The 72,089-nt window shown below is 42.9% G+C and overlaps 1 protein-coding gene across 1 annotated transcript; it reads right to left on the bottom strand.

The window, feature by feature from the left end:
- Positions 1–14,620: 14,620 nt before the first annotated feature.
- Positions 14,621–59,946, bottom strand: DYNLT3 (dynein light chain Tctex-type 3). The gene is made up of 5 exons (XM_068269888.1): positions 59,702–59,946; positions 51,201–51,242; positions 31,657–31,780; positions 20,686–20,763; positions 14,621–15,521 (listed from the first exon to the last, which is right to left on the bottom strand). Exons 1-5 carry the CDS (start codon positions 59,723–59,725, stop codon positions 15,445–15,447), a joined length of 345 nt encoding a protein of 114 aa, XP_068125989.1. The 5' UTR covers positions 59,726–59,946; the 3' UTR covers positions 14,621–15,444.
- Between the last annotated feature and the right edge of the window lie 12,143 nt (positions 59,947–72,089).

Raw genomic sequence — 72,089 nt, 5'->3', positions numbered from 1 at the left:
TTGTGGCTATGCCTCATTACTAATTCCATCAAATGTAACATTTGCAAATGTACAGATATAAAAGTGTATTTCACTTCTAAACTGATAACATGAAAACAATGAAAACCTAACTTTGGCCTGCTTCACACCGGGAATCGCAAAACGCTAGCAAATTCACTAGCGGTTTGCAAAGCGATTTTTCACTATACAGGAAAGCTATGTTGGAGTGATTGGATTTTGCGATTCTATAACAGTGAAACACATTTGCTCGCTAAAAAATGCTGCATGCGGCACTTTTGTGATATAGCAAATCGCTGACTATCGCTAAGTGTGAACATTGCCCTGCCCTAGCGATCGGCAGTGATTGAAAAAGCTGCTGAGATTGCTAGTAAAACGCTCCAATGTGAATGAGGCCTTAAACGATTGGTTTTCTTTTTTTTAAAAAGGAAGGATTTCACTCTATATCTCCATTTATGACCACTACTGTAACTGCTCTCATTTTTCCCCTTTCAAGTAGGCTGATGAAAACTTAATGATGATTCCATCACCCTGTTGGTAGGCTATTACAACAACTTATGTTAAATACTTTGTTAGCTTTTTTAAATGGTAGCAGTTCTCCCCTTTCTGTACCATGTCAGAATAGTTTTGCATTAAGAAATTTATGTCAAACAACTATTATTTTAGCTGTAGCCAGGATGGGAATAAAATTTAAAAAATATCAATGTATGGGGTGACTGACTACTTGACTACTGAGGTGTGGAAAAGTGCTAAATTTCAATAGCAAGAAATTAAAAGATGGCCCAAACAAAGAAATGCAGTAATTAAAAAAAATCATGAGTTGAGCAATCTATGGTATGTGCCAATTTGTTTAGTCTTGGACATATAAAGTATAGAAACCACAAAAAAGCATCACACTCAACAAACTAATTGTAAACGTTTAACACAGTTAAAGTTGCCTTTGCTATTATATATCAGTCCTTTGAAGATCACTGCTCGCTCCTACAGCACATAAGCACAGTAATAAAACATATGTGGATGATAATCCACATTGCTTTACAGTGTAATAGCAAACACATGAATATGTTCTTCAAGAATTTTTTTATTAAACTTAGGTTTTAACTGTGTTCAAAATGAATGAAAAGATTAATTTTTCCAGCAAATGAATTCCACTTTGAGTGTGCATATTATAACTTTAAAAGAGTTAGAAGCTCTCCAAGCAATAACTACAGCAAAACTATTACAAATTGTTTCATCCATGATACAATGGAAGTGTGGGAAGCAGAGCACAAGGAGAAGACTTCTTATAACATTTTTTTATTGCCACAAATGGCACATTAGAAACGAGAGAATACATTTGGTTTGTTCACAAATCAACTGGACACAAAGATTCAACTATAGCAAGTCAAAGCAGAAGGATAACAATGGGCAAACCATACACGTCACAAGTCTAGGCAGTTAGGCAATAATGCAGCGCAGTAGAAATATACAAACACGAACTGGGAGGAACAAATGCCAGCCTGTCCTACAGTCACAAATGATAGCTGGATCAGGGTGTCCAAGATGGTTCTCACATAATCAGACTGCTGTTTAGTTCCACGGGGTAATGAAGTATCATGCTCCAATCCTGCAGCAGCAACAGCAGGTATTCTCATGCAGAGAGACCCCAACTACAGCCGCTAGGCTTCCCCCTTTCAGCAGCATGCAGGCGGGTGAGCCCCCCAAGCCTAACATCTAACAACAAGAGTATTACACCCATTGGCTTTAGTCAAGCAATGCATAGTGTTGCTATGCTTAGAGGAGGAGGAACAATGGTATGGCACATGATGCAGTGACATCCAGCAGGTAATGTTAGGAGGGAAACAAAGTCCTCATTATATCAAAATGGTGGCTACAGGCGCTCCTCTAAAAGTCCCTAAAAAAACGTTAAATGCTATAACCTGAAATACAAACCAATGTGATATAAAATGAGAATAAAATAAAGTAAAGTAAAAATAAAGTCACAATATTAGCAACAGTCACTATGGGTCGCCACACATTAGGGGGTATCCACCCTAGAAAAGTTTGTAAGAGTTTGTGCAGGCACTCAACATATCATAAACCAGTTCCAATATACTGTCCACATTAAGCAATGTCCACACTGGGTACTCTCACCGAAACAGATGGCTGATTGATTTACAGATCAGCATATAGGCATTTCAGTAGCATCTGGTAGGCATTTGACTTTCCTTTTATCTGCAAACTCAAAAACACATACACATAGCGTAATCCAGTTTAAGGGGAAGGGTGTCAAATATTCACTTCACCCCACACGTGTGAACCTAGCACCCTCCACCGGCAATCCAATGATACTGTTAACCGCTCACCAGATGGGCACGCTGATCGTATCAGGCAGACCAGCAAACAGCGCTTAAATGGATATTGTCCCTCCTCAGTTCACCTTCCATAAATGGCTTCCTATTAAACTTAAAACAGACGCTGCATAGCATAATACTGTTTATTGATAGCGTATAAAATATACCAGTGCACTCACAATTCTAGAAGTACAATGCGCATTGTATAACAATCCTCAGCAGTCCGGACAAGGCTCGCATACTCGAGTCTCCCAGCTCGCTCCACGCCAGAGGCCCCGCCTTACTAGTTTCGTCAGTAGTGACTCATCAGAGGCTCCAGTGACTGTAGGTTCATTCTTAACCTGAATCTGTTCTTAAGTCAGAACACTGCGCCATCACCAGTGCCCCCCTCTGTGTCACCTCTTTTCCCTTGTGCCTACAATGTCACCCTCTGTGCCACCTCTGTACCCCCCCCCCCCACTCTGCGTCACCTCTGTTCCCTCAGCATCGCCCTCTGTGCCACCTCTGCCTCCACTGTGTCACTCTACTTCTACTGTGTTCTCCGCTACCACCGCTGCCCCCCCATCTCTCCTCTTTTCCCCTTTGTGTCGCCTTCTGTCCCAGTGGTGACTGTAATGTGCTAATTTCAATTACGCAAAATGTCATGTAAAATGTTGCAATAATGATTATACATTAACCACTTGATGACCCAGCCTTTACCCCCCCCCCCCCCTTAAGGACCAGCGCTGTATTTGCTGATCTGTGCTGGGTGGGCTCTACAGCTCCCAGCACAGATCAAACACCAGGCAGAGCGACCAGATCGCCCCCCTTTTTTCCCCACTAGGGGGATGATGTGCTGGGGGGGTCTGATCGCTCCTGCCTGCGTGTGGCAGGCGGGGGGGGGCACCTCAAAGCCCCCTCCACCACAGGATTCCCCCTCTCCCTCTCCTCCCTCCCTTCCCCGGAGATCCGCGGCTGCACAGGAACGGATCTGTCCTGTGCAGCCTCTAACAGGCTTCTGCCTGTCATGTGACAGCGATCCCCGGCAGCTGATTGGCCGGGGATCGCTGATCCAGTACAACGCTGCTACTGTTAGCAGCGTTGTACAAATGTGAACAAAGCGGATTATTTCCGCTTGTGTTTACATTTAGCCTGCGAGCTGCGATCGGCGGCCCGCAGGCTATTCACGGAGCCCCCCGCCGTGAATTGACAGGAAGCAGCCGCTCACGCGAGCGGCTGTTTCCTGATTAATTAGCCTGCAGCCGGCGACGCAGCTCTGCATCGCTGGTCCTGCAGCTGCCACTTTGCCGATGCGCGGTATGAGTGCGCGGTCGGCAAGTGGTTAATAGGATTTTAAAACGGATTTCCCATACTCCACACAAGCTTACAGGTTTGCTTTAAAATGTATAAAATGTCTATGAAGAAATCGGAACTTGCTATACAATATAGTGTACTGCAGCAAATTGTAATTTTATTACGTTTAAAAAAAACATTTTTTCTTCAGAATTTTTTTTATCAATTTTCGCTAACACGACAAGGGCCCATATGCCATTCACTTTTTCACCTGAATTTTCTCCTAGGTGATATTTTAAAACTTGCCAATAAAATGCATTTTAAACCACCAGCAAGCGATAAAATACTCCAAATAATTTTGATAGTACTTTTTACCTACTTTTTGATGTTTCCATTACAAATTGCTAAAAAGCTACAAAAGTGAAAAAGGGAATTGCATATGGCCCAAGGTTTTTTTGAAACATTTTTGACTTGTTTCCATTTTTGGGCCGTTTGCTTCAACTGTCTTTTGTAAGTTGGATGTTTATAAGTCGGGGACTACCTCTATACAAGAATATAAACCCTACATAAGATATAACCCCATAATCACATAAAGCAAAGAGTAGTATTAGCTAACAATAGAAATAAAAGTGTCAAGAATACTGCATAGGTCTGACCACAAGGATGGCATTGTGAAGGTCTTCCAACATGCATTCCCCACACATATGTTGTCCAACACTTAGGCAGGGAACACACTTGACTGTTTTCGTGCGCGTTTTCTGCACAGAAAAACTGAGAACTCATGTTAATCAATGGGCTAGTACACACTTACTGTGTTGTTCGCGTGCAAAAATAAACTGACATTCTGCATCATGACTCTGCACATTTTGGCAGTTTCCTGTATCAATTACATCAGCTGCTGTGAAAAAACGTGTGCGTTTTCCTGCATGGAAACACACTTGGTGTGCAGAAAAAGTATGCAGAAAAATGCGCGCGGAAAACTGAAAGTCAAGTGTGTTCCCTGCCTTAAGCCCCTTGCACATTGGCATTTTGACCCTGCTTTGAGTTAAACTTTTTTACAGCAAGGTGCCGCGAGTGCAATGTAAGTCAATGGAGTCTTGCAGAGTTAATGCGGTGCGATACACCGGAAGCATCCGATCTGGCGCTTGGTCTGTGGTGCGTTCATGCAGATCATGCAGTAATGCAAGTCAATGGAACTGGCACTATGCACTGCCGGAGCATGGCGTGCATGCATGGACCAACGGGAGTCCCAGTGATATACTTCTTGCCCATCAGGGAGTATGTCACTAGTCGGGGGGCCGGCATATGCATATGACCCTGTCGCTGAACCGTGGCACAGGGTCCTACGAAGCCACATATCTGCGGAGCAATGTATTGCACAAAACCAGTGTAAACCGACCTTAATTTATGCATATGGTAAATATATCCAGGCATCACTTATGTGTGTGCAGAGTTAGAGAAGTTTGTCACTTGATGTGTCAAGCACGAACCTCTCAGCTGCATTACCATAGTAATGTGAGCTAGACCATGATGTTAATGTAACACATCTGAGGGGAAAAAGTGGTACATATGGTTTTCATGGGAACATACAGTATATACACACACTGCCAGACTGGTCTCCGAATTGCACTGCCCATATAATAGAATGACGGCTACAATTACATGAAAATAAGATAATGAGTGTTGAGTGTGTGTGGCCCCTGAAATATGTGTTGGAACTCAAAAGTATATTAACAATATTCATTTCCAAACATTACCACAAGCAAACACAAAATAATATGGTCATAACAGGAGACAATACAGTAAATAATGATACAATCACAATCAATTTCTTAAGTATAAATAATCCACTGAAAATGTGATAATCAATTGTAGATAAAATGAGTTTGATATTCAAGAGTATAATTATTGTGAAAGCATATGAGTTTATAGTAAAAGAAGGAAGAGACTACCATCTAGTGGCAGAAATGGAGAAACACAATTACAGTATTACAGGGCTCATAGCCAGTAGAAGATGCAACACATAAAGGGTGTTCTATTTAGAAGAAGGAGAAGGAAGCCTGATCTCTGGGGAATTTTTATTAGTTCAAAGAGAGACAAAAAGTTGTAACATTAAACCAAAAAAGGAACCTGAAAAATAAAGGGGTGTGTCTTGAATAGAGATTCTCAAACAATGGTTGGCTAAAATTACAGACATAATAAATATTAATAAACTAGGGTTCTCCTTCAGCTCAAGAGTCCACAGTATATTTGTGGGGCAGGATGACAAGAGTAAAAAAGGAGAAAAACGGAGGGAAAAAAAGTGCAGGGGAATTATTACTAAATAATCCCCCTATTATTATTACTGATACAATAATGGGCAAAAGATTTAGGCAGATGTGAAAAAATGCTGTAAACAAAATATGCTTTAGAAGTAGAAGCGTTAATAGTTTATTTTTCTTACCAATTAACAATACAAAGTGATTGGATAGAATAGAAATCTAAACCAAATCAATATTTGTTGTGGACCATCCTTTGCCTTCAAATAAGCATCAGTTTTTCTAGGTATACTTGCACAGTATTTGAAGTAACTCAGCAGGTGAGCTATTCCAAACATTTTGACTAACTACAGATCTGGGTTGCCTCAAATGCTTGTCTCTCCATTTAATCCACACTCAATGATCTGCTAACTTGCGATCAGGGCTCTCTGTGCAGACCACCCTATCACTTACAGGTCACTTACATTGACTGTATGTTTGAGGTTGATAAACTGCTGCGGAATAAATTTGGCACAGATCAGATGCCTCTCTGATGATATTCATAAGTTTTTGATGCGATTTCTCAGCATTGAGAATACCATTAAAGAGAACCCGAGGTGGGGTTCTGACAATGCTATCCACATACAGAGGCTGGGTCTGCTTATATTGCCCAGCCTCTGTTGCTATCCAGATCCCCCTAAGTACCCTCTGCGCTCTGCTATCCCCCATAAATCACAGCTGGGAGGGGGGATCAAGACACAGGACAGTTGGAACTGTGTCTCATGCTCCATCACCTCCTTTCAACCAAAAAGATGGCTGCCCCCATGAAATCACAAACATCGCCTGTTATTTTAAAACAGGGTGGGTAAGACATTATATTACCTATCTATTTTAATTAATATAACTAATTTAACTTACTGACAGTATGCTTGTTTAAGCTGAAGTTCCTCTTTAAGGAGAGATCTATAAAGTTGACGTTTCAATCCTTAAAATAACTACGGAATTCTAAAGTTAAAGACAGGATATTAATTAACTGCATGTGAAAATAACTACAGAGAAGGTAACTTAAGGGCTGAAATAATAAGATAACTCTCTCACTTCGAAAACTTATCTCTACACCTTAATAAGGCAAGCTTCTTTTTGTGTTCTTTACTGTTTTTTACTTTGTTGTTTATGGCTACCTTACTGTCAACAATTGTCTCTCCCGAGCCATTTTTACATTCTTCTGTGCCAACCCCAATTCCAGGCATGACTTAGGTCGTCCTTGGCGAATAAAACCATTTCTGATTCTGATTCTTCTTTAGTGAAATAACATTGAAAATACCAATCAATGTGTGGTGGTAAGTGTTCACCATCATGATCTTAGTGAATTGAGGCCAATCTATCACAAACCATACAATTTTCATAAAAATTGATCAGAAAAATCCAACACTCCTGATCTTTTTTTATTGGATAAAAACGGTAAATTTGATCAGATTTCTCAAACGAATGAAAAAAAAGCTTTCAATTCTTCAGGACAGCCAATTGATTTAATTGAATTGCCGTAAAATTGTATAGAGTGCTGCCACCTTAAGGAGATAATTTTTCATCTTCTGTTTAAAATAACTTTTCAGCACTCTGCAAATGAAAATGCACCAAAAAGGTGAAAAAGTACTGTCAAAATTATTCTGGATATTTTCATGCTTGCATGTGGCTTAAAAGGCCCAATAAGTGCAGTGCAGCGGGTTCCGATGCAGTAACGCACGCATGCTGTGCATTATGAGCATTAGCACCTTCATGCATAAAAATGTATGAAGAAACTGATATGAAATGCTTGTGCTTCACAAGAGCTTTATATCAGTTTCTGTAAACACAGCACACAAAAGCAGCAATTTAAATAACTTACAAAGTATTGGGCAAATTGAGCAACATTTCTCTTTGTTTAGCTAGTTGGGTGCAATGGCAGGTGGACTCTGCTGTGGTGTTTATAGATTACGATAAAATATTCTGTGTTTCCATGACTTGGAATTGAACCAAAATCAACAGCTTCTGAATTTGTTTGGGTCAATCCAAAGTATCTTGGTATTTGCAAGCAAGCCCAAAATATTTGAATCCAATTGATCATCTCTAGTGATGCTTCCCATGACCAGCATTTTATTTTTTGGTGCTGTATACATTTCATTGTGGTACTCACATTGAAAAGTGTTAGAGATGATTTTACAAGTTGTTGCAAACTGCTTACAGCTTGGGTCTGGACTAATCCAAATCAGCAGCAAATACATTTGATTTGACCAATTCAAAGCTGCATGGGACACGATGGCACAGAGGAGAGGATGACATTCTCACCTTGCAGTTTTGGATCCCTGGTATGGCCATGCCATTATCTGCATAGAGTTTGTTCGTTCTACCTGGATTTTCTCTAGGCAAACATTCAGATAAGTTAATTGGCTTCCCAAAAACATTGACAATTATGGTAGGGATTAGATTATGGCCTACTCCAAGGAACAATTAAAAACAAGACTGGAAAATGTCAGTACTGTATAAATACTAAGTACATTTTTTTAATAATCTGCAACAATTTGAAACAAAAACATAATGAATTATCTATTTAGTGTGCAGCAATAGTTACAGGGATGTCTTGATGACAATCCCATGTATTTCCACATATTTGCAAATACATGGAACTAATATATGTTTTTAATTTCAGTTGCAGAAAGATAGTGTACACTTGAATGCTTGCTGGTTGTGAGCCAAGGACCTAATTTATAGTTTTGATGGAATGCCTTTTGGCAGATCTGTATGCTGCAGAATAAAACATACAACAACCTGTTCATGTTTGTAGTGTTAGAGTCCTTTGGCTCCCCTTGTTTCTGGTACACTTTCAGTATTTGCTGCAGGTGTGTAATGTCGTCAATATGATCATCATAATATCATCAACATGGACTACCAAGCTGTTCTGGCACTTTTGTTATGCCTTTTGCATCAGTAAGAGAGGGCAAGAATAACTGCATGCTATGGTTGTTGGCCAAATTCAATCAAAAGGAAAGTGGCAGAGGACAGAGCCACAGGTCAGGTCTGCAGTTTCACTAACCAGAAATTTAGGTCATCAGTGGCACAGTACCGGACTATACCAAAGAACAAAGCACAATTATTGTTTTTGTTTTAATGGCTTTAATGGCTTAACATAAGACTCATACAATTTATTCAGTCTGACATTCCTCTCATAATTGCAAATGTGTCTCTTTAAATTAACTTTACACGGTAAATGCATTCAAATCTTTAAACATGTTGTCAAGTTAAATAGCAGTGCAAATAGTTACTGAGTTCTGCGATGAGAAATCCAAGGCAATAAAAGGCCAATGGGAAGCATTAAAATACAATAACATATGTAAAATGATGGCAAGAGGGGTGAATGTTGTCACTCCCATGATTACTTGATATTAATCCATGCAACATAATGCTGTGTTAGTAAGTTTGTAAACTTGAAGCAGTTTCTTTGCCAAATATAATTTTATATGAGCTGTGAAATAATGTTCTTAGGGACGCACGTATAAAAAAAAAAAAAAAAAGACAAAAAATGTGGTGGTGTTGTCTTATCAGTTAGTTAAAGGGACTCCGAGCTCTACTTAAAAAGTAAAATTGTACTCACCCGGGGCTTTGTTTAGGCCAGCGCTGGTCGGGAGATCCCACGACGGCGTCCTGGCTCCTCTCCTAGGCCCCGCTCCGAAATGGCTGGACGGCGGCAGTCCGGCGACACTCGGCAGAGTGTCGGGCTCCTTCTTCCTGGTATGACGCGGCTGCCGTCACCATGCCGGCCGCCTCGCATCATCACGGCGGCCGGAGTGGAAGTACTGCGCATGCGCGATTAAAGCGCGCCTGCGCCGTACTTCCACGCCGGCCGCCGTGATGACGCGAGGCGGCCGGCGTGGTGACGGCAGCCGCGTCATACCAGGAAAAAGGAGCCCGACACTCGGCCGAGTGTCGCCGGGCTGCCGCCGTCCAGCCATTCCGGAGCGGGGACTAGGAGAGGAGCCAGGACGCCGTCGTGGGACCTCCCGACCAGCGCTGGACTAAAGAAAGCCCCGGGTGAGTACAATTTTACTTTTTAAGTAGAGCTCTGAGTCCCTTTAAGTCAGTAACAATACAGGGGCATCCCTGTGAAAGTATATACTACCGGTTATTGCACAAGTTCTGTGGCTGGTTATTACAAGCCTATAGGAAGATCACCAACAGCCTGATCATTACAAACTATGCAATATTTTGCACTATTGCTCGTTACAACCAAACCTCTTAAACTGAAGATATTTTACTTAAGAAAATGTGTAGTGAAAACGTGTTTACGTGATTCCAACACATGCAAGAGAATTTAAAACCACACAGTAATGAAACCCTCAACCTGTACTGAGGTTTGGCAGAATGACCTAGCTGCCATTTTTTGTTTTACCCTTTTTTTTCTGTGTTGATGGGAGCTCTTCCTGTGTCCACTGACTTGCATGTGGTGAGGTCTCTGTATTTATTTGTTGCTTGTTGCCTGTGGCATTTGATGGCAGGTGTTGTGGTGGTTCTTCACCCCAACCCCACATCCCCAAGTGTGTGTCTACCTTGTGTTAAGCCACCCGGGGTTGTTGAGTGGGTGGGGAAGGGTCAGAGACAGGGGTGCTCATCCGGATTCCGGATATCCGTGTAGCCCGGATATCCGAACTTTTTTCCATTATCCAATTCGGATTCCGGATTTTTTTTAATAAATCCGGATAGCTATCTGCGGATATTTGGGTGCATAACGCGGATATCCGGATCCGAAATACTGTAACTAAGGAGATGCCGTCCTGGAGCCAATCAGAGGGCCCCCAGCAGAAGCCCTAGCAACCTTGCACAGAGGGGAACCCTGGCCAGCCCCACCTGACCTCATTGAGCCAATCAGAGGGCTCCCAGCCTAAGCCCTGGCACCCAATCACATAAAAGGAACACTGGCCAGCCCCCCTGTATAATAAGGAGGGCTGCCATGATGAGACATATTGTCTTAGCTTGCTGAATGCTCACTGAGAGACATGCACCAGTGCTGGTGGCCTAGCAAGGGCTGTACACAGTTATAAACCTAAAGCTGTTCAGTGATTAACCCCCTTCACTACTATCACTACGCTATTGTTAAATCGTTAATTAGCTTGATTGATGTCATTGTATGACAGTCAGAGTGTGTGCTCCAGTGCTGCTGGCCTAGCAAGGGCTGTACACAGTGATAAACCGAAAGCTGTTCAGTGATTAACCCCTTCACTATCACTACACTATTGTTAAATCATGAATTAGCTTGATGTTGTGAGAAAACGCGGAAAAGCTGCCGCGTGTGCTCGAAACAAGGCGGCTGATTCCGCATTCAACGCGGCGGTTTGCAAGCGTGGGCCTACATCTGATAGTATGGCTAAACGCGGAGAAACCGCCGCATGCTCTGATAGTGGTTCACAACACATGTCTGGTGTGGCTGGGACTGATAGTCCACACAGGTTCAGAAGGAGAGGCAGAACTTTTATGACAGCCAGAAGGGAGTCAGCTGACCAAGCCGGTCAGCTGACGTTGCAACCAGTTCCCATTGCTCCAGCACTTAGGGGAGGCGCTGGATAGCGCTGTACTATATATACTGGGTGCTGGTCATTTACTGGTTGTCTGCCGTTGCGATCACTACGTGGAAGCACTCAGACCTTTTGTCAGAATCTGTGTTGTTATTCTGTTATACTTTAGACTAGTTCCAGGGTGTTGATGATCACGGACCTCACACCTAAGCCTAGGGACTTGTATTACCATTCTGTTATACTTCAGACTAGTTCCAGGGTGTTGATGATCAAGGACCTCACACCTAAGTCTAGGAATCTGTATTACCATTCTGTTGTACTTCAGACTAGTTCCAGGGTGTTGATGATCAAGGACCTCACACCCACGTCTAGGAATCTGTATTACCATTCTGTTATACTTCAGACTAGTTCCAGGGTGTTGATGATCACAGAGCTCACACCCAAGACTAGGCATTGTTTATTATCTATTATGAATTTCTGCTTTCCTGACCACTCTTCTGATCACTGATTCGGTACCTCGCTATTTCTGATACTCTGTTGCCAAACCCTGCGTGCCTTAGGATTACCGAATCAGTCTCCTGTCTTTGTACTTTGTCTGTCCGTGTGTTGCCGACCTGGCTTGCCCGACCTCGAGAACTATCTTCTTAGTTAAGAGATAGTTCACAGATCAGTCAGTGACATTCTGCCTTTGGTGTCACTCACGCTCTGGTCCTTCCTACCCCTAGCCTGGCTCCTCCCTTCGGGAGAGTCCCAGGTTACTGGAAGGTACTTGTTCTCCAGGACAGTACTGCCTACTGCCCTGATACCTGTTCCCCAGGTATTCTCCTCAAAGTATTACTGTTGCACCAAACACTCATATTACTCAGGTATCCAGAGGTTAGTGATATATCTGATTATCGGTGATACTGCAGATCATCAATAATCAGGTATATATCTGTATTTTTGGTGATACTGCAGATCACCAATAATCAGATTCTCTCTGTGTTACACCGATCGTTACAGATGTCATTTGTGTGACAGTCAGAGTGTGTGCTGCAGGCAGCTGCTATGTGTCTGTGTGTGTGCTGTGCACAGACCAGGCCAACTGCTGCCTGCTGGCCAGCTATTAGCTATAGGTATAGGTTAGGGATTACTGTTGTATTGTGTAGTTAGTACTGTAAGTACTGCAGTCAGTGCTAGTAGTTGTTAGAGTAGTAGTACTACTGTGTTAGCTTTCTACAGAACTGCTGTGCTGTGAGCAGTGCCAGTGTGATAGTTAGTGTGCACTAGTGTCTTCTTCTCTGCTGTCTGTCACTCGGCATTTGCCAACGTGTCACGTGCCATTTGCCACGTGTCACTTGGCAAGTGCCACGTGACAAGTGCCACGTGCTAAGTGCCAATTGCCACGTCCGGCATGCTCCTGGCACACATTACACCTGCTGCTGCTGCATTGCCCTGCTCCTGCTGCCTGTGCAGCTCCCACCGCCAGGCCAGGGTGCCACAGGCCACTGATACCACCTATATTTAACCCAATATATTCAACACAATTGCTACGTAATTTTTTGGAGGTGTCTTGGCTAAAAACTGTCATGTCCCAGTTGTGCGGTTGGACTAGAACCTAGGCCTAATGTTAATTGTCAGCCATTTTTTTTTGGGGGGGGGGGGGGGATTTTAAATCCCCACATCATCAATTAGTGTTCCCCTTTACAAAACAATGATGTTACATGCCTCATATATCGTAAAAAACTTTTTAAAGCAATTTAAAGGCCACTTCCGGTTTTTCTATTCGAATATTGGAATTTGCCCAGATATTCCGGATACTAGGGTCGGTTATCAGATTCAGATTGGAAATTTTTGAAATCGGATATCCAACCCGGATCAGATATCTGGGTATCCGGGTCAATCCAGATTTTGAAAAGTGGTATCCGAGCACCCCTGGTCAGAGATCCTCTGTTTCGGTGTTTTGGTGCTCTCTGGGTGACCGCGCCCATATATTCCAGCCATTCTGTCTCTATTCTGCGACCATCTACAGCTGACAACTTCGCTGCCTTCAGATGCCATGTGATAATGCATGCAAGTATGCCTTATTGCTCATCATATTGTGCCCTGCACATTTCTGTTGCTGCGTCTGTAACTTGGCCAGTAGACCTGCTGTGAACCAGAACTACATGCTTTATGCCTGATTGACCATATGACTTGTTGCTTGAGCATATCTGCATAAAAGTGCTTTGGAAGGAATTTGCAAGGCTTCTATGCGATTGCTTTATGTCTGCTACTTGGCTCACAATTGCTTTTCATGTGGCTTATTCAAGTTGTTCTGTGTTCATATGAGCTGTGACTATCAGCACATGGATGGTGGCTTATACTCTTATTGGGTTGTGTCAAAGGAACTCTGATCCAAACAGGTGGCTGGTGGAGTTATGCAAATAACCTTTGGTGGCTACCCTATAGTTGCTCTACGCACACTTTTAGATATAGCTCTGTTTTCTGTCTTACTATGCTTATCAATATAATTTAACATTTATATAAAAAAGTCTCTGTATCGCTTCCTGTATGCCCCTCCCTCTTCCCTTTCCCTATCCATACAAATCAGTTTTCCAGATTGTAAAGCAAGCCTTCTAGGCAGTTATACAAATCAAACAGCAGTTACCTATGATTTAGTGTTATTTGCTTACTGTATGACCACCAATTCTTCGCTCACAGCACTGGTAACCTGTGAAACGGAGAATACTCTCCAAGAATGGACTGTTGACATTCAAATCCCTACACAATTTGGGCCCTAGATACATGAAGGACTTGTTGAACCTGCACACCTTTCACAACCTCAGATCTGCAGGATCCATAAACGTGGTCACTCCCAGAGTGCACCTTTAGAGCCAGAGCTTTTTGTAATACTGCCCCTACCCTTTAGAATTCCCTACCACACCCCGTAAAGACATCCCCATCCTTGGAGTTATTCAAATCCAGACTGAAAAGCCACCTGTTTAGCCTGAAATTTGCAGTCTTATAGAATTCTTCCTCTGTACCACAATTTACCCATCAACCAGTTACTGGTCTGTGCCATGCTTATGTGCTTTGAGTCCTATGGGAGAAAAGTGCTTTACAAATGTAATTTGTTGTTGTTGTTGTTTGTGTAAAAGGCACACCATTTGCATTGCTCAGGCCAACAGTGAGCCAAATAACTTTATCTTTATTTGCACACAATTATAGGTATTGTCATGTGGGGGTTTACCTCCAGCCACTAACAAAACCAGAGAAGTGTCACAGTATATGTATACTATATTTGAAGATCTGCCACAGTGTCCTGCAAGTGCAAAGCGATTGTAGAAAAAACAAGCTCACTTTAAGAAATTATAAATTCTCTGCATGATTGGATGTTTGACATGACCACAGTGAAACGTCAATGCTCTTCATTGCATGTCTCTATTTGTAATAACTGCAGCACCCAATTTAGTGGACAAGTAACACTTAATGATTATCAGTACATGATGGAGCTTTCTGTGGACTTGTTCTTGTGTAAAGCAATCCCATGCACATGCTTTAACCAATTCTGTCCAAGTTTGATCCTTTGATAGAGATCTTCCCTGATAACTTCCTTCTTAGGCCTTCCGTATGAATCTCTACTCTCAGAAAGAAGTTCTACTAGTCCTTTTACCCCCGATACAGTGAGTACAGCTAGTATATAAGCTTCAGAGTCATGTCTTACCATTTTATAACCAGCAGTAGACAAGTGACATCTCCACCTTTCTTTATCCTATATTTTATAAACTAGCCCTAATTAGTTTCTTGTGCCCTTTTTGTTTTGTATTCCTGAGGATTTGTGTATTATTGAAGACATTATCATCGTATAACATTTTGTTACATGTCAGTGATACATTGTATGGCAAGCTAAGGCAGTGTTTCTTGTTATGAAGGACCAGACTTTCAGCTGCACAATGTAAGTTGTGCTTTATCCTGCCATTAAAATAGACAGCTAAGCTGCTGAAGTTTGGTAATAGAGATTATCGGATTTCTTTGCAAGAGTCTTGGTTTCTGTTTAAGCATAATAGGCGTGCAAAAAAGTAAAACATTCTCAGAAGTTGGTTATAGCTGGATGGCCACAGCAAATACATTCACGACACAATACATGGTCCGATTTTCCCATCGAACTGTGCAGCTTCCTAGAAGTAATAAAAAACACATTTTTTTATGCAAGGAAGAGAAATAAAAGGCTAGTAACTTAAACTACAAGTTATTATAGGTAAAATGAAGTACTGAAGAACTACTGCTACCATGCATAAATACATACATAAATGTTTTCATGTCTGTAAGAAACTAGGATTTTTTGCTTAGGAACACAGTTTTTTTTGTTCAATTTTTTCATTCTTAAAAAAAGCAACTACAATGAATTATTATTATTTTATTTCCATTGCATAAATGCACAAGAAAATGCATCACAACTAATATGAAAATACACTGCTAAGTGTTGACACATCCCTGTGTGCATTTTTGTCTTATAGTGGAAACAGGCCCTGAGATACGACACATAACATCATTCCACTGGCTATATGTTCATTCTCCCCATATGGTGAAACTAGGAGTTTAAGCCAAAGCATTGCATTGTGTCAAAGTCATCAGTTTCTGATGTGATTTCTACACATCACTTAAAGGGAAGGTTCAGGGAGGGGAGTGAAAAAATAAAAATCAATTTCCACTTACCTGGGGCTTCCTCCAGCCCGTGGCAGGCAGGAGGTGCCCTTGCCGCCGCTCCGCAGGCTCCCAGTGGTCTCCGGTGGCCGGGCTGCCAGGTCGGGCTCTTCTGCGCTCCAAGGCCCGGCACTTCTGCGTCCCACGTGGACGCGCTGACGTCATTGGACGTCCTCCGGGCTGTACTGCGCAGGCGCAGAACTACGAAGCCCTAGGTAAGTGGAAATTGATTTTTATTTTTTCACTCCCCTCCCTGAACCTTCCCTTTAACAGAGATTTTGACAAGGAATAAGTCTCATCTTCCTAGATCAATAGACCAACATGGGTCACCAGCAGGAGATTAAAAGACACTTTTTCTAAAGTTCCTTTGCACATCACTGCAACAGCAGTTTGGAGTATCATGGAGAACTGGCAGGGGTTTTTGCAAGCAGGATTTACAAAAGACCTGTGTGAATTACAATGATTGGCACAGCTCTTAAAACTTGAATTACAGGGACAAACATACTGAAGGAGAGTGGGGTGATTGTAGTTTGTGGAAATGTGTAGTCCTTGACATCATCGAAAATCTTCTTTGCAATGGGTTAGGTAGATTCCCCCCCTCCAAGTTACCTCTCAAATGTCAAGAACCATATGGACTGGTAGTGTTTAGGTGGCAAAGACACACTTTCGGGTGGTATCAAGCTAATTGGGCGCATGTGTCTTCTAGACAAATTGGGCGCTGTCATAGATTTAGACATAGATTGAAAATATTGGCAAGCTGGCTCCAAAAGGGAAATTCAGGCACCAGGCGCACAATAATTATTGGGTGTTTTTTTTTGGGGGGGGGGAGGGGATTAGTTTCATAAGGTGGCGACAAGGGGGAAATTTGCAGGCAGTGCCGAATAATTATCATTTTTTGCTGTTTTTTTCTTAGTTCTTAAACCGGCGACAAAGGTGAGATTTGGGTGCCAGGCAGTGCTCAATAGTTATCATTTTCTGCTGGTTTTTAGGGTTTTTTTGTGTGCAGGGGTAGCGGCTAGGGTTAGGCCTCAAGAGTGGGTTTGTGCCGGGGCAGCAGTTAAGGTTAGGAGTCAGGAAGTGGGGTTGTGCAAGGGGGAACAGTTAGGGCTAAGAGTCAGGAAGGGTGTTTGTGCGAGGGGGCGGTTAGAGTTAGGCATTGGGAAAAGGGTTGTGCAGTGGGTGGTTAGGTTTAGGCTTCAGGAAGGGTGTTTGTATGGACGGGCGGCTAAGGTTAGGTGCCAGGAGGGAGGGTTCTGTGTGAGAGTAGGATTAGGTTTAGATATAGTAAAATATCGGTAACAATTACCAATATTTTACCATCGAAAATGAACACTTTACATTTTACAATATCGGTAAATGTACCAATATTCTACTATTGGCATTTTTCCACGCCTAATTTTCTGTGGTGCCCAAAATTCATGTACACTTTTTGGTTTCAGCTATACTGGACAATGTCAGCATGCATGGGGTATAAGTGATTAAAAAGTGCTTGGGAACACACTGTTGTTGTTTTTTGCTTGTTTGTTTTTTTTATGCTTAAAAAAAAATAACTACAATTAATTATTATTACTTTATTTCCACTGCATAAATGCACAAGAAAATGCATCACAATGAATATGAAAATACACTGCTAAGTGTTGACATAATCTTGTGTTAAAGTCATCAGTTTCTGTATGCATCTGGATACAGGAGCTCTCCAGGTGTACAAGAGAGTCACAGGACAGGTCACTTTCAATTTATGTACATGCACATACTTTGCTAAAGTTTGGAACAGTGGCTACAGACTTTGTAAGCTTTTCCTTGATAACGATTCATTAAGGGCTTACTTACAAAACCATCTACAGGTACAGATCCTTTTTTATGTTTGTTTTACAAACATGCATACTTGCCCAGGCTTTAGAAAAAAAACTGCTTCATTGGCACATTCTTTGCTGTGGGCATATGTTTTGCATCATAGTTTTTTTACAAAAATCACCCCTTTGTTATGTATTGTACATAGCTTGTTTTATCTTATAATTCAACCATTCATTTCCTTCACACCTCCCTCATCTCTTCCCATATCAGAAGTTCTGAAAATCTATCCTCCACCTTCTGACTTATAGTGCTGGACAGCAGTTTGCCAAATGTTTTTGATGACTGCAATATTCCCTGCAGGCCCTCTCTCTAAATCTTGCCAGCCCTCCATATCTAATATGCCAGACACATAATTCATCCATTGCATTAAAACCGGTGTAAATGCAATTTTCCAACAATTAATCTTCTAGCACTGAGTGTTATGCTATCAAATCAAATATCCATTATTGTATCTTTTTCCTCCAAATTCCGGCCTAATAATGCCATTTCCACATTAATCTTACCTGTCAATTTAGCACAATTCCTAATGAATCTTTCTATGTTAACCAATAAATCTTTTGAGCGCTGACAGAGTAAATGTATAAGGTCACACTTTTCAATCTCAGCAAATTTGTTCTCTTGTATTCCTACTTTTATTTTTTAGCAGTCCCAGTATTATCTGGAGATTATTTTAACCTCCTTGCCGGTCTAATTCCCCCGGCAAGGAGGCAGCACAGCACTTTTTTTTTATTTTATTTTTTTTAAATCATGTAGCGAGCCCAGGGGTCGCTACATGATAGCTGCTGAGCAGCGGCAGCTCTGCAGCCACTCCGATCGCTTCCGGCGATGTGATGATCTGGAGAGCTATTTTTGATAAAGGGGCCAAAAAGGAGGAGGGGGGGATATTGGCTTCTGCGCCGGCAATGTCGCAGCTAATGTCGCTAATCACATTGGTGCCTGCAGCTCTTCTCCCTGATTAAAAACATTATGTGTAATCTTTGGAGGGGGCCACGCTCAGCGAAGGGGGACATTAGAATACAGAGGGAAGCCTCAATATGATCCTGAGGTTTCCCTCTCTTTAGGGAAGTATCTAATCTTCTACCTGAGCTTCAGCACTTTAAGCACATTGAAGGAGGCCAGAATGTGGTTATTGTTCATAATAAGGCAGATTAACCTGGATCCGAATATCGTCACACCCAAGTAGCCATAACACCTAGCTCCTGCATTCAAACTATTTTCATGTACGCTATTTTTTTGAATGTAGCTTGTAAATTCATTTTGTTTAATTATATTTAATCTCACTTGTACTTTTGTTTCCTAGTTATGTCAATAAATGAACTTATAAAAAAATTCAAAAGGCATAGCAAAGCTGTTTTTCTTCAGTAACAAAAGTACTAAAGTGGGATGAAACTCCGTATTAACTGAAAAATAAAAAAATGGTGGTAATGCAATCAATAAGAAAGTATTTATTTAGCTACCTAAGTATCCTGTTGTTTTAGTGTTCACTGTTGGATTTAAGGCTAGGTCCACACTTGTCCGTTCAGGATCAGATCCATTTTAAAAGGATCCGTTTTTCTAAACTTTTTTTTTCTTCCCCCCGATTTTTCCAAAAATGCTTTTTTTGCAGTATACGTTTCCAGTCCGTGGAAACATATGCTCAGCCATGGGGAGAGAGAGGGCCGCCATGCTGGAGGGGGTAGCAGCCAGGAGGGGGTGAAAGCGGTCGTCGGATCTCTGTCCCCCCTCCTTACCCGGGTCCCTGCTCCTCCTCCAGCTACTTGCGCAAAACCTAATGTACTGCATACCAGCAGTGAGTGGGGAGCTTACCTTCTTCCTTTGCTCACCACGTCACTTCCTGTAATGTCACCCTCTCTACTTCGGAGGGCAGCATTGCAAGAAGTGATGCGGCGAGCGGAGAAAGTAAGCTCTGCTCGCTGCCGCTATACATTAGGTTTTGCGCAAGTAGCTGGAGGAGGAGCAGGGATGGAGGACCCAGTTAAGGGAGGGTGGGGGGCGACCACCGACCGCTGTCACCCCCGTCCTGGCTGCTACCCCTCCAGCATGGCGGTCCCCTCCCCACCCACAGGCTGTGACACAGAAACAGATCCATTTCTGGGTCCAAAACTGCCTGTGTAGAGGGGGATCCGTTTTCCTAATCCCCTGCACTACCCCTCCGTGTATCCTGATCCATGTGCGGTCCGGGAAAATGCAGCAAATCCAGACCGTTCGTTCAGGTTTTGAAAACGGGTCCCCCTAAATGCAGACTGATCCGTTTTTTGTTTGGGTAAAGACAGCTGCTATTTTAAACATTGCTATCCGTGGCTCCAGTTTTGATCAGGTTTGAAAAACGGAGCCACGGATACATTTCTGAACCTAGTGTGAACCAGCTCTAAGAGAACAGTGGCATGCAATAAGAAAATAATATTTCAGCTGGTTCCCATCTTTACTGTTTTCTCTGTGATGCCAAAAAGTGACATCACTTTTGCTCTTTGCATCCTCTTTATTTTTCTTTATCCAGCTCAGTGTTAATTTACTGCTTACTGCCCCACCCACAGCACAATGGGAAGTTTCTGTTATATGCATTTTGATATAAATTTGTTACTCTAGCTAGCTAAAGAAACCTTCCCAAAATCCTGTTGGCACTGCACAGTTTGGCACAGTTCAGCAAAGGCACACAGACCAGGTACATATAGGGACATTTTTAGGGAAAAAAATGCTTTACATATATATATTTGAGGCACTACTTATTTTTAGGCATTTTTGGGGGATGTTATAACCCCCTTTTAGATGTTCTAGATGATTTACCATCAGTGGAGTTGTCCCAGAATGAGGAACTTGAAGAGTGCAGACCACCTCCTCGTTTTTGCATAACTGTGCAGGTTACTAGGGAAACAACAAGGACAAAATTATACATTAGACTTTGAAGTGCAACTTCAGGAAATAAAATTAGCTAATGAAGTATGAGAGCTATTCTGGAAACACAAACTGTGGTCAACTCAGCAGATCTAGTCAGATTATCAGTTTCAGACAGCTTTGTGTTTTATATATAGCACAATTGTTGCAGCACAATTGTTGCAACAAGATTCCTCGATGTACGCTGTGCATGTATGATGTATTAGCCTTCTGGGGGCCACATAATTGTTTGTGCAATCGAACTTTCATGCTATAAATGATAGACTGCAAAGAGAACAGTAAGGTTCAAAAAGTAACTTCTGGAAACTAAATCAGGAGAGGTAAGTATAGGGTACTCCATGGCCACCAAAGAGAAATTGTCATTTTTTAGACCACTACTCTTTTTTTCTAGAGCACTTGTACCAAGAACAATTTAATTGTACCTGAGACCAATAGATATAAAAGTTTTATACATACCTGGGGCTTCCGCAGCTGGGATCATTCTGTGTCTGCGCAGTGCACCCTGACTGACCCAGCTAACGGGGCTTCCACCTAGAGAACGAGGAGGCAGAGGAAGACGGTGTGGGAGTGATCGGTGCGGAGGGGGGCTGGAGGAAGCCCCAGGTATGTATAAAACTTGTATCTATTTGTCTCAGGTTTCCTTTAAAAATGTACTCCGATATACCTGCTACCAAGTAGATAATTGGAAAGACATCAGTTTGCACGCAGTTTTCTTTCTTTCAAATAATTTTTATTGGAATTTTTTAAGCATACAAACAAAAACAATCAAACTAGAAAGAGAGATTAGCATCGAAAGTCTGGTTGTCCGATGGTGTATGGGCAACTGAGTCCCGCCATTATAGTTGGGAATTGGTTTTAACAAATCCTTGCCTGTAGCCTCATACAGGTCAATATTGTTGCGACGTAGGCAGTCCATTGGGGTATGAATAGCTAGTGCTGATCCAGGAAACTTGAATTGCCAGGTCTTGGTTAGCTAATTCCACATGGGGTATAGGCAAGTATAATTTTTGTAGCTATGCGCTTGGTTCCTTTTAATATCCTGGAATTGCGGGTATAGATGCTAGAAAGAAAGAGGGGGAGAGAGGGACCTAAGGAAGGGGAGGTAGGAGATAAAGGAGGGCTGGGGATTGGGAGTGGGGGAGGGGAATCGTCCTGACATCTGCAAGTGAGTGGTTTGGTTTTGGTCTCATACCTAAGTGAGATAGGGCCCAATCCAATTAAGTGGAGTACTCTAGGCTACCATGAATGCCCTCCCTCTATCAGAATCCCTAAAATCAATCCACACTGCCCATCTCGAGACAAAGGCTTCAGCGTTATCCTGCACTGGAGTATAGAGGTCTTCTAGGTGCATGATATTATTTAGTTCCTTGTATAGCTCTGTCATAGTTGGGGTTGAGTTTGATTTCCAGTGTCTGGCTATTAATAAGCGGGCTGAGGACAGTAGCTGGGGGGTCAGTGATTTTTTGTTAGAGGAAGCTTTTCCCGGAAGTAGTGTAAGCAATGCTGTGGAGGCCTGAAGGGACAGAGGTGTACAGTATAGGAATTGATGAATTCTGAAGACCCTTTCCCAGAAAGTTTGTATTAGGGGACATGTCCACCATATATGGAGGTATGTGCCAACTGATTGAGAGCATCTCCAGCATATGTTCGAGGTATCTTTGTTGAATTTGGCTACTTGGACTGGGGTCCTGTACCATCTGGCATAAATTTTGAAATTTCTTTCTTGGAAATTCAGGGAGACTGATGATTTATGTGTTAGTTCAAATATTTTTTCCCAGTTCTCAGCGGTAAGGGGCCGGCCTAGGTCGTTGTCCCACGTATCAGTTAGCTTCAGAAGATCCTTTTCACTGTTGGCACATACCAAGTGTGTGTATATAAGGGAAACTTTGTGTTCCAGTGATTTACCTGGAGTGCAGAGTCGTTCAAAAGGGGTTAGATTCCTATGTATATTGGCCTTGACTATGAGGGATCTATAGAATTCCGTGAGTTGTAGCCAGAGCAACCAATTTATATGTGGAGGGGCTTCTGGGTTGCCCATCTTGTCCCTAGGGGTAAGTTTACCTCCTGATATGATGTGTTTGACTTGGGGCCAGAAATCTCGGTCCCATCCCAGGATAGAGCGTTCTTTTATGCCTACTGCCAAAACAGGATTGTCCAGAAGGGACATAAGGGGGCTATACTTAGTGGAGAGCTTCAGGGTGTCCCTAAGTTCATTCCATCTTTTAATGACTAGTGGGGTCCAAAAGGTGAGGCTGTCTGTCTCGGGTTTTGTGTTACATGTGGTCCATAGTAATGCTCTGGGGTCTAGGTGAGATAATGTTGTTTCTAAAATAACCCATTGTTTGTTTTTCCTATCTTGGAACCAGTTTAAGATGTGTGTGAGTATAACTGCGTTATAGTAAGCTTTGATATCTGGGAGGCCCATACCACCCTCAGATTTAGGTCTAGTAAGAATTTTAAATTTTGTCCTATGGGTTTTTTGTTGCCAGATGAAGTTTAACATTAGTGATTGGAGTTTTTTAAGATAGGTTGCTGGGAGTCTAATGGGTAGCGCTTGTAAGGTGTATAACATTTTCGGAAGAGTGTCCATTTTAATTATGTTAATCCGGCTGGACCAGGTGAGTTTGAGGTTGGACCAGTTATCTAGTTCCTGTTGGAGTTTAATTAGGCGTTTGGGGTAGTTAAGGTGGAAGAGCTGGGATGGATCGTTAGGAATGTATACTCCTAGATATTTGATATGGCTAAGTTGCCATCGGAAAGTAAAAGAATTTTTGAGGGTGCTAACTGTTCACGGGGGTAGGTTGATATTAAGTACTTCTGTCTTACTAATGTTTATCTTAAAGTTGCTAACATTCCCAAATTTTTCTAGTTCTGCTAGGACATGGGGGAACGCTATATGTGGGTTTGTGATATATATTAAGAGATCATCGGCAAACAGGGAGAGTTTGTAATGTTGGTTCTCTGTGTGTATCCCCCGTATGGAAGGGTTTTGCCTGAGGGCAATGGCTAGATGTTCCATGCATATTACATAGAGTAATGGGGAGAGGGGGCACCCCTGTCTGGTACCGTTCGCAATGTTGAAGGCATCCGACAGGGTTCCGTTTACTCTGATTTTGGCACTGGGGTTTTTATATAGGGACATTATTTTGCTTTTGAAGTTTGTACCTAGACCCAACTGGGCTAGGGAGAGCTCTAGAAAGAGCCAGTGAACCCTGTCGAATGCCTTCTCATCGTCTACTGACATGACACACAGAGGAGTTTTTGTTCTTTTGGCGTAATGTATCAGAGAGACTGTTTTCAGGGTATTGTCCCTGGCTTCTCTTCCCTCAAGAAACCTGATTGGTCGGTATGGATGACATCTCGAAGTAACGGTTTTAGCCTCTCTGCTAAGAGTTTGGCGAAGAGTTTTAAATCAATATTTATTAGCGAGATGGGTCTATAATTTGAGCAGCTATTGGGGTCTTTTCCTGGTTTAGGGATGACAGTGATGTGGGCCGTTGACGTTTGTGGGGTGAATGTGTGGGAGTCGTCGATGGAATTAAAGGTTTTGAGTAGGATTGGGGATATTAAAGAGCAGAATTGTTTATAAAAAGGGCCTGTGAACCTGTCTGCTACGGGGCTTTTGCCTTTCTTTAGGGCTCTAATTCCAGATGTTAGTTCAATTTCAGTGAATTCTTCCTCTAGGACCTGGAGGGATTCTGGGGGTAGTGTCGGGAGGGGAGAAGATTTGATGTATTCAGCTATTTTCTCTTTTAGGAGTGTTGGGTCCATGTCGTGGTACCTGCTTCTGATGTTGTAAAGGTTGGAGTAATATTGGTGAAATTCCCCAGCTATTTCGGAGGTTTTATATTTGGTTCGGCCTTTAGAGTCTTTTATAGTGAATATGTTTGTGGAGGAAGGATTGGGGTGAAGGTATTTGGCTAGGAGAGTTCCACACTTCCCTCCTCTATGAAATAAGGTACTACGAAGTCTCTCTCTGGCTAATAAGGTTTTCTGGTCTAAAATAGTTAGCAGTAAATGTCTAGCGTTAGATAGTTTAAGGTCTCCTGCGGGGGTGTAATCGTCCTTATGTTCCTGCTCCAGGAGGTTAATTTCCTGTAGGAGGTGTGTAATCTGGGCCGATTGTTCTTTTTTGAGTCTAGAGCCATGGGAAATAAACACTCCTCTTAAAACGCATTTTAGTGTTTCCCATTTAATGGAATCAGAAGTGTCATCTGTTGAGTGATTGATGCAGAAGTTTTCAATAGATTTTTTGAAGTCTGCTACACACTCCGGGTTTTTGAGAAGGTTATCGTTTAATCTCCAATGGAGAATGAGCAGAAAATGGGGGAATGGTCTGACCATATCCTGTTCCCTATAGAGGCCTGGACGTCGTTTTCCAAAAGTCTCTGGGATATAAAGATGTAATCTATTCGACTGTGTGTGTGGTGTACAGCTGAGAAAAAAGAATAGTCCCTCTCTGTGGGATGAAGGATCCTCCAGGCATCTATAAGGCTAAGTGCTCCTAGTTTGTTTTTCAAGTTAGATAAGACAGAATTGGGTAAAGAGGAACGTTGGGAGGAAGCATCTATTTTTGGGTTGAGACAAAGATTGAAGTCGCCCCCTAGTATGATGGAGCCTTCAGCAAAATTAGCTAGTTTAGTTAGGTAAGATAAAAGTGTGCGACCTTGGTTCTGGTTGGGGAGATAGAAATTTGCCAGGGTATATTTGACTTCATGTATTTGGATTATGACAAAGAGGTATCTCCCCTGTGTGTCCGAGAGGTCTTTTATAAAGGTGTAGTTTAGGTTTTTGTGGAATCCTATTGAGACTCCTTTGGTCTTATTCAGGGGGTTGGTGCTGTGGTGCCATTTATTGTAGTATCTAGATTTGAAGGGGGGAACATGACCTTCCTTGAAATGTGTTTCTTGAAGAAACAGAATGGAGGCCTTATGTTTGTGTAGGTGATGTAGAACTTGTAACTTTTGGTGGGAGAATTAAAACCTTTGACATTGTAAGAGGCAATCTGGCATCTATCCATTTTTAGGGTCTATGGGGGTTATGAGTTTTGGTGTTCCATTAGCAATGAAAGTTAGAGGTAGGCTCCAGAGACCTTCCAGATAGGTATTGTTGTTGGTCAGGACGATGGGAGGGGGGGGAGGAGGGAACCTATGGGAAGGAGGGGAGGGTAGAAAATCACAGAAAAAAGGTAACAACATAAATGTCAGGTGAAAAGTCAGCCTGACTAACTTTGAAGTTATCTTCCGAGAACACCACACTGACAGTGCAAGCAGTATCAGCGTGGTGAACGATTTGGTGGGGAGTGGAAGCATGAGACCGGGGTCGAGTGCTCCCAGCAAACCCTGAATTGTTATTAAACTATTTAACACGAATACAAATACAAACAGCTCTCTTATCTCAGGGATGTCTAAATGTAAACCTATATATTTTAGTTGTATACATAAACAGAACCACAGGTGGCGTGTCCAGGGGGGAGGAACCCCACGTTTTGCTTCATATTAAGACCCAGTGTATAGTCTAAGGGTTTAGCTAGTAACTTGATGTTAGTAGGTTTCAGTCTTTACTAAGGGATGACGTATTTACCTGGGTTCTTTAGGGAGAGTGGGGAGAGGGTAGTGGAAGGTGAGGTATGTTCATACATTCTTTTGGAAGAAGATATGTTGGAGACTAGGGGATTTGTGGTTTTAGTGGTCCATGCGACTTCCCCCTGGAGCGCCACCCGGATATTGCAATTATAACATAACATCAATTGGTGTAACACGTTCTATGAGCTAGCAGCATGTCTAAATTAACATGTAACAGTTGTATGGCCTTAAGCCTTCTGGGTAAGCCACCTTAGCAAATGTATTATGTCTACAGGAATAATGAGAATATATTTGCCCTAGTGGCCCTTTTCAGAAGAGGAGATGACTATAGGGCAGCAAGTAAGAGAAGGCTATATATACTTAGCGGTTTATGTTAGCTCTTTGCGGCCTGTGTTTGTAAGGAACCCTTTTCCATCTCTCTCTTTGTGGCATAGCCAGGGACGTTGTTTGAATTGGCCATTCTTCTAGCTCAATTGCCGGCAGATCGAAAGTGTCTATGACCTTTTGTAAATCTTGAGGAGAAGCAAAGTTGACAGTTTTACCGTCTTTCCCTATATTAACAGAAAAGGGATAGCCCCAGCGATATGGAATTTCCCTTTCTCTGAGGGCCTCTAACATGGGCTTGATGGCTTTCCGTAACTGTAGAGTAAGACTGGAGAGGTCCGGGAGCAAGCGGATTGTCGCTCCGTCAAAATCGATTTCACCCTTAGAGCGGGCAGCCATCATGATCGCTTCTTTTTCTTTAAAAAAGTGGACCCTGCATAGGATATCACGGGGTCTGGCAGGGTCAGTGCTTGTAGGGCCTGCGGTTCTGTGGGCTCTATCAATCTCTATCTTGTTTCCTGTAGGTGCGTCTAGGAACTTGTTGAAGATGGCTTCCGTAGTGGCCATTATGTCAGGGGCTCGAGTGGTTTCAGGAACTCCTCTAATGCGGATGTTGTTCCGTCTTTGGCGGTTTTCTAGATCATCTATTTTCAAATATAAAGCGTTAATGTGCCCTGAATGAGCATTGATAGTAGTCTGGTGGCTCAGCAGGGTTTTTTTTGTGTCTTCTTGTTGCTTTTCCACCTCTTCTACTCGTGTGTTCACGTGGCTAAAGTCTTGACGGAATTCCGCCATCTCCTGTTTATAAGAGTCCATGATGCGTGTGACACAGTTTTCGAGGTCTTGTTTAGTCGGCAAGGACCTAATATAATCATGCAAGTCCACTTCTAAATATGATTCGGCGCCTTTCGAGGTGGGGGAGAAGGTGGGAGGCATGGTATGATTGGGAGATCGAGGGGAATTGCAGGGAGTGGATGGACCTGCGGACCCAATTGAGGCAGAATCCTGTGTGAGATGCGGGGACGCCGGGCTCATACCTTGTTTAGGGGTGCCTGTCGTTTTCTGCATCTGGTTGGCGGATGTCTTAGTCTGAGGTGAGGGCCGTTTGAGGGGATTTGGGCCCGCTGTTCTGGAAGCAGGGCTTTTGTTTGCCGGGGTTTCCGAGTATCTCGGAGGTTCGTGTGTCGGCTGGTCATGGGCCTCGCCGCCATCTTGATGTACTGGCGCTGGCCGATCCCCTTCGCTTTGGGTCGATTCAGGTAGGATAAGGTTTTCCTGCAGGCGGCTCTCATTGCCGGTGGGAGACTTGGAAGTGTGTGGGCCGGCGTTCGGGCTGATGGAAGGTGAACGACTTTTGCTAGCTGTGTGCACACCTCGGCCTGTGTTGTCCTCTGGTGTCTCCGCCATGTTATCGGACTCGCGCTCCTGGAGTCTTTTCTCCAGGGGGCAAAGGAACCGTCTGATTTTTGATTGAGACGGCTTGTTCTTTTTAGTATTGCCTCCTCTCTTCTTATTGCTGCCCATTAGCAAGTTTTGTCGCGGGGAAGAGCTGCTGTAGGTCGTTATGGGTTCAGGGCTGCGGGAGCTCTTAGCGAGAGCGAGTTCACGCGGCCATCAGCAAGCCACGCCCCCCTTGCACGCAGTTTTCTATTTAAATGTCTCATAGAAATTAAATTACATCTGAAAACGCCTCTATTATTGTGTAGCAGCGTTACAGATGGGGTAGTTCCCTCCCCACTTGGTTTACTCTAACTGCCTTCTCTGTATCTCACAACCTAAGTTAAGTATCACTGGGAGGGTGGGGATATGAACTAATATACAGCAACACATACTGCATTTATAAGAAGCGTTTTTGATGCTGGAAATGCTGAAACCAGGTTAATGAACTTAAAAATGGGTATCCTAAATACTTTTCTATGCTCTGCTATGAGCTGCTACAGGTTCTCTTTAAAGTAAAGACCAGTGAAAACATATTTTCATAAATATTCTCCTTCCAGCCAGGAAAATCTACATACAATACCTTGCCGCTGTGAACTACAATTTACCATTACTCAAGTATGTTTTCTGCATTGTTGATTTTTCCAGAAGTCTCCTAGAAGTTCTCTGTAAGAGGACAGGCTCCATGACAGAGGTCATTCATTCTGCACCTCTGGCCATCACATTTATATAGCCATGTCCATCACTGAAAGAATGGGGCAGTTTTATCAAACCCAGTGTGAGCAAAACCGGAGCAGAACTGGTGAAATGGAGCAGATGTTCAGATAAGGATTCTGATTGGTCGCTCTAAGCATGTGTTATTCTTTTGCACCAGATTTTCGCTCCTTTTATTGGTTTCATTACATTTGGTGCAGCGTTCTTTAAATATGTAGAAAATGGCTGAGATAAAATCAAGTGAAGCAAAGTTTAGTTCAGGTTAGTTTGAGGAATTGGTGGCCTAGGAAACAAAGATTACCTCAAATAACCAATCATCTACAAGGAAGTCCCCATTGTCTACAGTATATTTCTATGCACAAGATTGGATGTTTAATTAATACAAACAATATCACTGCCCTTGCCTGAATTACTGTTTTAGATTACTAGAAGTACTAAAATTATTAGTTGCTATCATTATACTTTTACATTTCTCCCGATAATGACTCCTTTAATGTTAAAAATAATTCACAGTTACAGCCTCATATGAGCAGGACTTCCAAGGCAAATAATTAAGCAATGACTAAAGCTTTTATTTGTGTAAAGAAGCTGTTTGGACTTGGAACACACCCCTCCACCCTTCCACATGAAATGAATCATTGCTTGAGGATGGAAGCTTTGTGTGTGCAGCACAACAGTACTATTCACTGTATATATATATATGAGTAAACTTTAAGGATCTCTGATCAGCAGTTTAGCAAATGTGATCAAATTATTTTATTCAATTAACCAATTACAGTAAAAAAGTATCTACCAAACTCTATGCTTCAGATTAGAGTGGAATAATGTGTTTTTTTTATATTGACAGTATTATTTTACTGTATAATTTAACACTTTTTGAAATGTGATATTTGCTAAGTACTCCTTGGTTTGGGTCAGTTTATCTCCAATGCCCCTGAACACTAACCATTCACAGAGCACCCTAATAGAAAATCCTGTCCAAACAGTGGTTTAACTAAGGAGCTTTATGCCCTTGCGGGAGTTTTAAATGAAGCCCCAAGCACTCTATTGATATGAAGCCCCAAAACCTACCAAGCACAGCTGCAGTGTCAGAGAGGTGGAATGGCGCAGAGTAAGGAAACAGTTTGCTAAGAATTACTACTGTTCAACGCACATATAGAGGTGATCATTACCAGCATAGCACCAATACAAAGCTAATACGATGCATAAAGGAGGGACCCTAGTGGGGCCCCTCTAGTCCAGGGGCCTCGGTGTGGTTGCAACCTCTGCATTCCCTATTGCTATGCCACTGTGTCCAAGCATTCCATGACACTTCCTAGCTTACATACAGGGAAAATGCTAAAGTTTACTGGCACTTTTAAAGGACTTAGAGCCAGTTCACACTGAAGCAATTCCTGATATTTGCTGACACTTTCAAAATGCTCCAGAATTATGTCCGTTGTTCTAACTGAGTACAGTTCACAAAGTCTAGCAATTGCTGACTAATCTAAAAGTGACAAAAGAAAGAAACAGTACTAAAAAGTTATACCAAATGTATGCACGTTTGGGACAACTTATTTTAAGCATTTAAGCATACCCACAACTAATTAATTATATCCTCACCTACCGGCATGATGTTTGTAATTATATCCCCCTGGGTTCCTTGTATTTCATTGCATTGCACTGAATGGAGCTGCCGACACTGGGGAGAGTGTCGTCCTGCATAATACAATGCTGAATAAGGAATCCAAGATGGCGGCCACGATTTCAATCGCAAAAATAGTGAAAACTAAAATGCGTAAGGTGGCGTTTTATATATCAATGGAAAGAGGAGAAAGAGAGCTTCAAAATGGTATGCATCTTTCCATAGTTACTGCACTGTTTGGAGTCCCTTTAAATATTATTTACTTATTGGCTTCTAAAGGAGTATTTTATTGATAATGTATGAAAACATCTTTTGTTAGAAAACTGAATTAGGACCATGGTGGGCTGAAATCAATTGTATTCTAAAAGAGATGCTGGATCAGTGTGGTTGCAGCAGACTTCTGAATCTGCGTGTTATAATCTAGGTATGGGATATGACTTATTACAGCCAGGCTGTCTCAGAGCATATTATTCTGAAATAAACAATTTTCCTTTAGCTAAAGGCTGATTTAAACACTAAATAAGGGATGCTTATTGTGTAGAGTGCAATCTACTGGTAGATCACAAACGCCACATGACACATCTGTTGCATGCTGTCTCTCCTGACAAGCTTAGTGCAATATGCCATCCTGAAGTTTTAATTAGCAGTGTAGTGGCAAAGTGGAGAGCAATACATTGACAAGCATTATGTGCTACTTTTAATTACAATTTGGCTGAAAACTGAGCATGATATTGTCAGCATTTCAATCTGCTGTTTGCGATGGTACAGTAGCCAAATCACACACTACTGCCTTCTTGATCGCACTCCTGTGGCCGGGAGCACTCTGTACATGCACACTACGTTAAGTCCCATAGCCACGCATGCGCACAATGCTCCAGGCCACAAGAGAGTGATCAAGGAAGTGCACCACTGGGCATGCGCAGTAGTGTGCAAGTTAGCTATGTCACGCACTGTACCAGGCCAAACAGAGGATCGAGGAAGAGGATCAGGAGGACAGGGAAGGGGATAAATGCCTATGGGGGCTGGAAGAAGTAAAAGGTAAGGTAAGTAAAAGAACACTATTCATGTTCACCTCAGGTATCCTTTAAAGCATATACAGTTTCCCAGTTTTCCATCTCTGCTCTCCTGTCCACTGATACATTTTGTAGAATGAAAACTCGGTTTTCGTAGTAAACTTACCAATGTACTTAAAGGGTTTCTCCAACTTAACGAGATGAGTTAGTGATTGTTCCACCACAGCAGACATCCACTCATTAACTCGACTGTCATCATAGTCTACTCCACCCAGGATGACATCTAAACACTGAATAAGGAAAGGAAAAAAAATAATATGAAGAAATATACCAAAGTACTTAGATCACATGGTAGATTGCCTCCATATAAAAAGTTAATATTGCATGCTTATTTACTTAGAAATGCTCAACATTTAGAAACAACAAAATACAGAACTACCATGTTTCCCCTGAAAATAAGGCAGGGTCTTATATTCATTTTATTTTCAGGGGATGACTTATTTTTCCATGGAAATCAATCTATAGTATAGTTGTTCTTGAACAAAATAAAATCAATATTTATGTAAATGAGTGAAGAAAGGATTACATCTTCATGAGTGATGAATAGTGGCTGCCACCTACTTACTTGTAAGCACATTTTCTACTTTCTGGTATCCTGATGGTTACAGTAAATATGATAACATGAGGCTCCTGGTTTTATCCTTTTTTCTTTGAGGCAATTTGAATCTGATTGTTATCACTTTGTATATATGCGAGGTTGGACAGAGAGGTTAAGAAACTACCTACTGTATCTGGCAATACAGCAAACCCAATAAGCGATTTTACAGTGCTTTTATTAAGACTTCTACATCTTGACTATCTGAGTTGAGTGCTGTACAAACTCCATTAGGTGTCAATACCTGTAAAGTAATGCTGATACATTTTCTCCTAACTCATAATTGAGAGTCATTTACAACTCAGGCATACTAGCATACATATCCATTTAAGCAGCTGTGGGAGGTAATGTGTGGCCTTGGAGGGTCACGTGTGTCATCTGATTCTAAGTGGCAATGTTTCCATCGATTGACGTTTTACAGATCTGAACATTTACCTGAAATTACCCGGATTTCACTGAGGAATTCAAACAGAACTAAACATCCAAAGGACCCTGAAGACTCCTGAAGCCAGCACAAACCGGAAGAGAGCAGTGTACAACCCATGGGCCATATACTGCTAACAGGGGAGCCAGTGAGGGAACGCGGGGACTGTGAGGAGACCAAGAAGGCTCTATAGGACCCAGAGCCTTCACTCTGTATGTAAAGTATCTGTTTGTTGTTTTAAAATGGCTTCAGACTCCCTTTAACAGATCCTAATAGAGTTTTTGTACTGCTTCATAAGTGTGGGTCACACAGGACATTTTCATACTGCATACATTACTTTGCAGCTAGAATATTTAATATCTCCTTCACAGCCATTGCTCTTTTATTCCTTCTGCTCTAAATACTAACACTTCAGCCCCCAGCTGTCAGCAATGCCATTTGCATTGCTCCTTATCTGTTACCATTGTCCCTTCTCTTTAGCCATCAATTATTCAAAGGAAACACAAAAATGGGACACCGAGAGCCCAATATAGTGTAGTATGTAAAGGTATTTGAATATGATAGAACAAGTATAAAATAATACTCACAAACAGGGTTATCATCCAGGCAACCACTGTAAAGGCAGGTGGGGAGTTTACACCTGTCTGCACTCAGGATTAAGATCAGAATAAAAAGGGGGTATCACCCCTCCACCAAGGGTGGAATCAGGTAACGTACAAGCAGGCAGAGGCCCCAGAAGCATAAAAATTGCTAAAATTATTAATAATAATGACAGTCAACTTTTTAATCCTCTACCATTAGAATTATCATTACAAGTACTACTACTACTGTCATTATTGGTACCTCCATCCATTATTTGTTCATAATATGGAAATCTGTTACTATCCATGTCTTTCTGAGCTGGGGTTCTCTGTCCCAGTTATATCCTCCCTTTATAGCCTGATGAAGAGGGATATACCTGCAAAACGCGTTGCAAAGCACTTTGGAGTATGTAAATATTTTTTTTTTTTTAGAACATCTTGTGTCTGCTTGGAGGAGGTAAGTCCACCACTGCCTCCTCTATTTTTAACAATTTTTATCCTTTTGGCGCCTCTGTCTGCTTGTATGAATTATTCTTATTTCTCAGATCCTACACATCCTCCTCAGCGTCTATTAAACAGAACTCTATCACATACAAATTCCACCCTCACCTATCGCCTCTGTGTCTATTACGCCTGCTTGCTGTTGGGGACATATTACCAAATCCAGGGCCCTCTCCTGACCCTTATTCTGCTCTGATGACCTACACACGCCACACTTTAGCAAATGACGGTTCCTTCAGACCCTCCCGCTGGGCGGACATTCTGCTGACAGTAGCATGTGTGCACAAGCTGTCGGCAGACTGTCTCTGACAGATCCTCTGACCTGAATAACCTCATTAACATTATCCCCCCCCCCCCCTTTACAAGATGTCGGCAGACTGTCTCTGACAGATCTTCTAACCTGAATAACCTCATTAACATTTCCCCCCCCCCCCTCCCTTTACAAGCTGTCGGCAGACAGTCTCTGACAGATCCCCTAACCTGAATAACCTCATTAACATTATTCCTTTCCCCTGTTCTCCGCCTGCCATATCTGGTGATCTCTGGAATGCCTGCTTAGTAGCTAACAAGCTGGCCCATATCTATGATCTATTAATTTCTGCTAACTATCTGATTCTGTATCTCCAGCTGCCCTCTCATATGAGGAGGCCTAAATGTAGCCACACTCCTAAATCTGATGGCGAAAAGAGGGGGGGGGGGGGCTGATACTGTCCTTTCTGAACACTGTTCCTTCAAACCTCTTGCACCTGCACCTTCACTATCTCTCTCATCTTTTGAGGTTCCTGCTGTCAGTGTCTACTCTTCTCATCACTTCCAGATTGCTGTCATCTATCGTCCTCCTCGTCCAGTCTCTACCTTTATAGACCACTTCTCTGCATGGCTTCTCCAGTTCCTCTCCACTGACATACCTTCTATCAATATCAGGGATTTCAATGTGCCCATTGATACCAACTGCCCTACAGTCACAAAACTTCTCAAACTAGCCTCCTCTTATGACCTCTCTATCTGTTAGTGTACCGCAAAGTTGTGTGCTAGGACCTCTTCTCTTCTCCATCTATACTAATGGCCTGGGACAATTAATATGCTCTTTTTGTTTCCAGTATCATCTCTACACTGATGACACTCGAATCTATCTCTCAGTTCCTGACCTCTCTACACTATTATCTCAAGTCCCTGACTGTCTGTCTGCGGTTTCTGCATTCATGTAATCTGTTTCCTCAAACTTAGCATGAACAATACAGAAATTGTAAAATAGTTACAATTATTGTAAAAAATACCCCAATAACCTCAACTCCTAAAGCTCGCTGTCTGGGGATCTAATTTTAACCACAAATAAACCCATTAACAACCTCCTGCTACATCCATCTCAAAAATATCTCCAGAACTCGTCCCTTCCTAACACAAGAGGCTACTAAAATGCTTGTACATGCTCTAATTTCTCTTGATTACTGAAATACACTACTCTGTGGCCTACCAAAAAACAGACTGACACCTCTCCAGTCCTTACTGAACTCCACTGCTCATCTCATCCACCTCTCCTCCCGCTCCTCTGATGCTGTCCCACTCTGCCAATCCCTCCATTGGCTAACAATCTCCCAAAGGATCCAGTTCAAACTCCTAACACTATCATACACAGCCCTTCATAGGCTATCCCCTCCATACATTTCCTTATTAATCTCCAGATATCATCCATCCCCCGGAACCTTCACTCCTCCCAAGAGCCCCCCTTGTTATAAAGTTTTGTCACCTAATCTCCCTCTCACATCCAGGACTTCTCACCAGTGTCACCTCTGCTTTGCAACTCTCTACCACAGCCTATCTATCATGCTCCAAGCCTGGACATTTTCAAAAGTACCCTCAAGACACACCTTTTCAGAAAATCTTATAATTTGCTATAGCTAGAATTTAAAGCTCAATGCCTCATCTGCTAACTCCTTTGTCTACTCCCCCAGTGTCTCAATCCCACTACCCTCTACAGTGAAAGATTGCAAAAGCAGAGACCTCCCTCTTTTGTTTCCTGTTTCTATGCAATTTATCAAAGGAACATCTATCTGCATTGGAGATTTATTAAATACAATATACAATTATTCAAACTAAAAATCAATTGTATGTATCAGTACTTGTGTCAGCGGTTGTCCTCACTGTGCAGTGCGTTGAACTGCTCCTGTATCTATGCTCCCCATTGTTGTGTTTTGCATGTTGTACAGTGCTATGGAATATGCTGGTTCTCTATAAATAATAATACTAAAAAAATGAGTCCAGTGTCACCTTGTTTGTCACATTTCCCCATAAAGCAGCTGGCCTTGTTAAGCAATACTGAGCTACATCCTTTAGCTAACCATCACCATTACTATCTCTTATGGTATGGGAGGATTAGGGGAAGTCTGCCTTTCCTTAAAAAACTAACAAATTACAATTCAAACATTGCATAGGGTCATACTATCTCTGGTTACAGATTAATAATGGTGTCCACAAATATTTTCATGTCATTTGTACTGCAATTTTTTATTCTTTGTACTTAACTCTAAGAAAAATTTAAAAACTTGGACGTTTCTTTTGAATCACTTTTGTTGCGGTTGTGTTAAAAATAAACAAAATGTAAGAAGTTCGGAAAATATGAACTCATTTTAAATGGATTTTCAAACTGTGTAGTACAATATATATATATATATATATATATATATATATATATATATATATATATATATATATATATATATATATATACAGGATCTTCTCAAAAAATTAGCATATTGTGATAAAGTTCATTATTTTCTGTAATGTACTGATAAACATTAGACTTTCATATATTTTAGATTCAAATACACACAACTGAAGTAGTTCAAGCCTTTTATTGTTTTAATATTGATGATTTTGGCATACAGCTCATGAAAACCCAAATTTCCTATCTCAAAAAATTAGCATATTTCATCCGACCAATAAAAGAAAAGTGTTTTCAACACAAAAAAAGTCAGACTTCAAATAATTATGTTCAGTTATGCACTCAATACTTGGTCGGGAATCCTTTTGCAGTAATGACTGCTTCAATGCGGCGTGGCATGGAGGCAATCAGCCTGTGGTACTGCTCAGGTGTTATGGAGGACCAGGATGCTTCGATAGCGGCCTTAAGCTCATCCAGAGTGTTGGGTCTTGCGTCTCTCAACTTTCTCTTCACAATATCCCACAGATTCTCTATAGGGTTCAGGTCAGGAGAGTTGGCAGGCCAATTGAGCACAGTAATACCATGGTCAGTAAACCATTTACCAGTGGTTTTGGCACTGTGAGCAGGTGCCAGGTCGTGCTGAAAAATGAAATCTTCATCTCCATAAAGCTTTTCAGCAGATGGAAGCATGAAGTGCTCCAAAATCTCCTGATAGCTAGCTGCATTTACCCTGCCCTTGATAAAACACAGTGGACCAACACCAGCAGTTGACATGGCACCCCAGACCATCACTGACTGTGGGTACTTGACACTGGACTTTTTGGCATTTCCCTCTCCCCAGTCTTCCTCCAGACTCTGGCACCTTGATTTCCGAATGACATGTAAAAGTTGCTTTCATCCGAAAAAAGTACTTTGGACCACTGAGCAACAGTCCAGTGCTGCTTCTCTGTAGCCCAGGTCAGTCGCTTCTGCCGCCGTTTCTGGTTCAAAAGTGGGTTCATGCTTCCATCTGCTGAAAAGCTTTATGGAGATGAAGATTTCATTTTTCAGCACGACCTGGCACCTGCTCACAGTGCCAAAACCACTGGTAAATGGTTTACTGACCATGGTATTACTGTGCTTAATTGGCCTGCCAACTCTCCTGACCTGAACCCCATAGATAATCTGTGGGATATTGTGAAGAGAAAGTTGAGAGACGCAAGACCCAACACTCTGGATGAGCTTAAGGCCGCTATCGAAGCATCCTGGGCCTCCATAACACCTGACCAGTGCCACAGGCTGATTGCCTCCATGCCACACCGCATTGAAGCAGTCATTTCTGCAAAAGGATTCCCGACCAAGTATTGAGTGCATAACTGAACATAATTATTTGAAGGTTGACTTTTTTGTTTTAAAAACACTTTTCTTTTATTGGTCGGATGAAATATGCTAATTTTTGAGATAGGAAATTTGGGTTTTCATGAGCTGTATGCCAAAATCATCAATATTAAAACAACAAAAGGCTTGAACTACTTCAGTTGTGTGTATTTGAATCTAAAATATATGAAAGTCTAATGTTTATCAGTACATTACAGAAAATAATGAACTTTAATTTTTTGAGAAGATCCTGTATATATATATATAGATAGATTTGTCTTGCATGCAAATTTAGGCAGTCTGAAAAGGAATCAATACATTTTACATTTACAAGCTGCATACATTTGCATGCAAAACTTACATAATCCCGTATCAACTCAGATATAGAGTTAACAGTGTACGCTTTGCAGGGATGGATCAGTGATGCAGCCTGTAAAACACTATCCAAACAGACTGTGTGCAACACAGAATGTATTCAAATGTGTCCTCCCACATATACTCCTCCCAGCCATTCCTGTATAGCATAGGCTGTGTACTCTGTGCAGGGCAGACAAACAAGATTTTATCTGCAGACATGTACAGAGAGGGAGAGTCTCTCCCTCCTCGCACAATTTTACTGCCTTTGATGCAGCTTTCGGACAGCTGTGGGGGTACAGAGGGGGAGACAAGTACAAAATATTTGCTTATGGGGACTTATCATTGCCGAGTCTCTCCTCATTACAGGGCTTCTGAAAAAAATCATAACCTTTCATAGTTGTCTTTTAAGCCATCCAAGACACAGGAGCAATTCACAACAGTTTAGATTATTTTCTGTTCACAGATGGTCAGATGGTGTCTCCAAGCTCTCTTGATATTTGCACATCCTGTCTGTGCACTCAGATAACTTTCCCAGTAATAAAGCAGCCTTTTCTAAGTTCTTGGGGTTCAGGCAGAGTGTGGAAGCAGAGAAAATCTTGAGAACTTGCTCTGCAACCAATAAGTAATCTGATAGTGTACTGCAAAGCTACCTATGGACACTGAATTTAATGCAGGTCAGTAGCCTATCAATCTTTCAAACTAATGTTTCCCAAACCAGTATTCCATAGCATTGTTTCTAGAGACTGAGCAGATTAAGCACTAATATATACTGCTGTATATAATTTATGGGCTCTGAGGTTTCTTATGTCTCCTTATAAGAGCCTGATTGGTTATGTACTGGTTTAGCATAATTATTTAGAGCTAATTTTAAAGCTTCCTGGTGAGCAATATTAAATAGTACAGTTAACTTTTAATTCTACTTTTAAAACCCATCTTTGAGATATTTTTTATACCCCTTCCTTCCCCTCAACAGATAAACATTATTAGTTCCACGCCGAAACAGAATATAGGTACTAATTAGTCTTCAACTTCAGTGTTCATGTAAGTGCCCATCTGATAGGATCACTCGGCTTTTACCTGTAGTCTCTGAGAGACTTGCTGTCCTAATGCCACTCCATCCCCTGACCACAATCCCATCATGCGCCAACAGTGGAAGGATAGTGACTGTCAAGATGGACACATCTACTCCCAAATCTCATGCAGCGCACTGCAGAATCCACTCCCATTGAAAATAGTGGGACAAATAGTGACCCTAGTGCCCAGACTGAATGGCGTCACTACAGTACATTTGCTAGGGATTATGGTGAAAAATTACTTCAGCGCGCATTTTTTTGTTGGGGGAGGAAAGAGGTGGATGGAAGCTTTTTAAATGGAGATGGCTTTAAATAAATGGGCTTAAGTCAAGAAGTATCGTGCTGCATGTTGCTAAGCAAAAACGGTTTCTTAGTAATTATTACGCAAGCTTGACGTGTTGCTTTTCAGTAACTAGAAATCATTTTACAGTACATGAAAAGTTTTCAACTGCTTCAGTTTTCACAAAGAAAAGGCAGTCACTAATCCACTTTCATAAAAAAAGATTTTCAAAACTGTTAATTATGGAAGTTATGGAAATCTAGTTCTCAGCCTGTCAAGGCAGCCTGACTGGGGATGCAAGTCCTAGTAAATGAATAGAGCTATTGTTGTGACACAGCTGGGCATTGTGAAGTGTTTATATCAGACAAAGTCTGCTTTATTACATTTTATTTTAAGTAGCATATCTTCAGATGCAGTCACACAAACACATGAGGTGTATTTCATGTCAAACACCCTTAACCACTTGAGGACCGTAGGTTTTACCGCCCTTAAGGACAAGACCCTTTTTTTCCATTCAGACCACTGCAGATTTCACGGTTTATTGCTCGCTCATACAACCTACCACCTAAATGAATTTTGGCTCCTTTTCTTGTCACTAATAAAGCTCTCTTTTGGTGCTATTTGATTGCTGCTGCGATTTATACTTTTTATTATATTCATCAAAAAAGACATGAATTTTGTCAAAAAAACAATTTTTTTAACTTTCTGTGCTGAAATTTTTCAAATAAAGTAAAATTTCTGTATACATGCAGCACGAAAAATGTGGACAAACATGTTTTTAATTAAAAAAAACCCCATTCAGCCTATATTGATTTGGGTAAAAGTTATAGCGTTTACAAACTATGGTGCAAAAAGTGAATTTTCCCATTTTTTTTCCCGACTTTTCTGACCACCTGTCATGTTTCATGAGGGGCTAGAATTCCAGGATAGTATAAATACCCCCCAAATGACCCCATTTTAGAAAGAAGACATCCCAAAGTATTCACTGAGAGGCATGGTGAGTTCATAGAAGATTTTATTTTTTGTCACAAGTTAGCGGAAAATGACACTTTGTGACAAAAAAAAAAAAAAAGTTTCCATTTCTGCTAACTTGTGACCAAAAAAAAAATGAAATCTGCCACTGACTCACTATGCTCCTCTCTGAATACCTTGAAGTGTCTACTTTCCAAAATGGGGTCATTTGTGGGGTGTGTTTACTGTCCTGGCATTTTGGGGGGGTGCCTAATTGTAAGCACCCCTGTAAAGCCTAAAGGTGCTCATTGGACTTTGGGGCCCTTAGCGCAGTTAGGCTGCAAAAAAGTGCCACACATGTGGTATTGCTGTACTCAGGAGAAGTAGTATAATGTGTTTTGGGGTGTATTTTTACACATACCCATGCTGGGTGGGAGAAATATCTCTGTAAATGACAATTGTTTGATTTTCAAACATCAACATCAAACATCAAATGGACAATCAAACAATTGTCCATTTACAGAGACCCCTAAAATGCCAGGGCAGTATAGGAACCCCACAAGTGACCCCATTTTAGAAAGAAGACACCCCAAGGTATTCCGTTAGGTGTATGGCGAGTTCATAGATTTTATTTTTTGTCACAAGTTAGTGAAAAATGACACTTTGTGAAAAAAAACAATAAAAATCAATTTCAGCTAACTTTTGACAAAAAATAAAATCTTCTATGAACTCGTCATACACCTAACAGAATACCTTGGGGTGTCTTTTTTCTAAAATGGTCACTTGTGGGGTTCCTATACCGCCCTGGCATTTTACGGGCCAAAAACCGTGCGTAGTCTGGAAACCAAATGTCTCAAAATGACTGTTGAGGGGTATAAGCATCTGCAAATTTTGATGACAGGTGGTCTACGAGGGGGCGAATTTTGTGGAACCGGTCATAAGCAGGGTGGCCTTTTAGATGACAGGTTGTATTGGGCCTGATCTGATGGATAGGAGTGCTAGGGGGGTGACAGGAGGTGATTGATGGGTGTCTCAGGGGGTGGTTAGAGGGGAAAATGCACTGGGGAGGTGATCGGAAGGGGGTCTGAGGGGGATCTGAGGGTTTGGCTGAGTGATCAGGAGCCCACACGGGGCAAATTAGGGCCTGATCTGATGGGTAGGTGTGCTAGGGGGTGACAGGAGGTGATTGATGGGTGTCTCAAGGTGTGATTAGAGGGGGGAATAGATGCAAGCAATGCACTGGTGAGGTGATCAGGGCTGGGGTCTGAGGGCGTTCTGAGGGTGTGGGTGGGTGATTGAGTGCCCTAGGGGTAGATAGGGGTCTAATCAGATGGGTAGCAGTGACAGGGGGTGATTGATGGGTAATTTAAATTAGTGGGTGTTTAGGGTAGAGAACAGATGTAAATAATGCACTTGGGAGGTGATCTGACGTTGGATCTGCGGGTGATCTATTGGTGTAGGTGGGTGATCAGATTGCCCGCAAGGGGCAGGTTTGGGGCTGATTGATGGGTGGCAGTGACAGGGGGTGATTGATGGGTGGCAGTGACAGGGGGTGATTGACAGGTGATCAGTGGGTTATTACAGGGAAGAACAGATGTAAATAATGCACTGGTGAATTGATAAGGGGGGGGTCTGAGGGCAATCTGAGCGTGTAGGCGGGTGATTGGGTGCCCGCAAGGGGCAGATTAGGGTCTGATCTGATGGGTAACAGTGACAGGTGGTGATAGGGGGTGATTGATGGGTAATTAGTGGGTGTTTAGGGTAAAGAACAGATGTAAACAATGCACTTGGGAGGTGATCTGACATCGGATCTGCGGGCAATCTATTGGTGTGGGTGGGTGATCAGATTGCCCGCAAGGGGCAGGTTAGGGGCTGATTGATGGGTGGCAGTGACAGGGGGTGACTGATGGGTGGCAGTGACAGGGGGTGATTGACAGGTGATCAGTGGGTTATTACAGGGAAGAACAGATATAAATAATGCACTGGCGAATTGATAAGGGGGGGTCTGAGGGCAATCTGAGTGTGTAGGCAGGTGATTGGGTGCCCGCAAGGGGCAGATTAGGGTCTGATCTGATGGGTAACAGTGACAGGTGATGATTGATGGGTGATTGATGGGTAATTAGTGGGTGTTTAGGGTAGAGAACAGATGAAAACAATGCACTTGGGAGGTGATCTGACGTCGGATCTGCGGGCTATCTATTGGTGTGGGTGGGTGATCAGATTGCCCACAAGGGGCAGGTTAGGGGCTGATTGATGGGTGGCAGTGACAGGGGGTGATTGATGGGTGATTGGTGGGTTATTACAGGGGGGATAGAGGCATACAGTACACAGGGGGGGGGGGGGAGGGGTTGGGGAGAATCTGAGGGGTGGGGGGGGGGGTGATCAGGAGGGAGCAGGGGGCAGTTTAGGGAATAAAAAATAAATAGTGTCGACAGATACTACAGGGAAATCAGTGTGCTTGGGTGCAGACTAGGGTGGCTGCAGCCTGCCCTGGTGGTCCCTCGGACACTGGGACCACCAGGGCAGGAGGCGGTCTGTATAATAGGCTTTGTATACATTACAAAGCCCATTATACGCATTGATCGGCGGAATTCTGTATTCCTCCGCCTACCGGCGCTGCTAAGTGGCCGGCGAGCTGGAGGCTAAATCCCCGGCCATCGATCCCCGGCAGAGGATCGCGTCACGGATGACGCGATCGCTCCGCCCATGCCCGTACAAGGACCGCCGCCTCTGTGCATGCGGCGGTCCTTGCGGGATCCACTTTCCGGCCGCCTCTGTGCAGTGGGCGGTCGGTAAGTGGTTAATGTGTAACTGTCGGGGATAAAATCAATTATTTTTATCTCGTAAATAAGTAATAAATAGTAATAAATAAATAATCAGTGTCTGGCAGAGACCTCTGAACTGCTTCCTTATTGGCTCGCCACATGACCCCGGCGCACGTGCGACGCAGGTTATCAGAGGGCGCCAATAAGGAAGCAGTTCAGAGGTCTCTGCCAGACGCTGATAGTAACGTGGCTGAAGATGTCCCGCTGTGCCTGCATTACAATGACGCGTGGCTGATGTGGGGCAGAAGAGGGGAATACATAAACGATCTTATTAGCACCTACTGCCATGCCTCCCGGGGACTTATCACGGATCACGCTGCTGCTGGAGCCGCTCGGGGGACAAGCTGGCAGACACACACAGACATTGCAGATGATTGCAGCGGCTGCTGCTATGCCACCCAGGGAGTTGTACAGCTGATCGCACTGCCGCCGCTCGGAGGGACAAGCAGGACAATGGACACCAGCATAACGTTCATTGCAGCTGCTGCTATGCTGCCACAGAACACCGCCGGCGCCAGATAACTGCTGCTGCTGCTGACACAGTGCCCGCCCGGACAGGTATATTGTTACATTTGGACTATAAGACGCAGTTACTTTTTCTCCCCACTTTTGGGGGAGAAAAAGTGTGTCTTATAGTCCGAAAAATACGGTACATTATTAGACAAGATTCAATAACTTTACAGTCTGGCTTTGCTATGTGATGGTATTAGTACAAAAGCTGTACTCATTTACCTACAAATACTTGTGCTCCTCCTTATATTTGTACTATTCCAAGTTACAACTAGAAAAAAGTGAAGGAGAAGAGAATGCAGCTTATGAAACTGTATCAGGGAGCAGTGATGCAAACTGTGTAAACTGCAATAGAGGAGTCTGTGTTGGACAACAGCCCTGGTGTTTATTTACTTTCTGGTGTTAATCATTTGTCTATCAGAACTAAACATGTGAAACCATTTGTCACTATCAGGTCACTGGCACAAAGCATAATGACATGGCATTCTGGGAACAGCTGACCAGCACAAACTTCCCTTCCAGAGGGACCAACACATAAAAGCACTTTGTGCTCAAAGCATAAAAAGCAAATCCTTTTTCATGCAAATAATTGCATGTGATCTGGGGATTTTGAATGGTGTCGCCTCTCCCTTTCAAATGACAAAGCTTTCTATTTTTAACCATGAAGACTTCAAGCAAAGTAATGTAAATTCATAATCTACAGTGATCAGCCAAAATAGCAAAACCACCTGCATGATACTATACTGCAGTGGTCCCCATCCTTTTTTGACCCAAGTACCGCTTCAGCATCAGGCAATATTTCCAAGGACCAGGCGGGTGCAGGCGAATGCGCGCTGGGGGAGAGGCACGGGTCGTGGTGGCGGTTGCGGGCTTTTCTACAGGCAGTGTCATTAAATAAAGAAGTCCTGGCAACACCAGCCTTACCTAACCACTATCTTCATCATCCTCCCCACACTCACTTTTACTCTTCCCTAAGCTCTCCATTCTCCTTCCCACACCAGCTTCCAGCACCAGCTGCTCACCTCCTGAAGACTGAACTCTGTGGCTGGCAAGAGACCAGAGCGTCCCAGTTATCATCACTGCTGCCATCTGGTGTCGGCACAGACAGAATGCATACTGCATTACAAATTACAGACACTAGGTGGCAGCAATAACAATGGCTGCAGACAGCCCTTCTCTATAGCTTCCTGCAAACTTCAGTGACACTTCTCTCTGCACCCGACTTCAGACGGCACTGCCCAGGCCCAGGTCAGAACAGTCTGCGGCCAGGGGGTTGGGGACCCCTGCTATACTGTATGTGCTGTATGTCTCTTTTATGCTACCAAAACAGCTCAGACCCAAAGAGAATGGAATACACTAGTCCTCTGAAGGTGTATTCTGGTATGTAGCATCAGGTCCAGTAAATACTATAAATTGTGAAAGGGAGCTTGAAAAAACACTGATTGGAATACAAAATGCAAGCTCTTCCCCTGCTTGTTACAGCCTACAGATTTTTAACACCTACATATGTAAATTTATAGATTTTTGGTGTATCATTTTAGGAAGCTAAATAAAGGAAGAGTTAGTGGGATAGTTATGTTGTATTGTTTCTTGTTTTGGCATATGGACTGTAGTGCAAAAGTGACCTGTGGTATCTGGCACCCAGATAGTAACAAGAGTATCCTGTAACTCCTGTAAACTTTAAAAGGCACCTCCAAGGATTAGACTTATTTACTCAACATATATCATATATACACAATTGGACTGAAGTCTGCAAAATCTGAAGGCCAAAACACACAAAAAATGTACCGTAATCTTGGTTAGGTGCTACTGGGGTTGCACATGGCTCCACTGAAGTAAATAGAGAAACTGCGCACACGCATGCGCAACACCAAATTTGGAAAGCGACGGCCTCAGCCTACAATTGTAGGTTAGGTTCCTGCTGGGTGGCTTACTTGAATTTTAAAATCCAATTCATATAGGTCCCTGGGTTGGACTGATGGGAAGCCCTGGCAAAAATACAAATGACCTCCAGCTAAGTAAAGCAGTGAGATGTAAGAATGATGGATGGTGGCTGGCAATCTTCTAGCTAGATTATAACAGCAAAGGAATACGTGCCTGCATGGGGAACAAGAGGTTAACATGGCTTGTGAGAGAAGCCATGCTCTATTTTTTTTTCTTATACTAATTTATCTTTTAAAAAAATTACAGTAAATCTGTGATACACCCCTACTGAAAATACAGACACGTGCACTTGTTCCCCTTCTTTCCTCCATCTAATATGGGAGTGTCTTCAAATTGCAGCCTTTTGATTGCTAACTGTTAATTTCCTGCATGACAGGATGGATTGTCCTAGACCCCCTTCTGTGTGTACTGGGAGTACTGCAAAACGAGGAGCTCCATGCAAGTACCAAAACATTCATTACGGAAGCCCTATTTGCAGCCGGCCAGGAAATTGCCATCCCTGATTCCCCCACTGCTTTCTCCTGTTGGCAGAAGAGACTGGAAACTGGCCTGCCCTATAAGAAACTAGTCTATGCTCATAGGGGGCACATGCTACAATTTCATTTAATATGGGATATCTGGAAGGATAGACCACAACCCAGTTGTTGGTGGCGGGTCCCTCTCACTCCACTTAAACTTGCAAAGCACCTTATGCCTTACTATCCTAAGTTTAGCACATCACGTCTTACCTCCTTATTAGATAATACATTATGCCGGGTTAATTTTTTGGATGCACGTATATCACTGCTGGGTCCATTCCCTGAAGTCCTACTTTGCTGACCATCTCAAATGTGGAATGTTACCTTTGATGTTGATGTATCACTGCATAAGCTGTTGCATTTTCAATATGCTGTACCCGTCTGTGTATTCCCTGACAAATTGTGTATGTATAATTAAAAACAATGGTGCATGAGCCAGCCTGGGGCCCTGGGAACTCTCTCTGCCCGGGGCCCCAGAACCAGCATCTAACACCATATGTGAGCGCAGCCAAACCCTTGGAGCTGCCACCCCCAAGGCCTGTCTCCTACTGCTCTAAAACTTACCAAACACACAAATGGAGAAACTCACTCCCAAACAGTTCTCTGCTGCTTTATAAAGCCTGCAGGCTGCTTATAAGCCAATGAGAAATGCACACATATAATACACCTAGCTTGCAGTGATTAATCAAGCAGAAGCTGAGCAAGTCAGCCAGTCAGTTGGAGAGGGCTTCAGTTGCATATAGACAGCGTGCAGGATATTCCCTCTCCAACTGACTGGCTGACTTGCTCAGCTTCTGCTTGATTAATCACTGCAAGCTAGGTGTATTATATGTGTGCATTTCTCATTGGCTTATAAGCAGCCTGCAGGCTTTATAAAGCAGCAGAGAACAGTTTGGGAGTGAGTTTCTCCATTTGTGTGTTTGGTAAGTTTTAGAGCAGTAGGAGACAGGCCTTGGGGGTGGCAGCTCCAAGGGTTTGGCTGCGCTCACATATGGTGTTAGATGCTGGTTCTGGGGCCCCGGGCAGTGAGAGTTCCCGGGGCCCCAGGCTGGCTCATGCACCATTGTTTTTAATTTTATTGTAGTATCCCATGCAGTTTAGTTAGGAGGGGGGCAGATGAGAGGGAATATCCTGCACGCTGGTGCCCCCTGCTGGTCATATAGCCATTGTCTATATGCAACTGAAGCCCTCTCCAACTGACTGGCTGACTTGCTCAGCTTCTGCTTGATTAATCACTGCAAGCTAGGTGTATTATATGTGTGCATTTCTCATTGGCTTATAAGCAGCCTGCAGGCTTTATAAAGCAGCAGAGAACTGTTTGGGAGTGAGTTTCTCCATTTGTGTGTTTGGTAAGTTTTAGAGCAGTAGGAGACAGGCCTTGGGGGTGGCAGCTCCAAGGGTTTGGCTGCGCTCACATATGGTGTTAGATGCTGGTTCTGGGGCCCCGGGCAGTGAGAGTTCCCGGGGCCCCAGGCTGGCTCATGCACCATTGTTTTTAATTTTATTGTAGTATCCCATGCAGTTTAGTTAGGAGGGGGGCAGATGAGAGGGAATATCCTGCACGCTGGTGCCCCCTGCTGGTCATATAGCCATTGTCTATATGCAACTGAAGCCCTCTCCAACTGACTGGCTGACTTGCTCAGCTTCTGCTTGATTAATCACTGCAAGCTAGGTGTATTATATGTGTGCATTTCTCATTGGCCTATAAGCAGCCTGCAGGCTTTATAAAGCAGCAGAGAACTGTTTGGGAGTGAGTTTCTCCATTTGTGTGTTTGGTAAGTTTTAGAGCAGTAGGAGACAGGCCTTGGGGGTGGCAGCTCCAAGGGTTTGGCTGCGCTCACATATGGTGTTAGATGCTGGTTCTGGGGCCCCGGGCAGTGAGAGTTCCCGGGGCCCCAGGCTGGCTCATGCACCATTGTTTTTAATTATTGTAGTATCCCATGCAGTTTAGTTAGGAGGGGGGCAGATGAGAGGGAATATCCTGCACGCTGGTGCCCCCTGCTGGTCATATAGCCATTGTCTATATGCAACTGCAGCCCTCTCCTACTAATTGGCTGACTTGCTCAGCTTTTGCTTGATTATCACTGCAAGCTAGGTGTATTATGTGTGCACTTCTCATTGGCTTATAAGCAGCCTGCAGGCTTTATAAAGCAGCAGAGAACTGTTTGGGAGTGAGTTTCTTCATTTGTGTGTTTGGTAAATTGTGTATGTATTTCATGACCTTTTGAATAAACTTGTGTGGCCACGATTGTTCACGAACAGGAGTGGGATCGTGTGCAATGTTGAAGAAAGCCCTTGTCGAAGAGTTTTGGGAGGGGGGGGTGGCTTATCGCTGGAGCGGCGTGGTGGTGGGGGTAAATAGAAATATTTCAGGTATATTTCCTAAATAATTTCACTTACATCCCCCACATTGTAAATGTACTGGCACAGCTGGCAAGCACTGGTCAGGCTTCATATAGTGAATTCCTGTACATCCTAGGATGTGCACAGCCAGTCTTTCCTGTAAAAATGCATGCATGCTAGTTTCTGGCATTAGCACCTTTAAATTGCAAAAGAGACCCCCTCAACATATACGACTTATCTACACTATTAGAATCCCATTATATTATGTAACACTATAAATCAATGAGAGGTGTAGATAGCAAATGCAAGAAAATGTCCCCGCCAGGCTACAAAGTAAGAGGTAAGCACAGGATACAGATGGTGAGACATGGACCAGTATCTGCAAGAGCTGGGTATTAGATTTTAGTTAGTGAATGGTTAGGGTACAAAGGAGGATGAGTGGGCAATTTAAAGAAATCCAGTAAGCAGTGTGTGATGAAGTCATCACATTCATAATTCCAGATTGTAGAATTGTATTCATGGACTTAACAACTAAAGCCTTATATATCATTACCATGTGGGCTTTCTCTGCCCAGGTTAAAAATAAAGGCATTAATTATTGAGTTCAGGTGCAGTATGAGCATGCTGGTCTTTCTGCTTTCTGCTTCTCCCAATGGTGGCCTAATTCATAATTTACACTAATGCATGTCTGAAAACACAAAGGAAGTCAGTGCTAGAATTAGACCAAACTTAAAGCACTTCATCTCCCTTCATGTTAGGTGTCTGAATAAGGATGTTTCTTATTAGTGTGGCTATAATGTTTAATTGTTTATTCTTTTCAAATGAAAAACAGCATAAACTTTGCATGTAATAATGAATTACTTCCTAATAAGGAGGTGCTCTGCCTTTTTAAGGTTTTTTTTTTCTTTTTACAAATCTCATCCTGTGGTCACTATTATTGGCTAATGACCAATGTGGTATGTGCGCTCCTCCTGACACCTTTGTCACAGACCCTAAAGCATATACTTGACTGACCGGTGGTTCACCGCACAAATGGGTGGGTATGTACACCCTGAAAAATTAAAATAGAACTTATAAGTGCGGCGCTCTACACCTGTCAGTACGCAACGATCAGCACAGGACCCAAAATAAATAAATAAAGTCCCAATATGCACAAAAGTCCATGCACCACTGTCCTAAACAGTGAATGAGCTTGAACCTGGTGAAATCCTATATTCCGTTTCAATATTAGCATGCGATCTTTATATTGGCAGGTATCACTCTCACCAGATTTGTAGGCTGATAAATCACAGTCAGCATATGCAGCGTTTATACAACAGTTGTAGTGCTTCGTATTTTAGCCTCTTCCTCCTAATTGCAGCTCAGAAACAGGAAGACAATACATAGCGTAATACTGTATAGGGACCACATAAGAAGAATCCTCTACCAAGAGTGATACACCAGCCCGTGTCTACGATCACAAAAAGAGGCACCACCACTCTGTGTATCCCTAAGCAGTAAAATTTAACGCTCACCAAATATATTGGCCGACCATTACAGTTCAGCAGACAAGTATTCCACCAGCCTTTCTATTCGTAGTCAGCAGCCTTCTCCCTTCATAAACTTTTGAACAGGATTGTGGAGTTATCTTCACTGTTTCCTGCACAACAATATTTGTAGTCTTTTCCCAATTGTGCCCGGCAAGGCCAGCAGCAGATTCCCTAGAAAGAGCAGCAGAGACCAGATCAGGGCCTCTTCCCAAGGCTCCTCCCACAACGCGCGGATTACACATGTATGACATACATGTCATAGGTCATACATGTGTAATCCGCGCTGTGGTTCTTGCGAGTGATCATATAAGAGTGCCTGGAGCCGGCTTAGTTAAATCTACAAAGTGTCAGGATTAAACACCAATAAACATGGTGTATGTTTAACTATGCACAGTCCCAAAGCCATTAACTAGTAGAAAACCAGTGTAAAAACATAAGTGATGCCTAGAGCCTTAATCAAGATTTCTTCATATAAATGGAAAACCTAGGATGTGCAGCCTGATATCAAAAAGGGAGAAAACTGTAAAGCTATATACTTGTATCTGCTGCAGGAAGTCTTCACTGACATAAGTACACATGTGCTGATATTCAGTGCCGAGTGACTGGACTGGGGTCTTGGAATAATCATTTGTAAGCTCCACATATGACAGCACTTGGTAAATGATCCAGGAGCTTGCTGGGGCAGCTGGGCCTACTGCATACATACAGTCAGGAAAAGATGCAGCAGGTTAAGCACATAGTGTGGGACATAAAAAAAAAGTAATTTATGGTCAAAGCTGGTGACGACTACTTTTTTAGTTATAGATCTAGTGTTGTGCGGAACACACTTCAGATTTTCTTTGGCTAAAACAACCATTCATGATAGTTTCAGATGGAAAGCTAAAATAGTGTAAAGCTGTCTCCGAACATCATTGGCCTCTTCCTTGATGAGTATTTCCTTGTCAAATTGTCTTGTTTTTGGTGCACAAACTTCAAATGAAAGTTTTCACAGTGTGGTACCCACTCAAGCATTCCCCACCCTCCTTTTTTACGCAGTAAAACACATTGTTCAGCTGGGAGTCTGAACAGTTGCCCAGAACAATCCCTAATAACTGTTTTGGGCCACAAGTATCGCAGATATGCATCCAGACTAACAATAGGCACGTCCATTTTAAACAAGTTGCAGGTACTACACGTGTGGTGAGGATATTGATTAACCTACCTCTTTCACAATGGAGCTGGCTTCATCTGTGCTGAACACATTCTGTAAAATATCACATAAACAGATAAATATGTTTAGCAGTTATCAAAAGTACTGTGAATTTAAGATTTTTTTTAGTATACAGTATAGGAAAAAAAACCAATAGGAAATGAATTGTTTTATTTGCCAGTACCATATGCCAGGTTCTCAACATGTGGTACATATACCCTACATAGTACTTCTAATGGGTTCAGGAGGTACACTGCGCTGATAAAGTAAATGGAGTATAACACATTCAGAGTTAAAGAAAAAAAAATCATATACAAGCAAAACTGAGTAAGTATTTTTGTTTATTAAAAACAGAATTCTGGTGAAGAACGTATACCCAATCACAGTATGCTACTAACAAATGTTTTTGTGTCCAGGGGATCAAGGTGTACTTGACCTGTTTTTTTAATAGCACAGAACGATAAGAATTAGCAAACAGCATAAAATCATAGCAGCCAGTTTAGAGGCGACAGATCAACAAAACATAATACTATATTTCTCTTATAGTATTATGTATATATGTTCTACCCCAGCACACGCAGTCAATATTACTTGGGGTGCTGACAAACTCTTTTGAGATCAACAAAACATAACATGGTGACTTAAATGGATAATTCTCAATCATGTAAAATCCCTGACTAATATGCATTTTGGTACATGTAGCTTTGGGTCAGACATTTAATAAACACAATTGAAACATAGTTGGCACTGGAACATAGCTTTTTTTAACAAATAGCTGTCAGTCTAATGCTGGGAATACACCATACGTTTTTTGTGTTCGATCTATTAACCATTAGATTTTCTGCTCAATTCTCTTATCTTCCACTCATTTTTCGTATCTTTTTTCCATTGACTTCTATAAGAAATCGAGCGGAACATCAGACATGTCAGAATTTTATCATCGAAGACATCTATCGGAACGATTCTTACAAAAAAAAAAAACACGTATTGTGTAATCCCAGCATAAGAGTTAAAAGGTACGCTTTAACCCCCTTGGCGGTATGAAAAATACCGCCAGGGGGCAGCGCAGCAGTTTTTAAATTTTTTTTTTTTTAAATCATGTAGCGAGCCCAGGGCTCGCTACATGATAGCCGCTGCTCAGCGGCACCCCCCCCCCCGCCCGCTTCGATCGCCTTCGGCGATCTCCGATCAGGAAATCCCGTTCAAAGAACGGGATTACCTGGAGGGCTTCCCCCGTCGCCATGGCGACGGGGCGGGATGACGTCACCGACGTCAGCGACGTCGGGACGTCATTGGGAGACCCGATCCACCCCTCGGCGCTGCCTGGCACTGATTGGGGTCTGGGGGGGGGCCGCGCGCCACACCGGATAGTGGCGATCGGGCGCGCGGCGGCGGCGATCGGGGTGCTGGCGCAGCGTCCAGCAAAAAAAAAATTATTTAAATCGGCCCAGCAGGGCCTGAGCGGCACCCTCCGGCGGCTTACCCCGTGTCACACACGGGGTTACCGCTAAGGAGGTTAAGAACACATGAATTTGCCCAAAAAATTGGATTAGGGAAGGATTAGGATTGGATAGGAAACAGTAAAAGTACTGCCTTACAACATTCATGTAACAGTTTCACATGATTCTGGTCACAATTAAGCCCTGAAGCTCAATAGTTTATTTGGAGACTGTTAAATACATTTAAGACAGAGTAGTGTTAGGAAAAATGCATAATCTAAACTTCAACACGACTCTACTCTTATCAACCATTCCTATAGAAAACTATAAGCGTTTAGTTTTATAATGTGCTTTAAAGTCTCCAGGCACAGCAGTACTGATAAGCTAAATGCAAATACCAGAACTAATTTATTTTGTTCAAAATCACCAATGAAACTCGTACCTGAAATATTGGGTTTGCTGTCCATGCTACAAGTAGGGAAAGCACTGCATACATTTTGGAGACAGCCGATATTTAGGTTTACATTAGGTGGCTATATGCTGTCTTTGATGATGTGGCCTGCAGCAAGCTCTGTATGTATTGGGCTGAGCAGCTAAAGGAAGCATGGCAGCATATAGCAAAGTCCCTGTGATAACATAGTGAGTGCCAGTTTTCTGCATCTTTTCCACAATTGTTTGCAAACAAGCATATTTCATTGACTGACTTTTTCATAATGTGCAAATTATATTATCTGGTCCTATTTTAAAGGTCAACTGTACATAATGTCCCCCCCCCCCCCACACACACACACACACTCTTACACTGTAAGCTTTTTTGAGGCAGAGCTTCACGGTCAGTTACTTGTCCAGGCAAAGCTACAAACAAAAGTCCCCAGGCATCCTAGTGTATTCAGCGTTACGTGTGCTGGCATAAACATTGGCACCATAAGGCGCCTGTCTAAGGGTGGTGCACATTAGTGTTGTATTATTTTGGCACACATCTGTAAGCAAGGAGACCGCAATGTTGAAGACAGCAACTCTTATTAACTGGGAACCATGGGGTTGAAACAGGTACCTGCCGTGAACAAGAGGACCATTGGCTTGACGACTGAGCCTGGGACCCGAACAGCTAAGAAGCACCCCCACGAGCACACCATGAGCTGAGCCTGTGACCCGAACAGCTAAGAAGCACCCCCACGAGCACCCCATGAGCCACAGATCAATGACTTCAGGTGCTAGCCAGAAAAAGGAACGGATGCAAATGCAGCAACAAGACAAGTACTCAGAAAGGGAGGCTTTGGCAACAAGTCAGGTTCTCGGACAGGACACAAGGTCAGCAACGAAGCAGGAAGCCAGACAGGCAGTGGTCAGCAACAGAGTGGGTAGTTGTATGTAGCAGAGGTCGGCAACAGAGTGGGAAGTCAGACAAGTCAGGATCAACATAGGACAAGAAACAAGCAGACACTAGGTCAAGTAACGAGACCACACCCTCACAGAACAAGCTACAATATAACAGCACTGGAGAGTGGCACTCTCCAGAATTAACAAGGCCATTTGGCATGAATCTCGTATCACACAGATGCCTTGCATCACCAATGTATATACCAGCACATGTAATACCTATGTGTGCAAACTGCCAGACCCTCACGCAACGCAGCCCAACTGAATGTATCAGGATGACTGCGGACATCTGTTTGTAATCGCTGCCTTGACAGGTAACTGACCATGATAGTCATTTTCATCTCCTGTGTTACATTACTGTAACTCGTCTCAGGTTTTATAATTTAAAGCAAACCTCCAGCTACGGGGATAGGAATAACCTGTAGGAAGAAGTGCAAATACTACAGAAGAAGGCATCTATCTGTTGGTCCCCCACCCTCCTCTTTATTTTCCAGCTGTCTTATACCTTAGTACTGCTGTGACAGCAATGAAGTTCCTGCAGCTGCATCTCCCAAGATGGCCACCATGTTCCACCCATTCTGGTAATAAGTATTTTGGGAAGTTAAGTGGAGCAGTTTTGATTGACAAGGCAAAAATCAGTTTACTGCTCACTTGACCAAAATTTGCTGGATAGAAGGACACTGGGTTGCAGATACATTTGTTATACACATCAAGCCCACTCCTATGAGGAAGAGACTGGGAGAGTAAGAAAGAGGAGGACCTTAGACCAGCATGGACCTTCATTATGAGTGGAGTATCTGCTTTTCTACCTTTAAGTTAATGTTTAAGCCCAGATTTCTGCTTTGATAGACAGCACCGCACAATATCTTGCCATAAAAAAAAAATAGATAAAGATTCATTATTATCCTGAGATTTGTTTCTTCTGTATACCGAGTTGCTTTTTTACGTAAATGTATCTCTCTCATAAAGCCAAGTAGAGGATGCCTAACTATTATGTAATTTAAGTACGGTAATAACACTCATTTATTATTCTTCCAGAGTGCAGTAATAGAAGGCAGCTTGTCCCAGCTTCAGTGCACTGTAAGTTAGCTGTGTAAATAGGACACAGCATGCAATGTATGCAGAGCTGTTCTGTATCACTCAGCACAGAGATGTCCTCAGTTATTACAGATTCAGATTTTAAAAAAATGACACACACTTAATGGAGAAGTAGAAGTAACCTGGATATTAATAAAGGTCTTCTCAGAGGAGCACTAGTGTGACCCAGAATATCTGCTGTTGATTACACCATTTATAAAGAAAACATTAATGCATGAGTGACAGGGACCTGCAAGAGTTGTGAACACTGCAAGTTTCTGGTCATGCACTATCTGTTCGCAGTCACATAGGAGGGACTCTTAGACAGATTAGACTAATTTGGTTGAATTTGCTAGTGATCAATTGCATTCCCCCCACATCAATCGATAAACTTTGATCAATTTTGGAAAGTGTCATCAGAACCAAGAGTAAACAATCATGGAGAGAATGTCGGTGGAGTTAATAGCCACATCAAGCCAACAGAGCAGTGGTTCGATATACCTTCAGTCAGAGTCCTTCTGAACTGCGATCAAGATTGATTGGTGCAAGGGGTTCATCAATCACTTCTCCTGACTGACTGAAACTTAGGGAATAATCAATCGTTTGTAGAATCTGAGTCACTTTTACTCAGTAAAATGCCAGCTTGCGTCACACTAATTAGCACAATATACAGATTAGTCCAAGAAAATGCTGCTTTGCGAAGAATAAAGAAATCATAGCTGGGGAATACTGTATTATACATTATATATTTCAGACTTATTTTATAACATGCATAAAAAGAGTGCATAACTTTTATTAATCAGAAATGACATCCAATGTAATTTGAGAAACCAAAAACAGCATCCCTTTCTGTTAAACTCCCATCCGTAGCAGTCCGGTCACTGAAGCAGGCAATTTGGATGCCACCTGCATTGTTCTTTCTCAAAATGTTTCCCAGCTGGGTGGCGTGAAAAAGTAGCCAGGCGGGGAGCGACGGGGGAATACAGGGTTGGCACAACTCTACTTACAGCATAGGACATGGATAAGGAAGCGAGCTGATGACAGCCGGCGGGCTCACCAAAAGTAGCTGGGTGGAGCACCCGGCCAAAAGAGCTCGGGGGGGGGAGATCACTGGGCTGGTAATATGGGCGCTGCATAGAACCCAATGTTAATTAAGGCCATAGTGGTGCCCAGTGTATAACATGGGCATCAGAGGTGCATGCTAAAAATGAAATATAGCAGCCACACATAGCAGCAGAATACAGCACAAATATTGGCAGAGGGAACCTTTAGTGGCAGAGATTCTGGTAAAGATTTTGGTAGGGGGTTTAGTGTTAAGAGTTTAGAGGGTGGGTTAGTGTGAAAGGTGATAGAATATTGGTAAAATTACTATTGGCAGTTGCCAGTGCCCAATAGTAATTTTACAGATATTCCACTCCACTAGCTGCTTCACCTTGTGCCCAAATTAACACAGGAGCCTTTTTCAGGTACACATTTGCCCCCCCCCCACACACACACAACATGCAGCATCCTTAGGGGCAGGTCCATAATTCTCACTACAACAAAGGGGGAGAGAGAGCGTTGCGGTGGTGTAATAACATTTATTTCAGTAGCAACTCGTCAAATAATGCACTTACAGAAATAAAATGACTTAACAGGCATTTCTTACATGACCGTCAAGCCACATTACTCGGACATCTTATATGGCCTGACCTGACGAAGACACTGCAGTGTCGAAACGCAACATCCTGCCTGCACATTATTATTATTATTGATTTATAAAGCGCCAACATATTCCGTGGCGCTGAACAAACTGAGAAAAAAACATGGAGTACATAATACAGACAATGGTGTACACTAATATACAAGATACATAATTAGTGACAAAATACAAAAAATGATACAGCATACAGAGTACAAAATACAGAAGTGGTAATGACATTGATAAAAGTAACATGATGAATAAAATGTATAATGATTTCCAAGACACAAAAGGGGGAGAGAGCCCTGCCCTTGCGAGCTTACAATCTAAAGATGACATGGAGCAGGCTCACAGAGTGACCACCCCAGAGCACCTCGTATGATGATTCCTGCTGGTCAAGATAGATGTCTGAGTAAGGTGGGTTGCTGGTCATGTGAGATACTGTATTTCTCACTGGACACAGTAAAAAGACAAACACTTATATAGCGCTTTTCTCCTGGCGGACTCAAAGCGCCAGAGCTGCAGCCACTAGGACGCGCTCTATAGGCAGTAGCAGTGTTAGGGAGACTTGCCTAAGGTCTCCTGCTGAATAGGTGCTGGCTTACTGAACAGGCAGAGCCGAGATTCGAACCCTGGTCTCCCATGTCAGAGGCAGAGCCCTTAACCATTACACTTTCCAGCCACACATGGATAAGGAAGGGAGGATAAGGTTTGTACCTACAGGGACCAGTAATGGAAGCTTTTTCTAAGTCCACAATAAAATGTTGCATACAAATAGACACTTGTGAACAGGCCTTTACTGTTACAGTGGATGGCAGGTTCAGCTACGATAAGTAAAATAAAAAATATAAAACTGTCCACTTTGCTTGTTCTGTAAAAGTGGAGTGGCTAATGTGTGGTATAGGTTAATGGGAAGGTTTAAGGTGTTAGGTTTTATGTGGCTATAAACTTGACTGATATAAAACTGGCCGAAGGTAAAGTTGAATCTGCAAAGACACAGCCAATATCTCTCCATGTTCCTTAAAGGGAACCTAAACTGAGAAGGATATGATTTTTTTCCTTTTAAAATAATACCAGATGCCTGACTCTGCTGCTGATCCTGTGTGTCTAATACTTTAAGCCACAGCCCCTGAACAAGCATGTGGATCAGGTGCTCTGACTGAAGTCAGACTGGATTAGCTGCATGCTTGTTTCAGGTGTGTAATTCAGCCACTACTGTGGCTAAGGAGATCATCAAAGCTACCAAGCAACTGGTATTGTTTAAATGGAAGAATCGATACCCCTCTCATTTTAGGTTCCCTTTAAGTTAAATGCTCACAGCAAAACTTATCAGGGAGAAACTCACATATCCAGATAAAGACTAATAAACACACCCTGGAGAGAAGTTTAAAAATGGAACACAATCAGTGCCTTGCAGCAAATCACAGATGAAACTAAGTTTCACTATAACGTATCTTTATTATCAAGGTATCTCATATCTGGGGAATAAAATGGTGGCACAGTACAAATACTCAGTCTCATCCAGCTCACCTTCACTGTGAACTGGTCTTCATCCTGCCTAACGTCCAGGCTACATATACCCTGTGACACTTACTGTGTGCTGTAAATGGTCACTGTACGGCCAGCTGACTCATGGGCAGTTGTTGCATGACGTTGGCCATCCACCATACAATCCTGATTGTACAATCTTACCACACCCATGTTGCAGCCATAATCCATTGATAGGTTTGATGCAATAAATGTGTTTGCATGTCTGCACTATGCATGTTACAGGGCTAGAGTTAGGACACCTATGTTTACCTGGGTACTTCTGCGCAGTATAGGTGACTAAGCATAAGAATGCATTCTTCTGTGAACTAAGACTCCGGCTTTTAACTTAGCTGTAGGGATAACAGTTGTGCCTGGATGAGTAAATCTGTGAATGCATTTGTTTGAACATTTGCATGCGAGAGTGCGAAGGGTTAATAGATTTTTGCTGTTTTCTAGCCACACCCCCTTCAGCACCTCCCTTTCCTTAACTTATTTAATGTCCTAACTAGATGTGATGTGCCTGGATATATGTATTTTGTTTATGTTGCAGCCATGTGTCACCATAATGTTACCTATGTAGCAGATGTCACCACATGTCACCATAGTCACAACTTACAGGTCGTGTCAGACTTGCTGCTAAAGTATTGGTGTCTGATACAACAAGACACCTTCTGAGGGCATGTGGAGCCCGGATTGGGCAGAGCTTATTATAATCAGAACCTACACAATATTACCTGGGTAGTAACTCTCCTGATCACTGTACGTTTATTTATGTATTTAGTGTGTATTGAGGTCTAGGATTGCAGACAGATTGTGTTATGGTATGCAGATGCTGTACTACCGGAAAAAAAACACACACACACAACGCTTGTTATGTATCCTTTTGTACTAATGTAAAATGCAATCTAGGAAAAAAAAACACCAGAGATCTCATTGCAAACATTCTTTTCTAGCCAAAATTCAAAAAATGCATACTTTTCGGTCCCATAATTCTCCTATATTAGAAAACAATAAAATATATCTGTTAATATTTAGCATGAAAATGAAGCCCTATCTAAACCAATCGACTGGCTGATAAAAAAAAAAACATAAATAAACAAGCTTGCAGTAATCATCAGTTACTGAAGAACAACTTCATTAGTCTGAAGAAGGCTCTGCGTGCACACAGATGTTAAAGTTAAAGGCTTGGCTCTGAAGTGGGTAAAAAGTTACCTCTACATGTGATATCCTATGGACGTGCATTATATGAAATGAGCACAATAATCACAACACACAGACACAACAGCACTGTAAGCTGCAGCTGTGACTACAGCAGTATAGAATCTCCATTGTTTGCGTGCTGCCTGGCAGTAGCTTGCATTGCTTTACACTAAGCATAGGGTTACACACACACTGCTGCACATTACCTCTGCCTTGTGCTGCTCCTCCATAGCTCTCTGGCAGGTGCAGGGTAATGCAGAGGAGGTAGACTATATTGTGTTCTAGCTAGCCCTTTTTATTCTCATGAGATATTTAGGTAATGCCCGCAAAATAAACATAAATAAGTAAATCTACACGCAGCTCCAAAGAAGTCTCTGCCTTGTGCTGTCCCACCCCGGCTTCCTGTATTATTGTGATGCTGTCACTCTGAAGAGGAGGAGCGACGCTGAGGAATAGTGTAACTGCAAAATGAAAAGCAAAATCACAACCTTATAACCAGCACAGATCTGGAGCTGCTGCCACCTGTTGGTCGTGTGAAATAATAACATGCATCGCTACACACACCACGAGACAGCTTTCTTTGTACTGTTTTAGAACCAGGCACGTTTTGTGATTTTAGCCTGACTTTTCCAGTTGATGCAATTATGTTTTTGAGGACTGGAACAGAAGCTCATAGTAAAATCAGCTTGCTTGCTTGCTTGCAGACTTTGTAAATAATGACCATCAGGAGTGGTTCGATTTAAAAATAGAATATCCTTAAAGGGACACTTAAGTAAAAAAAAAAAGAGTTTTACTCACCTGGGGCTTCCAATAGCCCCCTGCAGCTGTCCGGTGCCCTCGCCGTCTGACTCCGATCCTCCTGGCCCTGCCGGCAGCCACTTCCTGTTTCGGTGACAGGAGCTGACAGGCTTTTGACGCGAGTGATTCTTCGCGTTCCTGGCCACAATAGCGGCATCTATGCTGCTATAGCATATATCATATACCATATAGCAGCATAGAGGGTGCTAATGTGTCTGGGAACGCGAAGAATCACTCGCGTCCCCAGCCTGTCAGCTCCTGTCACCGAAACAGGAAGTGGCTGCCGGCGGGGCCTGGTGGATCGGAGGGAGACGGCGAGGGCACCGGACAGCTGCATGGGGCTATTGGAAGCACTAGGTGAGTAAAACTCATTTTTTTTGTTTGACTTAAGTGTCCCTTTAAATCAGATAAAACCTTATACCAGATTGAGGCTGAGATCACACTCGAGTCCATGGAAAACGGACATCAGCCAACAGCTGCTGAATGTCGGCAATAGGAATCACACATAATGTGTTAAAAAAAAGCAACAGAGCTGGTGTTTATTTCCCCTCACATGGAAAAGAGCAGTTGATGCCACTTGATTGTGATTGTGCATAGGGAATCATTACATGCATTGTCGCATGCAATTTTGCATTGGGGGAAAACTTATGCAATCTGCATAGAGAACCAAAAGGTGAGTTTTTATTACATCAACCACAGAGGCGAACGTTACACTAAAAGCAGTGGAGAAAGTAAGAAGGCCACCACCCTGCCTGGTCTACTAAACCATTCTGCCTCTCAATATTTCCTTTCTATCTTTGTGCAGTACTTTCTTTTTGGACTTCTCAATTGTCCAAACACGATACCCTTGCTGACGTAACCTTTTCTCCACACACAACATAAAATATAATGGATCCTTATGGGGGAGATCACGAGGGTGGCGAAGAATTGTTCCAGTCAGACCCTTTTGTCTGGGGAGATTGAGAAAATGGAGGAGAGGTTATGTCAGCGTGGGTACCCTGTTTGGACGATTAAGAAGTTCAAAAAGAAAGTCCTGGCCAAAGATAGAAAGGAACTATTGAGAGGCAGGACAGTTTCGAAGACAAGGAAGGGTGGTGACCTCCTTGTGGTGATATATTGGGGTGCTGATGCTGTTAAGGATAATACAGTAATATATTTTCATTTTCCCATTTTTATGTCTGCTGTGTACTACTGTATCATATGGGATTGTATGTCAGCCAGTCTGGCTTTTGGAAGGTGTCACCTGGATAATGTCTGTATGTAGATTAAATTTGCATTGAGGGCAGAGATCAAGGGAACTGCCATTGTCTTCATTGAATAGACCAGTCACCTTCAATAGGCAAAGGAACCTGGACAGTAATTAGGAACTGTCTACCTAGACTCTAATTAGGAGATGACTATTCAGGCCAATACTGTCAACAATGTGTTTGTCACCTGTAACGTGGACTAGGGAAGTCTTTTCATGTATGTACTAAAAGACACTTTAGCCTGGGGAAATTGGAGGTTAAGGAAGTCTTTTGTTGTGTGTGTGCTATAGTACACTTTTCACATGTGGATGTTAGATCTCTGGAAATCAAATTCCAGGATGTAATTAAATCTAGTCCCCCCCCCCCGTCCAAACAGGCTTACAGCCTCAAGGCAAATATTCCATTATAAAAAGCAGGGGACAGGTACCTAAAAATCAGTCTACTCCTGATGGTAGCTGGAACCGGACTCCCGCTCTAAGCTAAGTTGGCTCCTGATCCAATCAGAACGGTGTCCGTCCACAGAATCCAAGTCCAAGATTCGTCTATCTTGATCCCTGTTATTTTGGTAAGCAAATCGCTTGTGTGTATCTTTATAACTCTTAATTTTGTAACTTTTAATTTTGTTTTTTGTAATCTTTTGTATATATTCTGTTCTGCATTGTTCCACTTTTTTCCTGGAATATTAAATTATTATTTAATAAGCTTGACTTCTGCTGTACTAAACTAACACTCATAGCCTAGAGGGGACTGCAGTGTAGCTGTGTATAAGTCCATGCCTAATTGTATGCTTGAGCAACACTAACATATGAAATTGTAATTGCATTGTGTGTATGGGGCACTTCTGCGCTCGACAGCCGAGTGGGGAGTGGCTAACAGTATCGTTCGGAACGACTGTTAGTGGTTTTGCTTCACAGTGTAAGATATCAACTGTGTGTGTGTGCATGGCGTTCTCGTATTCGGCCTAAGCGCAAAGCTGACCCAAATACGAAAACGCAGATTGCGTATTGAGCACTCGACAGCTGAGTGAACGTGTCTAGCAAACCGCTAGTGGTGGCAGTAAGGAGCTTTTGAGGGGTCCCAGCCTTGTTTGTAGCTCGAATTAGGCAGCTCCCCGCTTGATCTGGTCAAACCCGCAGTCGGGAACCGTATACGCAGGCGTGTCGTGGGCCGGTTCCTGACATAATTGGCTGGCAGTGGTGGGAACGTTTAGTACATTAGTACGCAGTTTAGCTCGCTATTCTGAATACCAAAGGCTGGAAGCTTGCTAGAAGCAACTAGCCTACAGAAGTCTACTCAGTGCAGAATCTATATACTTTTTTTTTGTTCAAGGATACACACTTGGTATTTTGCTTTCCTTTCCCCCTTTTTCTTTTCTTTTTTCAACATGATGGCTCCGGAAACCATTCAGCTATGCAAGGCAAAGCAAAGAGCTACTACTCAACCTGTGTGAGCACAAAGGCTTCGAGACAGTGAGCGGCCAGACTAAGGAGCAGTTAGTTCGTGCCCTCGAGGAGTATGATGAGGCAGAGCAAGCCCATGCTTCAACGTCAGCGGATGCAGCTCACGACACGCCAGAGGAGGAATCGCTCCCGCCACAGAATGCGAGTGGAGACAATGTCCTGGACGATCCGCCGAACACGAAGATGACATCTCTGGAAGCCGACCTACAACTACTAGGTTCGGCTGAGCCCGAACTGCGCCTAAAGCTGATTCTGGAACATCGGCAAGCAGAGAGGGAAATACGACAAGCCTAGAGGGAACAAGCTGCCCAGCGACTCCAGGCTGAGAGGGAAAGACTCCAGGGCGAGAGGGAACAAGCTGCACAGCGACACCAGCTGGAGCTGGCTAAACTTCAGCAGCAGAACCGGTCTACTGGACCCGCAGAACGCGAAGGTGAGCGAGTCCACAGAATCCCCCTGGATAAGTTCCCCACTATGGACAAGGACTCTGACATAGACACTTTCCTACAGGGGTTTGAAAGGACTTGTCGGCAGTATGGGGTGCCCCGTGAGCAAGATACCTCACACCAGGGCTGAGAGGCAAGGCCCTGGAGGCGTTTGTGAGTCTCCCCCAGGAGGAAGAAACAGACTTTGAGGCGATTAAGAAAGTCATCATTGCGTGATACCACCTCACGCCAGAGGTGTATCGAAAACGTTTCAGGGCAGTGCAGCGAGGTCATAATGACAGTTACCTGGATCATGCGTGCAACCTGCGCACTGCCTTCCAGCAGTGGGTAAAAGGACTGGCGGTTGAAACCTTTGATGCCCTGCAGGAGCTGATGATTAAAGACCAGTTCCTACACACCTGTCCTGTTGAGGTCCGGCTGTTTGTGCTGGATCAGGAACCAAAGACAGTGGATGAGGCTGCGGAAATGGCTGATTCCTACACCGCCCATAGAGCACCCGAGTCCCGGAGGACTACTACGCCCAGCTGGAGGGGAGAACAGATTGCTAAACCTGTGTCACCCAGCACCCAGAGGAGGCAAGCACCGCTGTCTCCTGGATTCAGGCAACCAACCACTGACACTCGGAAATGCTTTGTATGTGACAGGGTGGGTCATATCAGCACGACTTGCCCAGAGAGGAAGAGGGAGGCCCTAAAATCCAGTGAGACCTCACACCCCAGTGAACTTCCAACTGCTTTGGGTGCTACCAGGAATGCCACTGGCTATGCAGAGAATCTGCAGCTTGTCACGGTTGGGGGTACAGTTGCCACTGGGCTGAGAGACACTGGAGCAGAAGTGACTCTCATACATCCCCAGCTTGTAAACCCGGAGTAGTACATACCTGGGAAAATGATTGCTGTCAGAGGAGTTGGGGGTGTCACCCCAGCCATACCCACTGCCTTGGTCCACCTGGATTGGGGGGCCGGCAGCAGATTGAAAGAAGTTGGGTCAACCGACAAAATCCACACCAACGTTTTGCTGGGTACTGACCTAGGATGGTTAGTGGCCCGGTATGAGCCTACTCCGAACCCCGTGGAGCCTGCATCCCCAGCAGAAGTTCAGGACTCTTGCTAGGTACTGTTTGATAATGCTGTGCAAGTGGGGAGTGCTGGTGAGGCCCCAGGGGCTATGGACTGTGTACTAGGAGCCAGCCCTAGTGATTCTCCAGTGCCTAGGCCTGGAGTGGAACATGTTGATACGGAGAATGCAGAAACTGATGATGTCATTTATGACGCACGGACTATCAAGGCGATCGATGCAAGAACTGTTGATGCTACTTGTGAAGTGCTGAGTAGCACTGGGTATAATGCTGCAGATAATGTTGATGTGGAATGTGATGTTGTAAATGTCAATATGTGTAAGACAGACAATGCTAATGTCATATGTGTTGTGCTACGTAATGATGCTTGTCCTGTAGACACTCCGTCGGCTGCAGGAGTAACCAGCAGTGGTCGCTGGGCTGCAGCAGGTGGACTGTCCACTGAAGGGGCAGGTGGCACCAGGCCAGATCTGCAACTGTGTGTGTGTGCGTGGCGTTCTCGTATTCGGCCTAAGCGCAAAGCTGACCCAAATACGAAAACGCAGATTGCGTATTGAGCACTCGACAGCTGAGTGAACGTGTCTAGTAAACCACTAGTGGTAGCAGTAAGGAGCTTTTGAGGGGTCCCAGCCTTGTTTGTAGCTTGAATAAGGCTGCTCCCCGCTTGATCTGGTCAAACCCGCAGTCGGGAACCGTATATGCAAGCGTGCCGCGGGCCGGTTCCTGACACTCCTTATCTTCTCCACTGCTTTTAGTGTAGAGTTCACCTCTGTAATTGATATAATAAAAACCCACCTTTCAGTTTTCTATGCAGATTCAGAGTTGGCGCTATTGGTGGAGGGGAAGTGTAGATTTGTGAGCAAGCGGGCAACCACCTTGGTGGGTGGTTTTTCCCCAAGTCTCCATGAGGAACGGGTCCAACTGTCTGAATCTGCGTTGCTAAGATATTGAGGTTCGCTTAAGTGTGGTACCAAAACTTGTAAGTATTGCAGGGTCCACTCCATGGGTGCTATGGTTGTGTCATTCAGTAATGGCAAATCTTTTCCAGTAAAACAATATACCAACTGTGGCATCAAGCGAGTGGTGTACCTGATTAACTGTGACCTATGCCAAACACACAAAAGCGATTGCTCACTCCCACACAGCACTTTGCCATTTAAATTGGTCTGCAGACAGCCTTGTCACCCAATAAAAAGTGCAAATACTTGCACCTATGTCTACAATATCAAATCTAGCAAGAGCTGAGATGGCCATAGACAGCAGAGAAAGCTCAGTCACACACAATCGTAGATTATGTCATCAACAGAGGGCACAAAACACTGGTGCATGTGAGAGGCAGGGGCCGCCTAGCTCTGCCACCGCCCGGGACCCCCACTCCACATGCAACACCAATGCAGTGGACCCCAGCGCTCCCACCACCAGTGAAATCGCCCACAACTACCACAGAATCAAAATGCCAAACACAAAGAAACGACTGCCCACTCCCACACAGCAGTACCAAATCTAGCAAGATCTAAAATGGACGGTCATAGACAGGAGAGAAAGCTCAGCCAAACACAATCGTAAAATATGTGACCATCAGGGGCCACTTCGAGCAGGTATACCTTTCCAAGCCCCCCTCCCATCCACTGACCTGTACACTAGGAGCTGCAAAGGCAAGTTTTTAAAATCACAAAAACATTGGGGCACATGGGAGGCAGGGGCCTCGGGCTCTGCCACCAACTGTAGTTTTATAGTCTTACTTTTGCAGCTTCTAGTGTACAGGTCAGTGGTAGGGAGGGGGAGCTTGGATCCAATCCAAAATAATAATAACATTGAATCCATAATAATTAGGATTGTAAGTTTTTTTATCCTCCTCCCACTGAGCACCAATGTAATTGGGAGGCAGTTTGTGGAGGCAGGGGGGAGTGATAATGCGCAAAGCCCACATATCTGTGGGGAGTAATTGCTGTCTTTGCTACCTGTGGAGGTAATGGCTGCATTTTATATCTGTGGGATAATGGCTGCATTTTATATCTGTGGGGGGTACTGGCTGTGTTTTATATCGGTGTGGGCAATGGCTGTATTTTATATCTGTGGGAGCAATGGCTGCATTTTATATCTGTGAGGGCAATGGCTGCATTTTATATCTGTGGGATAATGGCTGCATTTTATACCTGTGAGGGCAATGGCTGCATTTTATATCGGTGAGGGTAATGGCTGCATTTTATATCTATGGGATAATGGCTGCATTTTATATCTGTGAGGGCAATAGCTGCATTTTATATCTGTGGGATAATGGCTGCATTTTATACCTGTGAGGGCAATGGCTGCATTTTATATCTGTGGGGGTAATGGCTGCATCTTACCTATAACTGTGGGGGTAATGGCTTTATTTTATATCTGTGGGGGTAATTACAGCATTTTATAACTGTGGGGGTAATTACTGCATTTTATATCCGTGGGGACAATGACTGCATTTTATATCTGTGGGGGTAATGGCTGCATCTTATATGAGTGGAGGTAATGGCTGCATTTTACATATGTGGGGATAATGGCTGCATCTTATATCCGTGGGAGTAATGACTGCATTTTATATCTGTGGGGATAATGGCTGCATCTTATATCTGTGGTGATAATGGCTGCATCTTATATCTGTGGGGATAATGGCTGCATCTTATATCTGTGGGGATCATGGCTGCATTTTATATCTGTGGGGTTAATGGCTGCATCTTATATCTGTGGGGATCATGGCTGCATTTTATATCTGTGGGGATCATGGCTGCATTTTATATCTGTGGGGATCATGGCTGCATTTTATATCTGTGGGGATAATGGCTGCATCTTATATCTGTGGTGATAATGGCTGCATCTTATATCTGTGGGGATCATGGCTGCATTTTATATCTGTGGGGATCATGGCTGCATTTTATATCTGTGGGGATCATGGCTGCATCTTATATCTGTGGGGATAATGGCTGCATCTTATATCTGTGGTGATAATGGCTGCATCTTATATCTGTGGGGATAATGGCTGCATCTTATATCTGTGGGGATAATGGCTGCATCTTATATCTGTGGGGATCATGGCTGCATTTTATATCTGTGGGGATCATGGCTGCATCTTATATCTGTGGGGATCATGGCTGCATTTTATTTCTGTGGCGGTAATGGCTGCATTTTATACCTGTGGTGATAATGGCTGCATTTTATATCTGTGGTGATAATGGCTTTATTTTATATCTGTGAGGATGATGGCTGCATCTTATATCCATGGGGTTAATGGCTTCATTTTATATATGTAAGGGTTAATGGCTGCATCTTATAGCCGTGGGAGAAATGGCTGCATTGTATACCTGTGGTGATAATGGCTGCATTTTATATCTGTGGTGATAATGGCTGCATCTTATATCCATGGGGTTAATGGCTTCATTTTATATATGTGAGGATAATGGCTGCATCTTATATCTGTGGGAGTAATGACTGCATTTTATATCTGTGGGGATAATGGCTGCATTTTATATCTGTGGGGATAATGGCTGTATCTTATATCCAAGGTGTTAATGGCTTCATTTTATATCTGTGGGGATAATGGCTGCATCTTATATCTGTGGGAGTAATGGCTGCATTTTACATCTGTGGGGATAATGGCTGCATTTTATATCTGTGGGGATAATGGCTGCATATTATATCTGTGGGGATAATGGCTGCATTTTATATCTGTGGTGATAATGGCTGCATCTTATATCCATGGTGTTAATGGCTTCATTTTATATCTGTGGGGATAATCGCTGCATCTTATATCCGTGGGAGTAATGGCTTCATTTTATATCTGTGGCGGTAATGGCTGCATTTTATATCTGTGGCTGCTTTTCATACTTGTGTAGTGATTGTGTCATTCATATTTGAGGATGATCGCTGCATTTTTAGTACTATTTTAACCAAGAGGTGTATAGAATTAGTTATAATCAGAGATAAAAGGGAAAACTTTGAAAAGTGGCACAATTTTATTAGTGGAACAACTAAAACTATGAATTTTAGAAAAGAAAAATTTAATCAACTCAGGAATGCTAGCATAATACTGCTCTTGTTTGGCTGTCTTGTAAGGCCGCATCTGGAATATGGAATACCGTTTTAGGCACCACATTACAGGAGGGACATTTCAGTTTTAAAACAGGTGCAGAGATGAGCAACAACATTGATCATGAATGGTCTCACTTACCAGGAAAAGTTAGATAAACTGGGCTTATTTAGCCTGGCCTTTTAACATTTGTTTGTTTTATTTATTAAATTCATCAGTAAACATTAAGATATATATATATTTTTTAATTAGAAATATATGTAATGTTTCTAGTTACTGTATATCAGAGATATACCTTTAAAGGGACACTTAAGCTAGGAATAAAAAAAATCAGTTTGACTTTTCTGGGGCTTTTACCAGCCCCCTCCAGCCGTCTTGTGCCCTCGCAGTCACTCACAGAGCCTCCGGTCCACCGCCGCCAGATACTTTCGTTTTCGCTGACAGGCCCGACAGGCTTGGCCACACGTATTTTTCTTTGCGTTCCCGTCCGCAATAGAGTCCTGCACCTGTGCAGGACATTATTGAGGACGGGAACATGGAGAAGGATATGCGGGGCCAGGCCTGCACAGGGACAGAAAGCCCGCTGACTCCCTGTCAGGTCCTGTCAGAGAAAACAAAACTAGCTGGTGGCTGGAGACAGGAGGCTCCGTGAGTGACTGCAAGGGCACGGGACGGCTGCAGGGGGCTGGTAGAAGTCCCAGGCAAGTAAAACTGATTTTATATTCCTGGCTTAAGTGTCCGTTTAACTATTAGAAATAAACATTTACCATATCAGGTGTTTTGTTTTATTTTGTTGTGTTAAAACCAGATCAAGAGTCAGGGCTGGTGCACACCAAGAGCAGTTCTAAGCGATTTTAAAAACGCTTGCAGGTTGAAAACTGCTTGTATAGCAATGGGATGGTGCACACCAGAACGGTTCATTTTTTCCCCAAACGCAAACTCGGGTCCTGCAGCATTTTTGCGGATTTCTGAGGCGTTTCTGCTCATCAGTTCCTGATGAAGCACCCCATTTGAGTTGGTGCGAAACAGCTGTCGACCAACACTAGCGAAACTGCTAGTGTTTGCGGAAATGCTAACGGTTTTTGGTGAGCACTGGCCCTCATTTTATGAATAGTCAGGCTCGTCAGCCCCCTCTCATGCCTTCATACACAGTTTTTCACATTTAAAGCAGTAAGATCAGCCATACTATGCCAGGGAAAAAAACACATACAGGATCTTCTCAAAAAATTAGCATATTGTGATAAAGTTCATTATTTTCTGTAATGTACTGATAAACATTAGACTTTTATATAGTTTAGATTCAAATACACACAACTGAAGTAGTTCAAGCCTTTTATTGTTTTAATATTGATGATTTTGGCATACAGCTCATGAAAACCCAAAATTCCTATCTCAAAAAATTAGCATATTTCATCCGACCAATAAAAGAAAAGTGTTTTTAAAACAAAAAAAGTCAACCTTCAAATAATTATGTTCAGTTATGCACTCAATACTTGGTCAGGAATCCTTTTGCAGAAATGACTGCTTCAATGCGGCGTGGCATGGAGGCAATCAGCCTGTGGCACTGCTCAGGTGTTATGGAGGCCCAAGATGCTTCGATAGCGGCCTTAAAGGGAACCAGAGATGAACAATTCACACAAAATAAACATATCAGTTGATAGCTTGTAAAGAATAAATGCTCTACCCGATAATTTTGCCGCTCTGGTGTGCCTTTTTGAGTGCTTTTTATGCATTATTGCTCCAGGAAATATCCAATATGGCCGCCGGCTCATATTCCTTCTGCATCCAGGTTATAAGGTGTTCTGGATGTGCTGTCTAGGGCTCTAGGCTATATGAGACTATAGACAAGCAGGGCTGCTGTAAGCTTTCATCTGTGTTTTTCAACTTCATATTCTGGTATGCTTTGTGGCTGCCTGTAGGAAGTGTCTCTCATAGTAATGAAGCTGCATACAGTAGATAATAATGACAGGCTGCACACACAGAGCACACAGATCACACAGCCACACTTGTCTGTTAGACAGAGATTTTTCCTGCAGCATCAGCCCCTCCCATATCATCACAGCTCTCAGTATGTAAAGCATGAAATTTGAGCCAGTAGGGGGAAGGCTTGGGCTTGAAAACACTCCACAGAAGAGTGACTCAGCTATAATGATTCCAGGTCACACCTCGACTGAATAGTCGGTGGATTCTTATCACAGTTGATAACAGATAGATAAGACTGAGAAGAATAAAACTAAAAGCAGGGTAGGTGTTTACTGTCATGTTCCCACTGATAAATGTAATAAAATACATGAGGGTGCTTCGTCTCTGGTTCTCTTTAAGCTCATCCAGAGTGTTGGGTCTTGCGTCTCTCAACTTTCTCTTCACAATATCCCACATATTCTCTATGGGGTTCAGGTCAGGAGAGTTGGCAGGCCAATTGAGCACAGTAATACCATGGTCAGTAAACCATTTACCAGTGGTTTTGGCACTGTGAGCAGGTGCCAGGTCATGCTGAAAAATGAAATCTTCATCTCCATAAAGCTTTTCAGCAGATGGAAGCATGAAGTGCTCCAAAATCTCCTGATAGCTAGCTGCATTGACCCTGCCCTTGATAAAACACAGTGGACCAACTCCGGGAGCTGACATGGCACCCCAGACCATCACTGACTGTGGGTACTTGACACTGGACTTCAGGCATTTTGGCATTTCCCTCTCCCCAGTCTTCCTCCAGACTCTGGCACCTTGATTTCCGAATGACATGTAAAAGTTGCTTTCATCCGAAAAAAGTACTTTGGACCACTGAGCAACAGTCCAGTGCTGCTTCTCTGTAGCCCAGGTCAGGCGCTTCTGCCGCTGTTTCTGGTTCAAAAGTGGGTTCATGCTTCCATCTGCTGAAAAGCTTAATGGAGATGAAGATTTAATTTTTCAGCAAGACCTGGCACCTGCTCACAGTGCCAAAACCACTGGTAAATGGTTTACTGACCATGGTATTACTGTGCTCAATTGGCCTGCCAACTCTCCTGACCTGAACACCATAGAGAATCTGTGGGATATTGTGAAGAGAAAGTTGAGAGACACAAGACCCAACACTCTGGATGAGCTTAAGGCCGCTATCGAAGCATCCTGGGCCTCCATAACACCTGAGCAGTGCCACAGGCTGATTGCCTCCATGCCACGCCGTATTGAAGCAGTCATTTCTGCAAAAGGATTCCTGACCAAGTACTGAGTGCATAACTGAACATAATTATTTGAAGGTTGACTTTTTTTGTTTTAAAAACACTTTTCTTTTATTGGTCGGATGAAATATGCTAATTTTTTGAGATAGGAAATTTGGGTTTTCATGAGCTGTATGCCAAAATCATCAATATTAAAACAATAAAAGGCTTGAACTACTTCAGTTGTGTGTTATTTGAATCTACAATATATGAAAGTCTAATGTTTATCAGTACAATACAAAAAATAATGAACTTTATCACAATATGCTAATTTTTTTAGAAGATCCTGTATATAAGTAGATAAATAC

Source organism: Hyperolius riggenbachi, chromosome 2 (assembly GCF_040937935.1).
Source record: "Hyperolius riggenbachi isolate aHypRig1 chromosome 2, aHypRig1.pri, whole genome shotgun sequence".
Lineage (NCBI taxonomy): Eukaryota > Metazoa > Chordata > Amphibia > Anura > Hyperoliidae > Hyperolius > Hyperolius riggenbachi.
This window is presented reverse-complemented; position numbering and strand designations above follow the sequence as displayed.

What these genes read in the sequence shown, in the direction of transcription:
- DYNLT3 (XM_068269888.1), bottom strand. Translation starts at nt 59,725, where the DNA reads ATGGAGGAGCAGCACAAGGCAGAG. An exon ending in CCAGCTCCATTGTGAAAGAG is followed by an intron (nt 31,781 to 51,200) that starts GTAGGTTAATCA and finishes TTCCTTATTCAG; the next exon opens with TGTTTAGATGTCATCCTGGG. An exon ending in GAAACCCTTTAAGTACATTG is followed by an intron (nt 20,764 to 31,656) that starts GTAAGTTTACTA and finishes TTGTTTCCCTAG; the next exon opens with TAACCTGCACAGTTATGCAA.